The following is a 68,741-nucleotide window of genomic DNA, read 5'->3' on the forward strand; positions in this document are numbered from 1 at the left end:
GAAACCATTTTATTCATCTTTCTTTTCTTTCCTTTTTTTTTCTTTAAGAGATAGGGTCTCCCTATATTGCCCAGGCTGGCCTCAAACTCCTGGGCTCAAGCCACCCTCCCACCTCAGCCTCCTGAGTAGCTGGGAGGCCACTACAGGCGCACCACCCTGCCCATCTTATTCATTTTTCTATCACCAGTGCCTGATATAAGTATTTTTGGTAATCAATATATTTTTTAAAAAGTAAGTCTATGAATGTATAAATTAATAAATGGATGAATGAATAAAGAAACTAGCACAGGTGCCTGGAACACAAGATGTATTCAATAAATGTTCCTTTTCTCTCCCTCACTCTGGAGCATAGAAGCTATATTTGCAGTCTCTGTGCCTGGCACTTGGTAGGCCTTGATTAGTGAGTGTAGGTGGAATGGCTGATTCTCAGGAGCTCTGAGCCTTTGAGGCCATGAGGAAATGTTTATCTTTTCATCTACGAGCAGAGGCCAGTGTTCTGAGCTCCAGGGAGTGACGTGCTACCTTGGCCAGGGATTCCTTCCACTACAGGGTAAGAGTCACCCATCTCCTAAGCCAACCCTGGCCCGGTGGTTACCCAGCCTCAGTGTCAAGCCCAGCTGCATGCACCAGCGGAGGGGAGCAGCAACTCCTTCCAGCGATAGAACAGCTGGCAATGGGGATATGGCCACCAATGAGCAGAGGATTTACTCTGCCCTGTCAGACTCAACCTCATTGCATTCCTCTACCCTGCTTCTTTTTCTTTGTCTTCTCAGGGCTTCAAATCACAGTCCCTTATATCTGGCGAGTGAGTAAATGGGTCTCGAGAAGAGTTCCTGGCATACGATAGTTGCTCAATAAATACCCAAGTGGAATGCGTAAATGAATAAATGAAAACAGGATTGAAGGAAGAGACAAGCTGACTGATGTGTGTCTATTTATTGGCACAGGGTCCTATAGGGCCAAGTCCACGCCCTCCCCACCCTCTTCCCTGTAAAAATAAACTCTGTCCTTCCCTCTCCCTGCTCTATCTGCTTTTCTGTTTGGCCCTGGAGGAATTAGTCACCCCTTAAGACTTGTGCCTTAAGATACAGAAACCAGCACCCCCCACGCATTCACACTTCCCCTCTCAGCCCAGGGAAACGGGGCAGCAGGGAAGCTTTCACAGGCCCTCAGGCTTCCACTAGGAGCTAAGCACAGGGCATCTGTCAGTGAGGGCTGGCAGCAGTACTGGAAACAGCAGCACAAGGACAAGGAGCCCAGGAGTGGGGGTGGCTCCTGAGGGTGGGGCTGGCAGGTAGCACTGAGTGAGCCCTGGGGAGAAGCAGGGAGATACACCACCCAGGCCTGCAAGGTCAGAGTCGGGCAGGCATAGCAACCCCATGAGTGAGCTTGGGGCCAGAGGAGGCAGACTCTCCTGGAGGAACTGGCACTCCAGCCCAGACCTCTTTCAGGCAGGGTGACACAGAAGGATGTCACAGTGAATGGTGGGGCTCTGCCGGAGGCAGAGGCACGATGTGGTGGTTAAAGAGGGACTAGTATTCATGTCACCTGTGCTGTGGCATGGCTGGACCCAGCGCGGCTTGCATTTGCTTTCTCCTAACCCAGGAGCAAACAGTTTTTCTGGGAGATCCGCCCCAGGCTCTGGCAACAGCCAGCCATTCCTCCCCTCACCTCGGTCTACCACACCTCGCACAGCTGCCCTGGGTTCATGGGAGAGCCAACAGGGCAGCTGAAGTGCCGCAGGAAGTCACGTGAGTTGGAGAGAGTACCCAGCACGCGGAAGCGGGCAGGGCTGTGGGGGTCGGTCACCAGCCCCTCGTGAGAGCTCTCTGGTGTGCGGACTGAGCACCACACCTGCAGGCCAGGACAGACATGGGGCCATATGGTGTCTAGTGTGGAGCTGGGCCGTAGACTCGGCTACAGCAGAGCCATCATGGGGCACAAACCACCACTGCTCCAGTGCCTCAGTTCAGGGACACTGCAGAGGGCTCAGCCTGCATCTCAGCTCCAATCCCTCTGTCAACAACACCAAAGCGGGTGAACACCCTCTCCCTCCCAAATTCCTCGAAGCCCTTCCAAAGCTGCTCTGGACATCGGGATGCCCAGCATGGACACAGCTGAGGAAAAGAGCAGAGCCCCAGAGGCTGCCTGCTGTGATGCAAAGCACCTAGAGGAGACTCTGCTTGAGTCTTTGCTCTGACACTTACTTTATCCCTGGGCGGCCCTGGACAAGCCACTTTGTGTCCCCGAGCTTTAGTGTCCTCCTCCATACCTCCCTCAGGAATGCGGTGAGGACCAATGCCTGCTCCACCCCTTTCCCTCAAGCAGGGCATCCCTGCCCTCTGCGATCTCCTCTCTCAGGCCTCCCTAGGCTGCTGTGGTGGGCCCCAGCCAAGCGGCCCAGGCACAGGCCTTCCCAGCCATCTTCCACACCCCCACTTCGGCCCATTCCCCAGCCCCTTTCCTGCATGCCCCAGACTTCTTCTAATGATGTAGGGGCAGACCCCAGGCCTCCCAGCAGGTCAATACCTGGGCAAATCCCACAAAGAAGAGCTGGTGGTTGTTGAGCCCCACGGCTGGCAGCTGCTGCTCCTCCCCGTGCTTTCTCAGCCACTCGTTGTAAGCCTGGGGAGGAGCAGTGGGCAGCAAGTCCACCAGGGGCTGTGCCCTTCCACCCAGTGCACTTTCACCCCAGGCCAGTGGGCCTCAGCCACTGGAGGGCCAACCAGGCCACTCACATTGTAGGCGGCCTTAAGGCCCCCATTGTCAGCGATGTTCTCCCCCAGCGTCTGGCGGCCATTGAGCCTCTCCCCATTGACCTGGTACTGGTTGTACTGCTCCTCCATGCAGGCCGTGTGGTTCCGGAAGGCTGCTAGAGACTCATTCTGCCACCAGGGCCGCAGGTTCCCTTCCTTGTCATACTCTCGCCCTGAGGAGAACTCACCTTTGCACCCCACCAAGACCAGAGCTCATCCCTTGAGGGCAGGAGCATCCCCACCAGTCCTGGTCCACAGACTCCAGCACCCCTGGGGCATGCCCCCAACACCCCATGGCCTTGCAGGAGCCACTGGGAATTCTAGGCTGGAAGCGACAACTCCATAGGCCCTACCTTGGTCATCAAAGGCATGTGTCAACTCGTGGCCCATTACCACGCCAATGCCACCAAAGTTCAGGGCCCTGGTAGGTGAGGAATGCTGAGTGAGGACATGGCAGGGATATTTCTAAATCCCTCCAGCACTGCTCCCAGCTCACCCACAGGCCCAGACCCCGGCACCCAGCCCCTCCTGCCTCAGACACACTTTGGGTGGTTGCGGGCATAGAAGGGGGCCTGCAGGATGCCAGCAGGAAAGACGATTTCATTCTTAGTGGGAAGGTAGTAGGCATTCACTGTCTGGGGGGTCATGCTCCACCTGGGGAGGAAGAGGGAGAGGCTGAGGCTTCTGGCTCTCCTGATGTCCCTCCCAGCCCAGCAGCCCTGCCCTGGCTCCTACAAGGGCCTCATAGCTCAGGCCTGGGGTCAGTCTTGCCACCCCTTTCCCCCATCCCGGGAAACCTGCCCCCACTTCTCCCACTGCCTGTCCCAACTGTCTGTGGCTCCTGCGCTCACTGGTCTCGGCTGGGAGGCTTGCGGAGCTGGTCGGCCATCACCTTAGCAGAGAAGTTGTACAAATTCAACATGTTTTGGAAGAAAGAATCTTCAGAGACTTCATACTATGGGAATGGCAGGAAGTAGAAAGCAAGCAAAAGAATACATTGAAGAAGATAATAGTCCCAGCTTAGCTACTAATCAGTACCTCTCCAAGCCTCAGTTTGTTCACATATAAAAGTAAAATATTTAGTAAATAATAATTGCCAATATTTATATTTTATTTTTTATTTATTTTTGAGACAGAGTCTCACTCTGTTGCCCAGGCTAGAGTGAGTGCCGTGGCATTAGCCTAGCTCACAGCAACCTCAAACTCCCGGGCTCAAGCGATCCTACTGCCTCAGCCTCCCGAGTAGCTGGGACTATAGGCATGCGCCACCATGCCTGGCTAATTTTTTCTATATATTTTTAGCTGTCCAGATAATTTCTTTCTATTTTTTTTGGTAGAGACGGGGTCTCGCTCTTACTCAGGCTGGTCTCAAACTCCTGAGCTCAAACAATCCGCCCGCCTGGACCTCCCAGAGTGTTAGGATTACAGGCGTGAGCCACCGCGCCTGGCCATAACTGCCAATATTTAAAGAGCACTTATGTTGTAGGTGCTGTGTTTTTTACAACCCTCATAGGGTTGTTGTGAGAACAAAAGAATAAAAGAAGGCAGAATGTATGTACATACATCCGTACTGCCTTCTTATATTCTCACAATGACCCTATCAGGGAGGTACTAGTAGGATCCCCATTTTACAGACAAAAGAAACTGAGGCCTGGAGAGATCTTGTTTCTACCCCTAAGGTTACACAGTTAGGGGTAGAAACAGTATTTGACTCAGGCTTGACTCCAAATCCCGTTTGTTAACACTATATTTCACTTCTGTTTGGCCTGTAGCCTGGCAAAGAGCCAACACTTAAGCAATGTTGGTTGTTTCCATCCGTCTCTGAAAGGAACCAACAAGCACCTCCTTCCCTCCCAGTGCTTGAGCCCCAGTTACTGAGCCCAGGGAACAGTGCCCCCAACAGAGGTAAAATTCAGTACTGGTCAGCACAGGTACTCACCCCATCATAAACATCATCCAGCTCTTTGGGCTCCAGTATGAAGTCCGGGAAACCAATCATATCATAGATGGCATCTGCCTGTAGAGACCAGGTTGAGGGTTTCCCTTCCCAGGCACCCAGTAGCAAAACTGTATGCTCCATCCCCACCTCAAGATGGCGCCCTAACCCCAGCCACAGCTCACTTTCTCCTTGGCTGCCTGGCGGGTCTTCTCATCCATCCAAACCAGCTGTCCCAGGGCCTCCTCAAAGGCAGTCCGGATTTCACTGATCATCCCCTCTGCCTGGGAGCGAAAGGGCACAAATCAGCCTCTACCTGCACTTAATGCCTTCCTGTCCCCATCCACCCCGGTGCTCCATTCCTATCCCTCCAGGGGAGACGTGGGAATGCCTGGACTTGTGAAGTAAGACTGAGCATCTGGGGAGGATGAGAAAGAAACACCATTTGTGAAGGTACCGGGATTGTGGATGGCTTTTTTCTAATTAATTAAAAATTTTAATTGACAATAAGATAATTAAATTCATATTAAAATTTAAGATAGTTCATTGGTTTGGTTTGGTTTGGTTTTTGAGACAGGGTCTCACTTTGTCACCCAGGCTGGAATGCAGCAATGTCATCATAGCTTAGTGCAACCTCAAACTCCTGGGCTCAAGCAATTCTCCTGCCTCAGCCTCCCAAGTAGTGGGGACTACAGGCGTGCGCCATCACACCCAGCTGCATCGGTTTTTATGTGACTACAAAAGAAGGGCATTAATAGAAAATTTGGAAAATTGAGCAGAGTTTAAGAAAAAATTGGACCACTTATAATCCAATCATTCAGAGATCACCTAACATTTTGATTATCTACTTCTACTGTTTTTCCCACCCAGATATGCATATAAAATACAGAATTATGTTGTATAATATATATTTTTTGAAACTCACTTTTTTCTTTTTTTCTTTTTTTTGCTTCAGAAACAAGCTCCTGAGAGAAACCCACCTTTTTTCACTTAAAGTTTCACTTAAAGTTAAAGGGCTGCCTCATAATGCATCCTAACCACAATTTATTTTTCCTTTAACTTATGGGTGTACATTTAAGCTGTTTTCATTTCCCCCTATTATCAACAACACTACCATAAACATCTTTATAGATAATACTTTCAGCATATCCATTATCATCTCCTAATACATAAATAGTGTTTCCTCCAGGTATATAGCTAACATAAACTCATAATAGAAAAACTGGAAAATACAGAAAACTTTAAAGGACCAAAAAATAATCCCAATGCCCAAAGCAACCACTCTTCATTTGTTTATGAATTTCCTTCTAGTTGTTTTTCTATATGTCCACACATATATGAATAGTAAATTTTATTTATTTATTTATTTTTTGAGACAGGGTCTCACTCTGTCGCCCCGGCTATAGTGCAGTGGCGTTGTCATAGCTCACTGCAACCTCAAACTCCTGGGCTCAAGAGATTCTCCTGCTTCAGCCTCCCGAGGAGCTGGGACTACAGGCACAAACCACTATGCCCAGCTTATTTTACTGTTTTTTGCAGAGACAGGGTTTTGTTCTTGGCTCAGGCTGGTCTCCAACTCCTGACCTCAAACAATCCTCCCGTGTCAGCCTCCCAAAGTGCTGGGATTACAGGCATGAGCCACTGTGCCTGGTTAAGTAGTGAATTTTAAATAAAACAGGGGGTAATGGTGGAAGAACCTTGGAGACTCACAATTTCCTTGCTTTGCCGGTCAAACGTAGCCTTCACAAAGAGGGAGCCCAAAGCGAAGCCAAGCGCGTCATCTGTGTTGGAGATGCAAGTCTGCCACCTCGGCACGCAGGACTATTAAAGGACAAAGGATCAGGCCCCCAGAGATGGCTCTGTCCTCCAGTCTGAGGGCTTTTCTCTGTCTCTGGGGTTAGCCCTTCTCAGCTCAGGGCAACAGAGTCCTGGGTTTGGGGTGCCATCTCTTCCTCAGGGAAAATGAAAGGCAGTATCTCAAAGTTATGCCAAATCTAACGTCGAAACCTCAGTAGAACACGTGTGCTGCCCACTCTATTCTTAGCACTCTCTTCTTACATTTCTAAAATGCCCATTGGAGTCCAGAAGTTTCTTTGCTCAGATCCACATCTCAATGTTATACCCAGTCAGTCCCTCATGACAGAAACCTGGGAGTCACTCAGCTTCCTTCATCTCACTAGCCCCACAGTCAGTCTATCACCAGTGTCTACTAACTCTACTTCTTTCCTTTTTTTTTTTTTTCTTTTTTGAGACAAGGTCTTGCTCTGTTGCCCAGACTGGAGTGCAGTAGCTTGATCACAGCTCACTGAAGCCTCCAGCTCCTGGGCTCAAGTGATCCTTCTGCCTCAGCCTCCCAAGTAGTTAGGACTACAGACACGTGCCACCACACTCAGCTAATAATTTTTTTAAAATTATTTTTTGCAGAGACAAAGTCTCACAATGTTTCCTAGGCTGGTCTCAAACTCTTGGCCTCAAGTGATCCTCCCGCCTCAGCCTCCCATAGTGCTAGGATTACAGGTGTGAGCCACTGCACCTGCCCCTAATGTATTTGTTTACATGTTCACTCCCCCCATTTAATGGGGCACCGTGAAACTAAGAACAGTATTTATTCGTCTTCTCCATCCTCGTCATCAAAGCTGAGTGAGTACCTGTACATACCATGCACTGGTAGATGCTTTACTTGTATTAACTCAGTTAATCTTCCTGATGACCCTGCAAGTTATTCCTGTTTTATAGTCCAGGGAATGGAGAGTCAAAGAGGCTGGGTAACATGCCCAAGGGAGTTGGGATTAGAACCCAAGTTGGCTGATTCCAAGTTTTGTGCTCCATACTATGCACCTGTGTACCACGAGGCGAATGGTGCCTGACACACGGAAAGTGTGCAGCATCAGACTGGATCAGAAGGTGAAGGCAGAGTCAGAGAGCCCACCTTCTTGGTACCATAGAGGGTCTCCAGGAGCTTCTCTTGTGCAGCCTCGAAGCGTCGGTCCAGGCTGGAGGTTGTCTTCTGCACCAGGTTCCAGATCAGATAATTGTTCAGGACACTGGCATCCAGACCAAAAAATAAGGAAAGGACAGGTGGGGTACCATTTCCTTCCCAAACAGCCCCTGGGAATATGCAGGCAGCAGGACTCCTGAGAGGTATATGTGGAAGCTGTCCCAGAGTCCCTCTTTCACCCTGGGACCACACACCTGGCTGTAGAAGTAAGGTTGGAGCGAGGTAGGGGAATAGAGATCACAAATGGGCACCATGAGACCCTAGCCTAGAAGAAAAAGCCTGCAGACATTCTGATTTGATAATTGGAAGGTCCTCCACCTTATCAAATGTCGCTCTATCTGGCTATACCAGTCCACTATGCCCATTCCCTGCCAGAGATCTCCACAGAGCCCTGAATCCCACCACCCACACCTTGGACTACCCCCCACCTTGGTTCCGTGCGGTTGATGAGCTCTGACACCTGCTGCAAATAATCCGTCCCATACACCACCACAGGCTCAGAGTCACCCAACTCCAACGGTGACAGCAAGAAAGACAGGAACTCAAGCCAGTCCATGGAGGGCGCCAGAGCCTGAGAGCAAAAACATCTCAGGCCTCCCAGCCTGTCCACCTGACTTCCAGCAGACCCCTCCCCCACTGATGCGCTGTAGCCTGGAAGCCCTTCCCATTGCCATAGCAACAGCTGCAACAGCTGCTAGCTGCTTGGTGACTCCTTCCTGCAATAAACCCTTTCCAAGCCAGAGTACTCCTCAATCTGGGAGCCCAACCACTTACTACACAAGGAAAACCACCATGTGTGATATTCAGCTGGGGTGCAGATATCCAAATACTTTCATAACGGTTGATAAAATACCATGCCCCTGACACCCTCCCCCATATACCTGGCCTCTCCTCCAGAAACATCCCCATCCCCAACTTTTCCATAATCCAACACCTAAAGCATTAATGCCTGGCACAATAGGGGCCCTCCAGGAGAAGCTTCCATTCTATTCTCATTGTTTTGTGGACATCTCACTCAAGTTGTGATAAATTTTTAAAACAATTCCTCTACGCATTCCCAGACAACAAGAAAGGGGCCCAAGGATGGCCCAGTGAGAGGTGGCCTAAAATAGACACCATTTTTCTTTCTAGGATAGCAAAAGTACAGATGGGAAACTCAGAAAAGCAAGGAAATGAGGAAAGGATTGGCTGCCTCAGGAAGATGACATAAAGGGAAGCTGGGTGGTCCATGCCACAGTTGGCCCCTCAAGTCCCCTGCCTGCCCCACCTGCAGCTCTGAGATGCTCATCTTGTGATAGATCTTCTCCTCATCGCGCCGCTGGTCCTGGGGCACCGTGATGTTGGCCAGTTGTATCTCCAGCTCCAGCACCTGCTGCATCTGCTCCCGTGTGGAAGTTGGCTGTCCGCCCAGCAGCAACCCCAGCTCCTCCATGTAGTCCAGGTAGGCAGTGAGCACCTGTCAAGGGCCCAAATAGTCCTCAGAGCCCAGCAACACATCCTGCCTGAGGCTGAGAGGATCTGCCTGGCCACCACCGCTGCTCACTCTCTCATCTGCTTGTCCTCCTTCCAGAAGCCTTCCTGGATGTCCCAGCTGCATTTCTGACACAATGCTTGCCACCATCTGCTCTGTGTTGTTTATTTATTCGTGTACCTGCTTATCACCTATTTCCCCAAGAGGGAGGTACACCAGCAGAGCGCTGTTCCACGTTTCAGCAGCTCATTCACCACTATATCCCCAGGGCCCAGAACGGGGCCTAGTGCAGAATAGGTGCTCTGTGAAGACCTGTTCAGTGGATGGACCTGCTTCCTATACTGCTTTGCCTTCTCGTCTCCTGAAGCCTGTCTAGCTGTCCCTGCCCACCAGTGACCACGTGCCAGGCCTCAAACTTGCTGCTTTCTCCACTCCTCTCTGGTCTCCAAGGGAGAGAAAAGTATGGAAAGGAACCATTTAGTGACCACGTATATATACATATATCAGACTCTCTGTTGGAAGCTTTACATACAGTGTATCTTCCACACCTCACAGCAACTCCATAAAGCCGATATGAGTCCCATTTTACACAAGAGGGAACGAGCCTGGAAAGGTGACAGGGCTTGACTCCTATCACAAACTAGCAGGTGGCAGAGTGAGAATGTGACCCAGGCCTGACGACCCCAGGGCCATGGACAAACTCATGTGGCCTCACCCTGCTGGCACTTGGGCTCCATGAGGCAGGGGCTGTGTTTGCTTTATTCACCACTACAGTCTCAGGCGTGAGCACACTGCCTGCCACATATTAGGTGCTCAATGAATATTTGTTGAATAAAGGGATGAAAATCTGCAAAGAGCCCCTCAGCACTGCGCAGCACCAACTCCCAGCGGTTCTCCTCCCAGAAACCACTCCCACTCCTAACCTGAAGCCCCACCCTGGGTTCCCCTAATCCCCAAAGGCCATCTCCTTTTCAACTTTACTGACAAGTGTTTAGATTCTTTAATATCCATTCTCTGTACCTCAACATTTCTCTGGCGCCAGAGGAAGAAGTTTAAGTGCCAATCTCAGTCATCGCAGCTCTTAAGGGGGTTGGTTAGAGTTCAACTAGTGATCTCACCTTACCCCTTTCTCTCCCTACCTCCTTCCCTTCAGCTTAAGACTTACTTTTGAGACTCTCCTGAACCGGCTTTACTCCTAGTTTTTATCCTATCTCAACCTTTTGCACTGCAGCTTCCCCTAGATCCCAGCACCGGAGGCTTCCTGGCCAAGGCAACCAGTGACATGCTGACAACCAAACCCAAGGTTTTCTCCCCACCTTTTCCAAAGTGTTGGACGATGTGGTTCTCTCCTGCATTGTCAACATTATCTCTTCCTCTAACTCAGGTGATGTCAAATCACACATCTGTTCACACCACCTGTTGTTTTTTTTTTGAAACAGGGTCTCACTCTGTTGTCCAGGCTGGAGTGCAGTGGCATAATCACAGCTCTCTGCAGTCTTAAACTACTGGCCTCAAGCGATCCTCCTGCCTCAGCCTCCCAATTAGCTGGGACTACAGGTGCATGCCACTACACCCAGCTAATTTTTCTAATTTTTTTTAAGAGATGGGGTCTCACTACATTGCCCAGGCTGGTCTCAAACTTCTGGCCCCAAGTGGTCCTCTCACCTGAGCCTCCCAAAGTGCTGGGACTACAGGTGTGAGCCACCACACCCAGCTGTTCATACCACTTTTGAGTTTCCCCTTCCATTTCTTTTGGGATAAATCCTAAATTATCCCCATAATGCTCATGCATAATATGAGTCTACATACCTGTCTGGAAGGAGTTGGCCCACTCTCCCCTCTTGCTTCCCTCTCCTGTTGAGTATGGTCAATGGGCCATACTCTTTCCCACCTCAGAGCCTTTGCATAAGCTGTTCCCTTTGCAGAACACTCTTCCTTCACTGCAGTCTACCCTCACCCTAGGACCAGGCTGGTTCCCAGTTATACTCACTCTTGGAACCCTATGCTTCTCCTTTCTAACAATCCAGACAATTGCAAACAGGACAGCCATGTAACAAGCCGTTTCATTTCTTTTCTCCCACTTAGAGAACAGTGGCAATGCCTTGTTCACCATGTGCCTAGAGGAGGGTCTGGCTGAGGAATACTCAGTAAATGTTTGCACATGAGTGACAGAAGGACAAATGACTCTCCTGGTTGTCCTACTCCATAGCAATCTCCTTTGCTGATTCTTTCTCCTACTGTCTTTAAAATTCAAGAGTCTCCTTCCTTCCTTCCTTTCTCTATTCTCCTCCTTTCTATCATCCCTCCTAAGCCTTTGCTTAGGTTTCTAAGGAGATGCCCCTCATGCCTCTGGCTCCCTTCAGGCTTGTCCTCTCTCTAGGACTCCACACGACTTTCACAGCTGTCTGCTGGCCTCTCCATCTAGAAGGTACTCAGGTCCCTCAAATTCAGTCTAAAATGAGCACCTCCCACACCCTGAGTGTCTGCCACATGTAGGAGCATAAGCTTACACCCCCACTCCACCCTAGACACCATATGTGGTAGATGCTATGATCCCCTTTTACAGGTAAGAAAACAGCCTAAAAGAGACTAATCAATTTGCACCAAGCAGCAGAGATAAGATTGGACTCCAGGCCTGACTCCAAGTCTCTCTTTTTCCTGTAACATCACACTGTCTGCTTTTCTCCAATGTACCCTAAGCTGATTCTTCCTACAGACACCCCTGATTCCCTAAGGACCCCTCCATTCCACTGTCACTCAGGCTTACAGCCTCAACCATCTTCACCTCTTCCCTCTTCTACCATCCAACAACTCTCTTGCATCCACCCCTCCTAACATTCCCTCTGTCACGCCTCCACTGGGGCCTTTACAAGTCAGAGCCTAGAGTACTACAGAGATAGTTAACTCATCTCTAGCCTTTTTCTCACATCTACTTCTCACATCCCAGCCACAGTGCTTCCCAGAGCACTGTGCACTGGATCACTCCCTCCCTGCTCTGGAGTACACGATGGTTCTCTGAGAGCTGCAGAATAAACTCTGTAGTGTGGTATTCAGTGTTCCCTCCATAGCTAGTCCCTGCCCACGCTCCAGACTCCCATCTGCTTTGAGCTCCATATTTTGCCACACTGAACCCTTTCCTGTGGTCCAAACACACCTAGCCTTTCCCTCTTCAACACTTTTTTTTAAACTTTTCTCTCCACCCAGCATGACCTCATTCACTCCTACATATGCTGCAGGGCCTGGCTCAAATGCAGTCTCTTCAGAAAACCTTCTCTGGCTACCTGAGTCTCTCCTGAATGACAGGGACCCTCTTTTGAGTCTTGTTCTCATACTTCTAGGTCCATAAACCCACAAAAACCAAAAGCTTACCAGAACAATGGCTCTGAAACTTATATTCAGAATTCCCCCACTGCATCTGGCACATAGTAGGTACCTATAAAATAAGCTTTTCCTGGAAGAATAAGAGAGAGGAAGGAAGGAAGGAAGGAAGGGCAGATGGCTCACTAGGCGACAGGATAGGCTCACTTTCCCCGCTCTGACCCTGGGCAAAGGGAAAAGTCAACAGGAATCAACCCAATTCAGCAAGGGATAGGGATTGGGGTTCTGAGGATGCTTCTTACTTTCTCATTGCCGGTTCTGTTTAAGTAGTAGTCTCGAGAGGGCAGAAAGAGCCCAGACTGGTCCACCTGCAATGGCAAAGAAAGGAGGTAAGCCACCCCACCCCGGGACCCAGACTCCTGTGCAGAGGTCGGAGGCCAGCCCAGACTGCCTATCACAGGGTACGGGCGTCTGGGCTCAGAAAAACATCCGTAAGTCCCTCCTCGCCCTTCCCCAGCCCAGCACCTGGATAACATTGCTGTTGGAATTCTTAGAGTCAGCACTAATGTAGACAGTGAAGAATGGGGTGGCCCTGTAGGTCCCTGCTACTGCCTTCAACACCTCCATGAAGTTGTCCTGGTCCCAGGGCCCTGTGATGTTCCAACCACCAATCTGAGTAGAGACCAAAAGTGAAAGCTATAGCACAGGGCCCCGAAAGCTTTCTTGGGCCACATCCTCTCCCAAGACTCCTCCAGCTTCCCTGCTTGAAGCCCATCCTGCAATCCCACCTTGTCAATAAGGTCTCGCAGTGGCTGGGCGCCCAGTTCCTCAATGCGCTCTACCTGTAGGCAGGATAGGTAGAAGCGCTGAGTCTTTTGCTCAGCTTCGCTGCTGGAGTTGAAAGTTGTATTTTCTGTGGGGCAGAACACAGGGGCCAGGTGGTAATTAGGTTAATTGCTGAGGAGGAGTCTCTGGACGTTGCTCAGATCCTCTCCCTGCCTTTATTTATTTATTTATTTTTTAGAGACGAGCTCTTGCTCTGTCGCCTAGGCTGGAGTGCAGTGGCATTATCACAGATCACTGCAGCCTTGAATTCCCGAGCTCAAGCTATCCTCTTGCCTCAGCCTCCCAAGTAGCTAGGACTACAGATGTGCACCACTGTGCCCAGCTAATTTTTTAAAAATTATTTTTTGTAGAGATGGGGTCTCGCTATATTGCCCAGGCTGCTCTAAAACTCCTGTCTCCCACCTCAGCCCCTCAAAGTGCTAGGATTATAGGCATGAACCACAGCACCCAGCCTCTCTCTGCCTTATCAATGAGCAGACCTCCTAATGTAGACCCAGAAAGACTGCCTGAAACAGCAAATCATGGCTTCCTCTCTCCTGTCCACAGAGACCCTCAAAGAAATCTGAGCCCTGCAAGGTTCGCTGGTGCCTACCATACCTCAACCATGCTCCGAACAGTGCAAAGAGGCAGCCCTCCATTATTCTCAGAGATCTGTTCCCCTCGAATCCATCTCTACTTCTCAGGAGCTTCCTGTTCTCTGCATCTCCTCCCTCAGGAGTGTTCACAGAACACTTTTTCATTCATGGACATTTATTGAGTACCTACAAAATGGCAGGCCCTGTGCTGGGCACAAGGCCTCCATAACAGCCCCACTCACCAAGCAGGTGCTTCAGTATGGCCTGGTTCTGGTCCCAGAGGCTATTGAAGGTGTTCCAGCGAGAACGCCCATCAGGCAGGGGGTTCCTCTGAATCCACCCTCCACAGGAGAACTGGTAAAAGTCCTCACAGGGGCTCACCCCTCGGTCCAGGGACTCCAGGATTTTTCCAGCCACTCGAATGCAGGCCTCTGTGAGGCAGGTGCTCTGGGATGGGTCTGTGTCAGGGGGCATGGCCAGAGGATAGGAGACTGTCAGTCAGTCTGGGAGAGGCAAACTCTTTGGAAGGGCCATGATAACAGGAAGGTTGGGAAGAGAAAGAAAAACCAGGAGTTTTTCTGTGGGGAAGGCTAGCCCCAACCAGAGGAAATCTTAGAGGCCCTTCAGCCTCCAGAGCCCCCAGAGCCATGAGGGCTGGTGGCAAGTGTGGGCCCACCTACCTCTGTGGTACTGGATCCCCAGGGCCATGAGGCAGCCCAGAAGCAGTGCAGCCAACAGTAGAGAGACACCTGCCAAGGCCAGCTCCAGCTGCGTGTGTGAGCCTAAGAGTTGTCTTGTCCCCTTCTGGAATCCCACCTGGGGAACACAGGGGGACAGAAAGCAGCTGAGCTGCAGGGCAGGGATCCGAGATCACCAGAGGGTGAAAGCACAGGCTGTTTCCAGAGCCATGAAGCAAAGACGCCAATGGGGTTAACTTTGGGCCCAGGGGCAACGAGGCAGGCCGAGTTGAGCCCTGAGCCTGTTTTGTGCAACGTCATGGCTTAGAATCGCCTCACCATGGTCCTAGCGCAGAGGCCAGAGATGGAGCGGAGGTGGTGGGGGCTAGGTAACCCTCCAGAACAGCCCAGAGCTCCTGCGTATGCTAGGTGTCATGCCAGGGCTGAGACCTGGTGAGAAGGGGGGAACCCCTTTGCCCACCTCCACGACGTCCGGGGAGGCCCCGCCCTCTACTGGGGTCTCGGGTGCGTCTTCGTCCGGAAGCGTGGCCCGTTTGTACTCCACCATCTGCCAGACAGTCGGGGGCGCCCACCGCGGTCAGACAGAGAGAGCTGTTTGCCCACTGCCCTACCCCAGTGCTCTTGCCCCTCAGGCCCTGCAGTGAGGGGCCTTCCCCTCCCACCTGCCCGGCTCTCCGCCTGGGGTCCCTCTGTCACCTACCCCGAGCCCGGACCGGGATACGCAGCCCCATGTCCGGGAGCTGGATGCCGCCCGCCCCTCGCGGCCGACCCCTCCGCCTGGTACCCCTCCACCCGGCTCCTCACCCCGGGAGCCCCGGGGCCCTACTCACGTTGCCGCCGCTGCTCAGCTCCTGCAGCGCGACGTTCATGGTGGAATCCGGCCACGCGGCGCCTTAGGGCTCCTGGCCGCTAGCCCGCGCCCGCGCCACTGCCCGGGTCCCCTACCCGGCACCGCCACCGCCCGCCATCACAGCCGCTGCGCAGCCCCTCGCCTGCAGAGTCCCCCTCCCCCCGCGGCGCCGCCCGGGATGGGGGGAGCGGGGGAGAGGGAGGAGCCGCCGGGGCTCCCCGCCAGCAACGTCTGGAGACCCCTGCACTGCTCCTGGCCAGCAACCCATCTCAGCACCCCCTTGCAAGCCACCCGTAGTTTACTTTCCTTTGACCCAGGCCCAATTCCCCAAATTTCAGGCCTTCCCCATTGCCTTTAAACGCTGTAGAGAAATATGCCCTCCTGAGGAACATCTTCCCCCAGTAGTCTGCACAGTCCATATACAGAGCACAGGCAGTTCATTCACATACGGGGTGTTCACAGGGTATCTACACAGACAGCACATAGACAGACCCCAAGTACACAGGCAGGCACGCAGCCCAACACACAGTCCACACACACACACACACACACACACAAGACGCTCACAGAATGTATACACATTGCATACTCACACACACTGTGTACATACGCGAGGCATCCAGAGCCAGCACACAAAGTACACTGTCATTCCTTACACACACAACACACACACACAGTGCAGGGGCAGCCTCCGCACACAACGCACAGTCCACACTGCCTCCACTCTTACATGGTGCTTCAAGACCACATTTTTACTCTCCAAGATAATTGCTGTCATCAGATCATCTCATAAAGAGAGGGTTACAGATGGTGACAAATTGGCAGGGAAAAAAACAGCCATACACAGATATTTAAAGAAAAGACGTGCTAACACTTCTAACTTGGGGAAAGCAAACCATTTTATTTGGGAGATTTACAAGGCAAAAAAAAAAAAAAAAAACCACCAAGCAATATTGAACTGAAAGGCAATAGTGTGGCATCCATGCATCTGCCATCTGTCTTCCATATTGTCATTCCTTAATCAGGCCCGGTGTTGTTGCAGTCTGCTGCGCTGAAAAATGCCTAGTGTTTTTTACAATGGTGGGGGGAGAGACTGTCTCATTTCCTCTTCCCGCCCCCCACTCCTACCAAGAGAGTATAAGAATTTGACCTGAGAAGGCTTGAAATGGTGACAAATGCATAATCCATTTCTTGACTCTCACTTCAGTTCTCAGACATCTTGCTGCAAAGTGGTTCCAACACAGAATGTTCTTGTGGCTGCGAAAGGGTGGATTATGAATGGATTAGGCTGAGAAGTGTTGGATTGCTTTCCTTGGCATTTTTTCACCCCAAAATTGCATATTCTCAAGCAGGAGACAGTACAGTGTCACAGTTAGGATGGAAGATTCTGGATTCGGACTTAGTTTCCTCATTGTAAAATTGAAATAAAAACAGTACCTATTTCAAAGGTGGTTGTGAGAAGAATTAAATGAAACAGTATTTGTAAATTGCTTAAGACAGTGCCTGACACATAATGGGCACTCAATGTGTTATCTATTATTATTATTATTATTATTATTTTACTGTAATTAATATCATTCCAACCCTATAGGTAGAAATAAGAATTGTAAGGCTGGAGGAAGCCTGTTCTATTTCCCAGATGATAGAGTAGGCAGATGGGTTCTAGGTTAGTCAGGGATTCCCTGAGCAAGGAGCTTTCACATCCAGCCATACTGGAGTCTGCAGCAGCAAGGCCTTGGGAAATCTACTCGCAATAAGTCTCTGGAGTAGTTCATGTTCACCCTGATCACAATGTGGCATCATAGCAGTCACCACTTTCCCCTTTCCCCCCAAGAATGGCAGCGGGGTTGGTCCTGTCACATGGAAAATTCCCTTATGACATGGTCATGTGGGTACAGTCATGTGCTGTTTAATGACGGGGATACTTTCCGAGAAATCTGTCTTAAGGTGATTTTGTCATTGTGTAAACCTCACAGAGTGTAGTTACACAACTAGAAGGTATAGCCTACTACACACCTAGGCTATCTAGTATAGCCTATTGCTCCTAGGCTACAAACCTATATAGCATATTACTGTACAGAATACTGTAGGCAGTTATAACACAATGGTGAGTGTGTATCTAAACATATCTAAACATAGAAAAGGTACAGTAAAAATAAAGTATTATAATCTATAGGACCACCATCATATATGCAGTCCATCATTGACTGAAAGGTTGTTATGCAGTGCAAGACTGTATAACCAAAGCTACTACATAAGGACTCCTGGCAATAGGATCATTAGAAATAGTCCCATGACTGCTGCAACACCATACTGGAAATAGCAAGCTTATGCAGCACTTTACTGTGTGCCAGCCACTGTTCTAGGTGTTGTATGAACACTTATGACCCCATTCTACAGATGAGGAAGCTGAAGCATAGGAAGGCTAACAGCCACACAGCTAGTAAATGGCAGAGCTGGGATTCAAACCCAGGGAGTCTGTAATCCCAGCACATTGGGAGGCCAAGGAGGGAGGATCACTTGAGCTCAGGAGTTTAAGGCTATGATCATGCCACTGAATTCCAGACTGAGTGACAGAGAGAAACCCTGTTTCTGGAGAAAAAAATGTATAAAAGTCTGCACGCTCTTTGACCAAGAAAGTTTACTTCTGAGAAATTTTTCCGGGAAATAATCATTATCCACAGGATGTTTATATCAATTAGTTTTTGCTGTGTAACAAACCATCTCAAACTTAGTGGATTAAAATAACATTTATTATTTCTCATATTCTGTGGGTTTATTGGGTGGTTTAGGATGGGCCGGCTCAGCAGGAGCTGGATGACCTAGGCTTCAGCTGGGTTGCCTGAACCCTGTCTCTATGTAGTCTCTCCTCTTCCAGTAGGCTAGCCCAGGCTTCTTCATATGGTTGTCTCGGGATTCTCAGCAAAAAAGGGGGACAAACTCCAATATATAAACATCTTTTCAAGTCTCTACTTGCAGCACATTTGCTAATGTCCACATAGGGCAAATCAAGTCGCATGGTCAAGCTCAGATTCAGGGATAGGGCAATAGATCCTACTTCTTGATTGGAGGCGGTATAAAATATTGTCACTTATTTTCTACAACATTTGTTCATCACACTACTATTTATAATACAAAAAAAATTGGGGAATTTGATGTCCAAGAGTAGAGGACTTGCTGAATAAATCAAACATCCATACAATGGATATTAAGCAACATTTACAAATGATAGAAAAGAGAGTTAATGCTATAGGGAAACGTTCTCCAACTAGAGTTAAGTGGGGGAGAAAAGGATTATAAAATCTCATTTTTGTGAAGCAAAAAACTATAAAAGCACAGGTTTAAAAAGATTGGAAGGACATGCGACAAAATGTTAGTATGAATATATCTAATGATGACATTACTTTCAATTTTTTTCTTTATTTTTTTTGTACAATAATAGTTAATATGTCTTAGTCCAACATTTACCTCAGCACTTTACATATGTTAACTTATTTAATCCTTGCAATGACCTATTAAGATAGATTCTACCAATATCATTGTCCCTGTTTTACAGATGAGGAACCTTAGGAAATCTTAATAACTTGTCCAAAGTCACACATCAGGTAGAAAACAGAGCCTTGATTTGAATCTACACTCCATGCTCTTAACCTACTGTCCTTTCACAGTCACTCTAGGGCTAGAGTGTGATGTGTGGTAAGTGGACTATATCATTGGTTTTAAACCTCTTCAAAATTATTAAAGCCTTTTTATTGCTAATATATAGAATAAAAGATGAAATTCATTCTGCTGGGATCCCAATACCATCCTCAGAGATAACTATTATCGGGCTGGGCGTGGTGGAACATGCCTGTAATCCCGGCTACTCGGGAGGCTGAGGCAAGAGGATAACTTGAGCCCAGGAGTGTGAGTCCAGACTGGGAAACATAGTGAAACTCTGTCTCTAAAAGAATTTGTTTTAGAAAAGAGATAACTATTATTAGCAGTTTGGTATGTACCCTTTTAGATCTTTTATATGTATTTACATACCTGAACACACTATACATATATATATATATACATGTGTGTGTGTGTGTATAGATGTGTAAACATATGTGTATGTGTACTTTTCCCAAATATATGAAATCGTACTCTAAACTTGTTATTTGGTGATATTTTGGCAGGCCTTAGAGATCTTACCATGTCTGTTCACACAGATCTTCCTCATTCTTTTTTTGGTAATTTATCAGCTTCTTTTTTCTTTTTCTTTTCTTTTCTTCTCTCTTTTTTTTTTTTTTTTTTTTTGAGACAGAATCTTGCTCTGTTGCCCAGGCTAGAGTGCTGTGGTGGCATCAGCCTAGCTCACAGCAACCTCAAACTCCTGGGCTAATGTGATTCTCCTGCCTCGGCCTCTCAGAGTGCTAGGATTATAGGCGTGAGCCACTATGCCCAGCCAATTACCAGCTTCTTTTAAATAAAATGAGTCCTAGAAACACTCTCATGGTATGGGCTTCCTTCAAGTGGATGGGGTAGGAGCAAAGGGCCCCCAGAGAGAGTTTAAGGAAGCACAACCATGGTCATAAGAGATGATAGTAAAAAGATTACTCAAAATATTTTTAACAGCTTGTATTTGTTTCCCAAGGCTGCTGTAACAAACTGGGTAGCTTAAAACAACAGAAACCTATTCTCACAGTTCTGGAGGCCAGAAGTCCAAAAACAAGGTGTCAGCAGGGCCATGCTCCCTCAGAAGGCTCTGGGGAAGAATCTTTCCCTGCCTCTTCCACCTTCCCATGGCTCCCAGCAATCCCAACTGCCTCCCAGCAGTTCCTTGGCTTGTAACTCCATCTCACCCATCTCTGCCTCTTTCACGAGGTCTTCTTCCTTATGTGTATGTGTCTATCCTCTTTGTATAAAGCTATCAGTGATTGGATTTAGGGCCCACCCTAATCCAGTATGACTTCATCTTCACTTAACTAATTATGTCTGCAAAAACCCTATTTCCAAATAAGGACACATTCTGAGGTTACAGGTGGACATGAATTGGGGTCGTGGGTCCCTATTCAACTTACTACTCAGGTCTACAGTTTCCATTTGAATAAAAGTGCCATTGTCAAAAGGCATATTATTCTGTCTAGAATATATGAATCAAGTATACTATTGAGAAATTCAATGCACTGTCACACAATTCCATACAAACTTTGTTTCATTTTAGCTGTGAAAATGAATTTTCCCTCTCATGGGCAGGATGCAGAACATCAAAATTTTAAGTAGAGAATCAGAATTTAAAGAAATCCCCCCACATTCTTACAACATAGCTGAAACTTACATATTGCAAAATCTCTGTACTTTCGCACTTGAATCTTTTGCTTTAACCATGATCCAACATGCACAGCAGAGACAGGAATAAGATTATTTAAGAAGGTGCTAACCAAATTAATTCCAGGTTAAATTGTTACTCCTCCAATCTTCCATATTCTGGAAGGAGAAAAGAGAATTATTTCAATTCTTCACACAGTGCTCTGGTCTCATCCTTGACAAGAACCCTCCTGGGCCCCTTTTTTAGCACTTTAGATGAGGGGCAGCTTATTACCTCCTGAGAAAAGCCGCTTAGACTCAGGACAATTTCATTTTAACTACAAATCTGCCCTTAATAAATAGGTTTGATCATCTCTATGCTTCAGTCTAGAAAATGGGGCTCAGAGAGGTACGCAAATTATACAAACACGTGGCGGAAAAGACTGGAAGGGTATATATATCAAAGGTTTTACGTGATTTTTCTTATTTTCTTAAAATGTTACGAGTGCAATGAATTAATTTTTAAAAGCCTTAAATATGGGTCCTTCAGTTCAAGGTTGCTTAGAAAGTGGCAGAGTCAGGACTGGAACCCATTGCCAGACAACTCCTAGTGGGGATGGAATCTTCTAGCCTCCCCCCTAGTGACCCTGAGCTCCCCTCTCTACAGTCCTTCCAGTGTCAGGGCTCCTCTCACTCCAGCTGGGCCTCCACCTCCAGCTGCAGCCCTCATCCAAGAGACTGAGACAGAGCAGAGGAGGCCTTGGCAGGATTGTCCCCCAGGCCTGGGTCCTTGAGTGAGGCTGTCACTGAGGCACCCTCTTGCACCACCTTCCTGTCCGGTGCCCTGAGGGCAGCCACCTTGCATTAGCCTCTGTGTCCCTGGGACTAACACTTTATGAGGAAGTGTCGGAGGAAGGAGACCCAACACCGGGCAGCCTCACTAGCTACGTGATTTGGCCAGAATAAGGTAAGAAGCGCCTCCGCCTGGGATGTGAACGTACAGAGAAGGTGCACGGTGATTATTACCCTAATCAGCGCTGCCGTCACTGTCGCCGAATGTGAGACACTCCCTCCCCCCACCCGGACCAGCGATTGCGCCAGAGCTCCTGCGCGTTAGCAAGCAGGTGACGCCGCAGCTGACGGCCAGCCAGGGCGCGGGTAGGGGTGAGGGGCGGAGGTAAGGGGGATAAGACGGCGTGTTCCCATCCGTGGGGCGAGAACTCTCCCGTGGTCCCCAGCAACAAGGGCGGGGAGACGCCCTCCGTCCCTCCCGCACTCCCTCGGAACGCACACCGGCGAGCGCCGCGTCCTCAGGTGCTCCGGGCTTCCCCGCGTCAACCGCAGCCAGAGCGCCCCCCGCGACGCCGCCATTCATTCCTCCTCCTACACCACAAGCGCAGCGCGGGCCTTCAGGGGCGGGGAACCGCCGGGCGCCGCGGGCACTTTGAGTCGGGATTTCGGTGCCAGCTGCCGGGCTAGGGGTGAGGGTGTCCGCCCCGGCGCGCGCTGCATCCGACCAGTTACTAAGGAGAGACTGAAATACACAGATTCGGGAGACGGAGATACAAGGGCAGGCACTCAGATACAGGGACCAAGCATGGAGATAGATACGGAAAGGCAAAGACACTTAAGACGCAGATGTGGACAAAGACCGTAACACAGCAAAAGAGATATGGGGGCACAGAAACAGAGGATACAGACAGACACATAGAGATAGACTGGCATACAGATAGGCAGAGACAGAAATAAAGAAGGACAGAGACGCACAGACCCTGATGAACTACGTAAGACCCGCGGGCAACTAGGATACAGGAGCGCGCCAACTGCGAGGGCACCATCCACTGGCCTGAGCTCTTTTCCGAGTCCTGCCGGTTCGTGTCTTCCCCACTTTTCACCTGGTACCTGACCCTCCCCCTGCCGCGGTTCCCACGCCGCTCGCCGCTTTCCATTGCCTGCCCTGCTATCGCCTTCCCGCCCAGACGCATCCCGCCAGCTTTCGGTCCACCTCCCCTACAACCCCGCGGCCAGTGCCCCTTACACTCCTCTGCTAGCCAGGGTGTCGGACTCCCGCAGGTACCAGGCTCGATCCCACCCCACCTCCAACCCCGCCTCTCCCCGCCACATCCCGCCCGGTTGGCCAATACAGTTCCCCGGGGGCCATGTGCCGTCCATTCCCCGCCACCGTGAGGGAACCTCCCACTACTGCTCCCTCCTCTCCTTGGCTAGCTGGCCGCGCTGCTGACCCCCGGCCCCGCCTCTTTTCCGTGGCCTGTGCCAGCCCCGCCTCCCCCGCGCCCCGCCCGCGGTGCTCTGCCGCAGTCGGGCGCTCATCGTCATTCAGCTTTCACCGCCGCCGCCGCCCCCGCCCCCGCCCCCAGCCCCCGCCCGGTTCCCGCCACCGCCGCCGCCGCCGCCTGCCCAGCGGCCCGGGAGGCGGAGGCGCGGGGGAGGAGGCCCGGCTTGGCTCCGCAGCCCCGGATGCTGCATGACTTCATCCTTCCGCCGGCTACCCTGCTGAGCTAGGGCCGGTCCGGCAGCTAGCCCGCCGCCCGCGCCCCGCTGCAGTCCCGCGCCCGCCCCGCGCCCGCCATGTCCGAGATCCTGCCCTACAGCGAGGACAAGATGGGCCGCTTCGGCGCAGACCCCGAGGGCTCCGATCTCTCCTTCAGCTGCCGCCTGCAGGACACCAACTCCTTCTTCGCGGGCAACCAGGCCAAGCGACCCCCTAAGCTGGGCCAGATCGGCCGAGCCAAGCGAGGTACGCGGCCCGGGCCCGGAGTCGCCGCCTGACCCAGAAACCCTTCGCCGGGCGCCCCCCGGCTGCCGTTCCCCGCCGAGTGCCCGCAGCTCTTGCCGCAGACCAGCGCAGCCAGCCGCTCTCCGGCCCCGGGCTTGGGGGGGTCCCCGCTGCAGTGTTGTGTCCCCTTCTTCCCCTCTCCCGGGAACACAGTGCCCCGGATTCGATGTTCGCCACCTCTGGAAGCAGAGCCCTGGCACCCGGGCGAGGGGGAGGGGCCGGTAGGGGCATTTGGGGATGCTTGAAGTGGGAGCAGGGGGTGACGGCTGATTCTTAGGAATCAAATACTGAGTCGGTGGATGCTACGAAGAACAAGAACCTTCGGGTCGAGAGGGGCGTCCTACTGGAGAGAGGACAGGGAGGCTGGGGGTTCTGTTGTCCTGCTTGTTTGCATGGGGAGGGAGGTTCTGTTGGTACCAAGATTGGAAGAGGGTTTCAAGCGTCCAGAGGTTTAGGTTGGGGAGAGGGCTGGATTAGCTGGATATTCCGTTTGAGCCCCATTTGAGGAGGGGGTTCTGTTGAAGTGAGGGCTGAAGAAGGGGGATTCCATGAACGAGAGGTCTCTGATCAGCTCAGATAGGGGAAGATTCAGGCCGCGGGAGGGCTTGCAGTGTGTGGAATAGCTGGAGTCTTTGGTAGAGGGGCGTTCCGCCTTAGGGAGGGGAGGGGGTCTGTGGGAGAGAGGCTTGGCAGGAGAGTTCAGATGGAGGAAGACACCGTGGCACAGGGTTCCGAGGGGCGTCGCTGGGCCACTGGCAGTAGCCGCGCGGGGCGCTAGGACTCGGGGCCGATTGTCGCCGACGCCCCCCGAGGCCGCGCGGCTGACGCGCTTTCTCCCTGCGCAGTGGTGATCGAGGATGACCGGATAGACGACGTGCTGAAGGGGATGGGGGAGAAGCCGCCGTCCGGAGTGTAGACGCGCCAGCTCGGGCGGCGGGCTCCGGGCCCAGCCTCGCAGCGGCCAGGAGCGCGGGCTGGCGATGCGGCTGCGGGCGACCCCCGCCCCGGCCCAAGCGCCCGCGGGCGGGGGCTGCAGGGCCGCGCCGCCGCCGCCGCCAGGCACTCCGGAGCTGTCCGCTTCAGCACCACGGCGGCTGCGGTAGCGGCTGCGCGGACCTGCCGGGAGCCCGCCGCCGCGCTCATGCACTTTAGAACCTCGGGCCGCAGCCCCAACCCGCACACCGGAACGGACACAGAGACCCGCGGCCTCCAGCCCCCGGCCCGCCCCCTCCCGCACGGCTCCCCTGCCCCGCCCCCCTCCGGCCAGTCTGGTCTGTGGACCCGGCGGCCGCAGGTGTCGGACCGCGCGCGCCAGGGATGTTTGGCTGCGCATTTGCATGAGCTTTCCACCCACCTTAGCCCAGCCCTCCGGGCCGTTCCTCACCCCCACCCCTGTCTGGCGTGACCCCAGCCTCAGCCTCTTTCTAAGGGACTTCCTCAGCACATTTGTATTTTTATATCCGACTCTTTGTTTACTGGCTCTGCTCATGGTTCTGCCCTCCCCTCAGTCTCGGCCACGCTCTTCTGCGCCTGGCAGATAGGATGGGTGTTGAGGCTGGGGTGGGACAAGCCCCCAATATGGTTACCAACCACATGGCCAGTCTGCCCAGGCCTGACCCCAGGAGGTTCTTTGGCAGACCCTTTCCCCCCAAGGTATCATCACCTTCCAAGGGCCCAGATCTGATTTTACCTGGGACCCCTGCATCTTGCCCCTGGGAACCCACATGGGGACTGCTCTTCACCTTTCGATGACATCTGTGGCCCTGGAGATGTTCTCAACCCAGGGGTGCCCTTTGTAAATGTTCCTCCATCCTCACTGTACCAGGAGTGTGTGAATAAACACAGACCTCCCTGTGTGTGTGTGTGGCGGCTGCTTAGGTCTGCTCAGGAGCCAGGCCAAAATCCGAGGAGGGCAGGTACTTGGGAATCTTAGGTGCATGCTGCTGGTGGGGGAGGGTTGCCAAGTGAAGACAGGCAGGCCAGCCTGGCCTGCGAACATCAGTACAATGTAGCCTCCTTGGGTACATGTACAACCCAAGCAAGACAGATCACCAGTGTTGGGGCTGCAGCTGGGGTCAAAGGCATAAAGCAATCTAGATTCAAAGTCTGAAGCCTCCTGTGGATAAATCCATTTTCGATAAGGATCAGTAACAGGCCTCAAGGAGGGAGTCTCTGAGGCTGGCTGGTGTCCAGAGGGGTTGTGCTGAGCTTTCCCCCAGGGGATGAATCACTGGTGGTTCAATGTGGTGGCAGAGGTTAGGGAACCAGAAGAGATCTGAGGAACCCAAGAAGGAAGCCAGAAACCTGTAATCTAGTTAGATGGGTTTTATTGGTTCATGTGGGTTTGCTCCCACCTTCTATCTTAGGCATGAGGTCCCTGGGAAGTGAGCACCTTGGACCCAACCTCAAGCCCTGAGTCAGGAATTCCAACTACATGAGAAGCCCAGGGCAGAATGGCAGTGACAGCTGGAGGACCATGCTTCTGGCCTCACAGCAGAATGGCACTAAGGAAATCCTCATGATCTGAGTCCTGAAGGAAGCAGGGTGAGGTAGGAGGTCTAGGGGATGAAAGGATCTGGGACCCCAGGGCCAGCTGGGCCACACTGAGCTCTCCACCCTTGTGCATGAGGTAGAGATGGAAGTGGAAACCACTGCTGTAGGTTGCATGCCTCAGGGACCAGCCATAACGGGCTTGAGCATAGTGTCTGGTCCGAAAGTGGGGTGCAGCAGAGGTTATTGAGATGAACCGGCCCCCAGGGATCAGCACCCGGCTCACCTGCAAGACAGACAGAGAAGCCATCGATGAGAAGTCGATCTGCAGATTATGAGAGGTCAGTACTGCTCCAGAGGCCCTCCCGGTCAAACCTCAGGTACTACCCTACATCCAGTAGCTCAGGCTCTCCATGGCAAAGAGTAAGCCATCTTCTCTGCCCCTAGCCATTCCATGGGGATAGAGCTATATTCTAGATAGATATCCTCATTAGTATAGTGGTGGGTAAAAAAATAAAGAAAAGAAAAAAAAGATAAGTAGACAGGTAGGAGGAGCGTGGGAGTGATGTCAGGTGTGGGGAGCACTATTTTCCTATCAACTGTTCACCTTCCCAGTCTGCATCACCTGTCTGGAACCTGGCTGCTACCTCATCCCTATAGCAACCCAGTAGCCAAACATCAGCCTTTGTGCACCTGGCCACTCCAGCCCCCTCTAATGTTGACCCAGCTTAACCCTCCCCTTCATCAGAGAACCACACTCCTAAGGTGACCCACTACCTGCTCCAAACCATGCTTTCTTCTGGCTTCTGAGTTCTTCCAATCTCCTCACCCCCACCTCTTGATCTGACCTTCTCTCTTGTTGCTTCCTCACCTCACTCAACACCTGGTCCACAGTGTGGACACCTTCAGAGGACACATTCCAGGGATCCCGTTCCCCAGCCAGCAGAGCATCCAGTGTGCCCTTCTCGACCACCACATCAAAGGAGCCACTGGGGAAGTTCAATGCCCGCACGTCCATGGTCTCCCAGCGCAGCTTGGGCACATGAGCATAGCGAGCCTGCATGGCAGCCACCACTACTGATGAGTAGTCCACACTGGTCACATCAGGGAAGCCTCCAAGGAACAGCTCATAGCTCAGGGCACTGTTTCCACAACCTGGGGTGGGAAGGGATGCATAGCAAAAGAGCTAGGTTAGCTTTGGTTCTCATCTCCCCTTGATTATCCATCCACTTGGCCCATTTACTCCCAGTCCAAACCCTGCAGTACTGAGAAGAGGTGGCATAGTGCAGAAAAGAGCATGAGCCCTGGCATCACACAGACCTGGGCACAAACCCTGGCTCTATCATTCCTAGCTGTACAGACTAGGGTGAGTTGTTTAAACAGTAGGAACTTGTATTTCCTATTCATAAAAATGAAGAAAACAATACCTAGTATACACAGAGGATGTGATGCACTAAATTTAAGAATTCAAATAGCTGGAGAGCAGCTGAAGGACCTCTGAATTGGGAGTTCAAAGATCTGGATTCTGATATCCCTAGTCACACAGCCATGGAAAATCATTGAACTCTTTGAGCCTCAGTTTCCTCAAACTCAGAATGGAGATAATATTAGCATCATTAGGACCATCATATTATTATTATTAGGAAAATATTATTATTATGATAATATTAGTATTATCCTAATCCCTAACCCTAACCTCTTAGAGAACCTTGGAAGATATCAACCCTGGGAAGGCTTCATGTTAGGAGTTATTCTCCTACTTTGTTTTCTAAGGCAGTGAAGGGGAAACTAGGTGGGGACACACAGTGGAGCTGATCCCTTGTAATTCTTAATGTATGTTTTGAACACTACATATTGGGCTCTGCTGATGAATAAAGTCCCTGCCCTCAAGGAGCTCATGGTCCTTTGTTTTTCCAGTGGGAAGAACAAATGTGTAACCAAGCAGTTGTCACATAACATGATGAGTGTTTCAATAGGGCCAGGCTATGAGAACACATAGGAATGCCCCAATCCCACCTCAGATGGGTCAGCCAAGAGTTTCCAGGCAGCCGACAACAAAGCAGAGTTTTGAAAAACACAGTTTTGACAATTTCCAACATTCTGGTGAGAAGTGCCTGGAATGCAGTACCAAAGAGGGCAGGGTCAGGTTAGAGAGGGGGTGGAGGTTAGACGAATAGACGTGGTTCTACCGCCCAGTAGGTATGACTTCCTCAGAAGATCCAGTGGCCCTCTTCCAGGCCCTCCTGTGGCCAGCCTCAGCCTGAGGACAGGGCTGTGACAGCTCTTGATGCCCTCACGCGGGGATCTCCAACTCCTGGGATTAGGTTGCCTGTAATCCCCATTTGCCTTCCTAAGAGGATCACAGGATCAGCAGTTGGGATAGCCCTAATCTAGCAGGGCTTGGCACCTGGACAGGGCACCCAGAGGCAGCTGGCTGGTCCTCAGCTGCCCCTTCCCATGTTCCTTTTCAAGCCCTGGGGCTCAGGGAGAGTATTATCTCGCCTGGGAAGACCCAACACATGCTTCCCCAAGTTGCAGCCACAAAAGCTCTGATAGATACAGCACCTGGGATGCGGGGTACAAGTGGCTGAACAGGAGACCCTGACTCAGTTCCAGGCTGAAATCCCATTGGGTTCTCTGACTCACAATCCCTTCATTACCCCATACCTGACCTCATATGCCTGCAGAGCTCTGCCCAACTGTGGATAACCCCAAATTTCCTTTCTTTGTTCCCCTTGGTACCCAAGAGAACTTTACCAAAGAGGAAAGGAGAATGAGACCCAAACACTGGGTCGGTTATTCTTACAAAGCAGTGATTTCTGATTCTGTTGCCTCAGTAATGTGGGGCTAGCAACTAAGGTCTAGTTCAGAAGGTCACTGCCTTCCGAGGTGGGGCCTTAGGGAAGCAGAGTCTTGAAGAAATGATCCAAATCCAAGAACACATTACATGGGACCCCGGAGCTATGTGGATGCTAACTCAACACCAAGAGACTGAAATGTTACCCAGAACGCCAGGTCACTCACTTTTAACAGGAAAAATAGCCATCACAGAGACTGGAGTTGAATCCTCTAGTCAGTCCCTTTTCTCTTTATGAGAAATCTAAATTGGAAGCCAAATTATGATTAGAAGATTCCTATGGAGCATGGAGTCAAGCAAGGATAGAGAGTCGGAGAACTATTATGTCATTAAATATGAAATGTCTGATTTTGAATCAAAAGTGCAGTTTATATCTCAAACAAGCAGTACAATTAATCAAAGTATGAGCCTAAACTATTGAAACAATTTTGCTCCCTAACAGTAGCTTGTTTATGCCAGCAGCGAAGAGGCCTATAGAGCCAGTGGTGGTGAAATCGCAAAAAGGCATTTTCCATAGCTCATGGAGAACTGAATATTTTTCCTTGTAAGAAGTGGTCCAAAGCCTGGAAGAAGTGGGAATCAGCTAGCGCAAGGTCTGGTGACTACAGCGGATGACAGAGAGTTTCCGAGTCTAGCCTCTATAGTTTAGGCAGCATTGTTTGTGCCACATGTGGTCGAGTGTTGTCTTACAAGAGGACTGGCCTTTCTCTATTGACCAATCTCGGCTGCTTAATCACAAGCATCCTCATCATTTTGTCCAACTGGTTGCAGCAGACATCTGCTGTAATCGATTGACCAGGTTTCATGAAGCAGATAAAACCATTGCTAGACCACCAAACAGACATCATTAGCTTTTTTGGATGAATATTTGGTTTTGGACTGTGTTTCAGCACTTCATCTTTATCCAACCATTGTGCCAAACGCTTGCAATTGTCAAAAAGAATCCATTTTTCATCACACATAACAATATGGTGTAGAAATTGTTCGCCTTTAGGTCATGACAACAAAGAAAGGAAAGCTTTGAGACGATTTCTCTTCCAATGATTGTTTAATTCATGCAGAACCCATCTATACAGCTTCTAGACCTTGCCAATTTGTTTCAAATGGTCCAATATTGTTAGAATAGTAACATAAAACCTTGCTGCTAATTCACACGTAGGTTGAGATGGATTCGCTTCCACTATAGCTTTCAGCTCATCATTATCCACCTTGGTCTCAGGTCAGCCACATGGCTCATTTTCAATATTAAAATCACCATAACAGAACTTCTCAAACCATCAGCATACTGTGTGTTCGTTAGCCACATCCTTCCCAAACAATTCATTGACATTTTGAGCTGTCTGTGCTGCACTGGTTCCATGACGGAACTCACATTCAAAACTAACATGAATTTTAGTGGCACTTTCCTGCTGAAGAAACTGCCCTACCTTGAACCCCTGCCTGGTGTGTGGTTTCAGAATGTAATGAGGACCCCATCTAAGCTCCAGGATGGTACTGGAGGCACCTCAGGGTGGATACGGTGATGTTGCTCTGTCCCATTGAGGGAAAGTTAGTTTAGTTGTGAATATCACACCAATCATGAGGTTCTCTGCAAGAAAGCGCCACTCCCCACAGCTCTGGCCAGAGTGGCCTCTGGTGAGCAGACAGCCACTGGCCCCTGCCTCTCAGACACTGGACAGGCCTTTGCTGGGGACTCATTTCCCTCCTGAGGTACCTGGCCTTGGGCTGCAGCCCTTTGGCGGGCTGCCCATTGGTCCTAGACTGGGGCCTCCAGGAGTGGCTCAGGCCCCCTCATCCCCCCGCCCCCGCACCGGGTTCAGGCCTTTGCCTTTCTCCTGCCCACATCCCTGTCTTGGCTTGACTGCACAGCTGTCCTCCAGTGCCAGGTGGCTCCTGCTGCCAGTGACCTGGCAAGGAGGTCCCTGGTGATTATAAAACTGTTCAATAAGGAAAATTCAGAATGAAGTGGAAGAAGGAAGAAAGGCACATCCCTACCCCTGAAGGCCACTTCCCTCTAGTCTCCAGTGGGTTGCTAGGCCGTGCTCAGAACGATGCTCTTGCTGCATTCAGCCGTGGGGCCTCGGTCTGTCCCAAGTCTGCTCTTTTCCTCATGTGGTAATGGATGTCTCTGGACAAAAACTTCTTTATATAAAAATTTAAAGTCATGCTTTAATGTCTTAGTCCATTTGGTGTCTTATAACAAAATACCATAAACTGTGTGGCTTATAAACAGCGGAAATCTATTTGTCATAGTTTTGGAGGCTGGAAGCCCAAGATCAAGATACTGGCATTAATCCCATTCTCGAAGACTCCACCCCCATGACCTAATCATCTCCCAAAGGCCCCACCTCCTGATACCACCACTTTAGGTGGGGGGATTTCAACATATGAATTTTGGGGAGACACAAACATTCAAAACATAGCATAATATATTATAGAGCTAACAATTGCAGAGTGCCTCTGATCAAGCTCAGCATTCCAAGTCAAGGCACATATGTGAAGAGCAAGGTGGGCTTTGATACCCACAGCCCTGACCTTGGGTGAGCAGCCCCGCAGGTCTCTTCCTTCTGCAGGCACGTGCAAGGGTGGGCCTCCTCTAAGGGCCTCCCCACTGCACTCAGTCCTCTCCACGGGACCACGGCAGGGGCTAGGGGTGACCCACCAGGCTGGGGAAGAGGATAGCAAAGGGATAAAACCCCAAAAGTGGCAGCAGGATGGGGGAGGTTTCCCCACATGCCCAATGTGTGTTAAAAAACAGACTCCCTATATCTGCCTGAGAGAAATAAAAACATACAACCCCCTCAAAAAAGAAAACACGAAGGCCGGGCGCGGTGGCTCACGCCTGTAATCCTAGCACTCTGGGAGGCCAAGGCGGGCGGATTGTTTGAGCTCAGGAGTTCGAGACCAGCCTGAGCAAGAGCGAGACCCCGTCTCTACCAAAATAGAAAGAAATTAATTGGACAGCTAAAAATATATAGAAAAAATTAGCCGGGCATGGTGGCGTATGCCTATAGTCCCAGCTACTTGGGAGGCTGAGGCAGTAGGATTCCTTGAGCCCAGGAGTCTGAGGTTGCTGTGAGCTAGGCTGACGCCATGGCACTCACTCTAGCCAGGGCAACAAAGTGAGAATCTGTCTCAAAAAAAAAAAAAAAGAAAACACGAATTTTTGACTTATCCACGGTTCCAAGAAAATTGCTCAAAAAAAAAAAAAAAAATTGGAAGATAATCACAAGCCAAAACATGCATTTGAAAGACTGAGGATGTACCTTCAAATAAAAACAAAACAAGACGTGTCAAAGTGAAATGTCAGAGATATCAACCATCAAACTTAGTACTTAAGGAAATTAGACATTTCATAGTTAATAACCTAATATAATGATGGCAAAGCAGGAATAGCCATCCATATGCATTCACCTGCCATGAGGATATTTTAACTGTAGGGACCTGAAACACAAGTCCTTAGGCAGGGCATTCTGTTCTCTGAACAGTCCTGGATAAACTGCCTCTCTGATCCCTATTTTCAATAATAATGATAGCTAAGAGTCACTGAACACCAGGCACTATGCTAAGCATTTTATAAGAATTATTTCAGTTTATTTTTGCAATAGATTCATATAAAAGATACTATTATTACCATTCCCATTTTCTAGATGGGAAAATTGAAGAAAGTAAGAAACTTTCCCAAGGTCACAGTGGAAAGGCCAGAATTTGGACCCACGTGTGTATCACTCCAGAACCAGAACTCTTCAACCACTGTGCTCAACTACCTCCAGTTTTCTAGAGGCCCACTCACCTCCAGCAGTGACAGTCCATCTTTAGCTATATCAGTATGACTTTTAGGCTGTAATTCAGAATGTTATCTTACCAGTTTCAACAGAGTTCTAGATGCCTCTCTTTTTTTTTTTTTTGATACAGAGTCTCACCCTGTTGCCAGGGCTAGAGTGCAGCAGAATCATCATTGCTCACTGCAACCCCAAACTCCTGGGCTCAAGCGATCCTCCTACCTCAGCCTCCCAAGTAGCTGGGACTACAGATTCAGACCACGACACTGGGCTAATTTCTCTATTTTTAGTAGAGATGGGGTCTTGCTCTTGCTCAGGCTGGTCTTAAACCCCCGAGCTCAAGCAATCCTTCTGCCGTGGCCTCCCAGAGTGCTAGGATTACAGGTGTGAGCCACCGCACCTGGCCTAGATGCCTCTCCTCACCCATCTGTGTGGTACAGCAAAAGTATTATAGAAGCTCGCATCAGAAGGCAACTTTACTTCACCACTTACTTGCTGCGTGACAGTAGTGGACACTGTTGGTGCTCTAACCAGATCCCCTCGGAGTCCTTTTACCAATTTTGTATGTCCCAGTTTTGGTGTGTGTTTGCTTCTAATGGTTTGCATGTGTGACTTTTTAGGCTGAAAATATCCTCAGGGAAACTTTTGCCTGAGATCACAATCTTGCTTGGCGTCTTCCCTTTCCCTGTTACCCTAATCTCTTACCAAGTCTCCTGGGAGCACTTTCCTAACAAATGACTTACACATGAATCCTCATCTTAAGGATTTGCTTCTGGGTCACCTGACCTAAGAAAATGACCTACAGCAAGTGTTGCCAAAATTTAGCTTGGCACTTGTTTTTGTAAATAAAGTTTTATTGAAACATAGCTATTCTCATTCACTTTTGTATTATCTGTAGCTGCCTTTCCACTACAACAGCAGAACTGAGTAGTTGTGAGAGGGACTGTATAGCCTGCAAAGCCCCAAATATTTACTATTTGGCCATTTTCAGAAAAAGTTTACAGACCTATAATCTAGAGTAAGTCTCTTAATACTTATGACTCATCTTTAGGGGATGTCATAAGACTTGAGTAAGTTAGAAAGGGCCCATCACATTTCCTGGCACTTACCAAGTGCTCAACTTATGTTTGTCGAGGTGGGAAGTAACATAAGGTACTCAAGTTGTAGGTCCTGTTCTTAGATCTTGAGGATCATGCCTAGAAAGTTTTCTCTTTTGATTTTTAGAAGTTTCACCTCTCCTATCCAGAAAAGGATACCTCCCAGTCAAGCAGAATTTAAGATGGTATTACTCTGACAATCACCAGCATAAAAATCAGCTGTAGAGTTTATTGAAAATATAGATTCCTGGGGCTCACCTTAGACCACTCCTAGAATTATAATTTCAGGGTGGGGTTGAGTTTTCCAGGTGATTTTCATACACACTAAAGCTTGAAAAACATACATCTATGGTAAATCTATAAATGAATGCAATGGTTTAACATGACAATGTTAAAGAAAGTGTTTACCTGTGGGGGGAACAGATTTAGGGAGGACCACACAGAAATTTTTGAATGTAATTTTCATTTTGCCAGGCATTTTTCTAGGTTATCTTTCACACTCGTTCAATCATCCTAAAACTCAATAAACAAGTCGTCTTATTTCTTTAAGGCTGAGAAAATGGAGGCACAGAAATTTACCTATTTTGTCCAGGATTACACAGCCAGTATAAGCTGAGCCAAGATTCCAATATAATTAGCTGCCTCCCGAGTTCAGATTTTTTTGTGTGTGATATACAGTCACACACTGTGACTGTATACTGTCACAGTATACAGCCGGGGGATATACTGTCCCCCGGCTAGAGTGCAGTGGCCTCATCATTGCTCACTATCACTCCAAATCCTGGGCTCAAGCGATCCTCTTGCCTCAGCCTCCCGAGTAGCTGGGACTACAGGTGTGCGCCACCACGCCTGGCTAATTTTTTCTAATTCTTGTAGAGATGGAGTCTCGCTTTTGCTCAGGCTGGTCTTGAACTCCTGAGCTCAAGCAATCCTCCGGCCTCAGCCTCCTAGAGTGCTAGGATTACAGGCGTGAGCCACCACGCCGGGTCCAGAGTTCAAGTTCTTAACCACCAAGTTACACTTCCTTTTTAGTCCTAGTCATGTGCTATTTCTCAAACTAAGCAGAATAGACACACACATTCGACTTGTTATTTATACCTTATATATACACTGTATTATAGATGTCTTTTATATTTATTAAATACTTCACTTAAACATATAAAGGCTTTTACAAAGAGCAAAAATAAAAACTATAACTGGAAGGAAACCTGTTACTCATTCAAACTTCACTAGAGCCTTCAAGGCTCACACAGTGGTAGAAAACCCCAAGAAGGCATTTGGACTTAGAGACCCACGTTGCGTCTCACCACTTCCCTTTGCGGAGTCGCGCAGATCTCGGCTGCTATCTCCCCTCCGACCTCAGAGGGCGCTTTACTCACCCTCACTTCACAAGAGGCATAGGACTAAGTTTCAGTTAGGGGTCTGAGAGTGGTGAGACGATAACTGTCCAAGGTGACTCTCTCTGTCGGTCCCAGTACCCATGGGACCAAAAGAAAAGCTCTAAGCATTGTGCTCGAGGGGCCTGCACATGCCTTATCCGACTTGAACTTGCAGTCCCATTTCTAGAACTGAATCTGAAGCTCAGAACAGGTTCATAGCCTGTTCTAAGTTATACAGTCAATTAGCGCTGGGACTTTAAACTAGGTCCTCCGAGTTCTCCGGTGCCCGAGGCTGCCTCCCGAGGGCCCGCGGACCGACAATCTCTAACTCGTGTTTGCCCTAGCTAAATACAGCCAGGATTCTGAAGGTATCGGATCTTGGCTCCGGACTCGGGCGTCCTCTAAGAGAGGTAGACAGCAGGAAAGCGGACGGGGCCAGGCCCAGGCGGAGCCGATCCTGGCAACTCCACCTGGGTAGGGCAGCGCCGGGACTACCCACCTAGCACGAGAATACGGTCCTCGGGCCGTAGCTCCGGCTCTAGGAGGGCACGGAAGGAGGAGAAGTCCCCGAACCATTCGTAGGGGGCAGAATCGGCTGCGTCTCGGTAGCGCTGATCCCAGTACTGCACCTCTCGGTACCAGCAGTTTCGCTCGGGTAACTCCGGCTGGGGAGCCGTGGCCCCTGGAGAGGCCATGCTCTCAGCAACCCGGCAGCCAGAACACCCAGCCTTCCTAGCCAATCCAGATGGCGGATATGGGAGGCGGGAACCTTTTGTCTCCGCCCACCGCCTGCAGTTGCCCAACACAAACACGTGGAACTTCCGTCCTCTGCTAAGCGCACTTGGAAAAGTCCTCCGGCTACGAAAACGGTAGCGTCCAGACCCTGAATCCTCCGGCCTTACTGCCCGCTCGTTTCCTAGGGCCACATTCACAGTGTGGGACTCATTCGGGCTCTTCACTGTGGTCTCGTACATTTTCAACGTGAACTGCTCCTCCCGTTAAGAAATCTGAAAATTAGTGAAAGATTCATTTTTTTCCAAGTCGTTTTTGAGTACCCAAAAATATCTAAGGGGAGGCTCGGACAGGGCCTTTTTTCTCCAAAAGAGACAGCACGAACCCTGATATTCCCAATACAGGCGAAATGGGATGCTGGGTTTGGCGGGGTGGGAGTGGGAGGTGAGCAGGAATGTTGCTTTTCTGGGCAAACATTTGTTCTGCGTTAGCGCTTGTGTACCTCAGGGCTGGGTATAAACTGAGGAATAAGACTTTGTTCCTGCTCGTGCGGAGCGTATAGTACATCAGAGGAGACGTGGAAGAAGCCAATTTCAGTAGAGTAAATAAGAACTCTGGCTACTCGGGTCGCGCTTAGTCTGCTGGCACGCCCGACGCGGGGAGCGGAACCAAAATGTTGAAGGGTCGGGTTTCCGGGGTGGTGGGCCTACGGGAGCGACGTACCGTCAACATGGCGGCTGGGCTGCGGAAACGCGGCCGGGCCGGTTCCGCGGCCCAGGCTGCCGGAGTCTGCCGGCAATGGTTACAGCGCGCCTGGCAAGAGCGGCGCCTACTGCTACGGGAGCCACGCTACACGCTGCTGGTGGCCGCCTGCCTCTGCCTGGCGGAGGTGGGCATCACCTTCTGGGTCATTCACAGGGTGGCATGTGAGTGCGCCGTACGGGGAGGGGAGGGAAGGGAAGGGAGGGAGACCCAAACCCCCGGACCGAAGCTCAGAAATGTAACTCAAAACTAAACTCCAGATTCATTAATTCATCAATTGCAGACCCATATCCCCTACCCGAACCCCAAGCCTGCTCGACAGAAGACCGGATCTTAATCCTGCCAACCATGATGGAGGCAGCGACCCTAGAGATTGGCTTCTCCCCTGAACATACAGCCTGCAAGGCTAAGAAAGCAAACCAGCCTGGCAGTCAGAAGACCTAGGCCCAAGTTAAATGCACTGCTGCTGCTGCTTGTTTCTATGGCTTTGGACACGTCATTTCCCTTCCTGGATCTAAATTTTCTCATCTGTTCAATTCTGAGGTCTTTGAAAGTCCCTTCTCAACGATGGCATTTTGTGACCACTCGAGTCCATTAGGCATTATTGGCGACTCTTCTCCGATGTTGACTCTATACACTGGGCTTAAGCACCTGGCTTTCTTGCTAAAGATGATTAACTCAACACATTTATTGAGTGCTTATTATATGCCTAATGTTATAGTAAATGCCAGAGGTACAGTGGTGAATAAAAGAGACACATTTCTGACTTGGGTATGTAGGCCTGGAAAAAGATAAGTTAGGAAGCAATTACAATGCATCATATTCATTATGACAGTAGTAAGACAGGATGCTATAAAGGTCACAGGAGGGCACTTAAGCCGGACCTGAGGAGTCAAGAAGGCTTCATAGACGACCCCTGCCCCCCCTTGGAAGGTAGGAATTAGCTATTTGAGGAAAGAAGGTAAAGGGAAGGGGAAACAGTGTTCTGGGCAGAGAGGACCCTGTATGAAAAACCTCCAGTCATGCCCGGCACGGTGGCTCATGCCTGTAATCCTAGCACTTTGGTAGGCCAAGCTGGGAGGATTGCTTGAGGCCAGGAGTTCAAGACCAGCCTGACCCCATCTCTGCAAAAAACAGAAAAATTAGCCAGGTGTGGTGGTGTGTGCCTGTACTCCTAGCTACTTAGGAGGCTGAGGCAGGAGGATCACTTGAACCTAGGAGTTTGAGGTTGCAGTGAGCTATGATGATGCCATTGTACTCCAGCTAGAGTGACAGAGTGAGACCCTCTTTCAAAAAAAAATTTTAAAAAAACCCTCCAGTCAAAAAAGAGCCACAAACGTAATGTTCTTAAAAATTAAAAAATAGATTTAAAAAAGAGAGAGAACCTGATTCCTTTGAGGAATGAAAGAATTTTTTAGAGCTGTAATGTAGAAATCAAGTCAGTGTAGTAGTGAGAGATGAGATACAGAAATTGGGACCAGATAATGAAGGGATTTGAAAGCCTTTGTTAAGGAGATAGCATGATAGTTAAGAACTTGGGAACACATGAGTTCCAGTCCCAACTCTACTCTTCCTAGCTCACTGATCTTAAGCTAGTCACGTAACCTAATTAATTCTTAGGTTCCTCTTCTAGAAATGGAAATAATAGAGTTTGGTCTTTGTTGTAAGAGTCTTAGGGAATCATTGAAGGATTTTAAGAAGAGAGGCCTGCTATGATTTGTATTTTAGGGAAAGCTTTCTAGTACAGGGTAGAAAATATATTGTAGTGGAGTGAAAGTAGAAGCTGGGAGCCTAATTAGGAGGCTATTTTTTGTATTGTTGAGGCTAGAGATTATGTTAAACACACACGAGAGTATGCAGTAGCAGAAAAGGATGAAATGGTAGAGATATTTAGGATGATGAATAGGCAGGACTTATTTACTGAGGATTGGAAATGAGAGAGAAGGAAATATTAAAGGGCTTAGCCAGGTTTTCAACCTGGACAGTTAGAGGTTGATAGTGCCATTCATGGAACCCAGGAACGGGAGCAGATTTGGAGTGGAAGGAAATATCATGAGATTAATTATAGACATGTTGAGTTTTAATGCCTGGGTTTACCCAGAGAATGTCAGATCAGCAGTTAGATAAGAGGTGGTAATGGAAACCCTGGGAATGAGCTGGGAAGTCTGTGCTTTGATAGTCTGGAGGCATGGGGAGGGAGGCAGACAAGTTCTGGACTCAGAAGTAACCAAATTGTGTTGTCCTCTTCCAGACACAGAGATCGACTGGAAAGCCTACATGGCCCAGGTGGAGGGCGTCATCAATGGCACTTATGACTATACCCAACTGCAGGGTGACACTGGACCACTTGTGTGAGTGGGGATAGGAGGTTCAGGGAGGACGTCAGGGGCTCGCTGGGTACCAGTCTAGGTGACCTGACCCAGGCTCACATTCCCTCTCTTCCAGATACCCAGCTGGTTTTGTGTACATCTTTATGGGGCTATACTATGCCACTGGTCGGGGCACTGATATCCGCATGGCCCAGAACATCTTTGCTGTGCTCTACCTGGCCACCCTGCTGCTTGTCTTCTTGATCTATCATCAGACCTGCAAGGTAAGTCCATGCTACCAGGATTAAAAGGCCCCAACCTGGAATGACTAGGGAGTGGGGATGGTTCAGGCTTTTTGACCTGACCTTGTTCCTCACTGTGCCCACCCCTCAGGTACCTCCCTTCGTCTTTTTCTTCATGTGCTGCGCCTCTTACCGTGTCCACTCCATCTTTGTGCTGCGGCTCTTCAATGACCCAGTGGCCATGGTGCTGCTCTTCCTTAGCATCAACCTCTTGCTGGCCCAGCGCTGGAGCTGGGGCTGCTGCTGTTTCAGGTCAACACCCCTCCCTTCTGGCCTCCTCTCTTACTTTGTGGATTTGCATTTCTTTCTCCCCAGTTCTCTGTGACAGAGTAAGGGAGTAGTCAGACAATGTGGGTCACTCCAGGCCCCACAGGGCAAGTCCAGGATCTGTAGAAAGTGTCCTGCCCTCCCACCCCCACACATGCCCTCTTTCCATCCTCTCTTCCCACTAGACGACATCCTTTGTTAGAATTGGTCATTGCACATTCAAAATACTCAACACATGCTCACGCCGTTTGGGCATAGAGACTAGGGGTCTGCCCACTACCTCCAGTCTCCTTGCAAGCTAACTTACCCTGCCTCTGGCAGTTCTGAGTGTGGACCCCCCATCCTGGAGTTTGCTGGTGTGGGGGTGGGGGTATATCTTTGGGCAGTGTGCACGGCCCTGGAGCTCATCTCCACCCTTCCTCTCCCCTGCCCACCCCAGCCTGGCAGTCTCTGTGAAGATGAATGTGCTACTCTTCGCCCCTGGGTTACTGTTTCTTCTCCTCACACAGTTTGGCTTCCATGGAGCTCTGCCCAAGCTGGGCATCTGTGCTGCCCTTCAGGTACCCCCACCTTACTCTTCCCCTTTCTAATGAAGAGGGTGTGCCACTCGTCTGGTCTCCTTCCATCCCTGAAACTTCCTCAAAGCCAAGAGGCAGGATTTTGGAGTTGATTCTGAGCTGGGAAGCCACTATCTCTGGGCTTTAGTTTCCTTAGCTATAAAATAAGGGTACTGAACTAGATAGTCTGTGAGAACCTTTCTAGCTCTGCCCATTTATGATTTGGTGAATCCAAACCTTAAAGTATTGTTATTACCTGCCTCCTCAGCTTCTTTGGCCACAGGCCCTGGCCTGAGTGTGTGTGTAGCTTTCCTACTGTTCCTGTTGGGAATTAAGAATCCCTGAGGTCTACATCCTGCTCCCCTCAGTGATTAGCACTAAGCCTGCGGGGTGAACCTTGGCAGCTCTGCTGACATCACACCCATCTTCAGGTGATGCTGGGGCTACCCTTCCTGCTGGAGAATCCAGTTGGTTACCTATCCCGCTCCTTTGACCTTGGCCGCCAGTTTCTGTTCCGCTGGACGGTGAACTGGCGCTTCCTCCCAGAGGCCCTCTTCCTGCATCGTGCTTTCCACTTGGCCTTGTTGGCTGCCCACCTCACCCTGCTCGTGTTGTTTGCCATCTGCAGGTGGCACAGGTGAGAAAGGGGGGCACTGCTATGGCCTTAGGGGCTTCCCAGAGGAGATATTAAGCTCATGGAGGTGAGTCTAGAGTTTGGCCCACAATGAGGGCTTGATAAATGTCTGAATGGCTTCTCCCCAGGACAGGGGAAAGTATCCTGTCACTGCTGAAGGATCCCTCCAAAAGGAAGTTTCCACCCCAGCCCCTTACACCCAACCATATCCTTTAAATCATGGGAAGGTAAGTCTTGCCCTCTCCAGGTGCAGACAGGGTCCTAGTTAGTTAGCCCTCAGGGAAGGAAGGGGAGCCCAATCATAGAGCTCTTATTCTGCACCAGACACTGAGCTGAGCACTTTACATATTGAGGCATATTTTATTCTTAATTCTAAATACTGGTCCACTGTTATGAGTGCTAACCCTCTCCCTGGTACTGTCCTAAGAGATTTGGCTACATTCTAACATTTAAAGCTCGCAGGAGACGCTTAGACAGGGAGGTGCTCTTATTATCCTCATTTTATAGATGGCAAAATTAAGGCTTTAAGAGGTTAAGTAACTTACCAAGGTCACACAGCTAGTAAGTGGGGTATTCAGACTCACTAGGTCTATGGCCATAGATGTTACTGTCTCCATATTAGATTGAGGAACAGGTTGGGGTAGGTTAAAAAACTTGCCCAAAGGCATGCATCTAAGAATGGCAGAACTAGTGGGCTATCTGACCCACAAACTTTTGCCCTCTGTTTTGAGACCGCCCCAACTCCTGCCTCTTCTGCTCCTGCCCTTGGCCTTGACCACCGCATACAGATTGTTTCTACCCTCTTCACCTCCAACTTCATTGGCATCTGCTTCAGCCGCTCCCTTCACTACCAGTTCTACGTCTGGTATTTCCACACACTGCCCTACCTCCTGTGGGCCACGCCTACACGCTGGCTCACACACCTGCTCAGGTACCAGCTGGGTCAACCTGGGGGAGTGGGAGGGGCTTGGGAGCTCCTGATCCCAAGGCTGTGACCATGAAGACACTAGAGGGATGTGGCTAGGGCATGAGGAGCTGAAGGGCTGCAGGCCTTGAAACTTGACAAAAGCTTGATCCTGTTTCTCATCTCCAGGTTGCTGGTGCTGGGGCTCATCGAGCTCTCCTGGAATACGTACCCATCCACATCCTGCAGCTCTGCTGCCCTGCATGTATGCCACGCTGTCATCCTGCTGCAGCTCTGGTTGGGTCCGCAGGCTTTCCCCAAGAGCATCCAGCATACCAAGAAAGCCCACTGAAATCCTCCCCTTTCCCTCCAGTCTGTTCTCAGGTCCCTGGGTGGGACAGACTCTGTAATCTTCCAAATAAACCTTGCCAAATCCACCTCTGTATAGCCCTCATGGAGATAGGGGAAGCTAGTACCTGGACCAAGCTGTAAGGGGCATTTATGGGGCTGAGAAAGAACTCACTCAACAGTCCTAAGAGGCACTTTATTGCATAGGATTTGGTAACTGGCTCTCTCCCCTTCCACTGTGCTGCATGAAGCTCAGAGGAGGGAGGAGAAGGGGGACTGGGTGGGGTGGGAGGAGCAGATTAGAGCAGGAAGGGCAGGGGACATGGTGTGAGAGGAGTGGGAGAGAGCACAGGCAGGCACTTTTTGTGGGGGTGAGAGGACTCTAGAAAGGGAGTAAGAAGCAGTGGGGACAGGCTGACACCAGCCTATCCCTTACCAGCACTGAGAGGCGGGCCCTGGGTGGCAGTGACTTGAGTACGTTATGGGGCGCCAGCCTGAGCAGCGGCAGGCAGCTGTCACACGTTTGCTGGGCTGTAGCACAGCAGGTGTAGCTGCAGGTTCTGGTCCCAGTGGCGCAGCAGCAGGAAGAGCCCCCGGGCTGCGGCCTTGAGGGCGGCCAGGTCAAGACCATCGGGAAGGTGCTGGGCCCGAAGCCAGCAATCAGCCTTGGCCGCTGTCAGTTCCCATTCACCAAAGGCTGCAGCACAGCGGTGCTCCAGCCAGGCTAGTGCCACAGCAGTGGCCCAGGACCTGCCGCGCAGGTCGGTACCACCCAGCCCTTCCGCCCCCTCCGAGGCTTCAGTGTCTGAGCCCCGCCCGCTGTCCACCTGGCCTGGACCCTCGGAGCCCGAGCTGGGGGAGGGGCTGCAGGAAGCCGTGGCGCTGTCGCCTTGGCCAACACCAGGGCCCAGAAGTGCCCAGGGAGACGAGGATGAGGTGGGGCTGAGGCTGGCGCGGTGCACCGCAAAGGGCGAGGCGCGGCACAGGCGCTCCTGCGGAATGCGCACCGCAGCACAGAAGGGCGCGTCCAAGCGGAAGGAGCCGGGCGCCTCCTGCAGCCGCACCTGAGGAGAGAGGAGGTGGGGGGAGAAGTGAGCTGAGACAGCGCCCAGGCCCTGACGACGCCACCCTCCACCTCCCGAGTCCTCACCAAGGGCAGGTAGTCATGGTCACTTCCTTCACTGTTACTGTCACAGGCCTGGCCTGGGTCTGGGCTGCAGAGTCTGCGACGGCGGCCCAGACTGAGCCTAGAGGGAGGCTGCGGGGGTGGGCGGTGAGGACCTCTTGTGTGGGCTACCGGGTCCCCCAAAGCAGTCTTGGAGTTGCCATTTTGGTCTGAGTGCCAGGCACCTGCTGGAGAGCCTCCCTGAAGTCCTGCAGCGGAGCCAGTCCGTGCCAGCAGGTGGTCTCCAAGCCCAGCTGCCCCTTCGCCTTCCCCACACTCGGGTATTACCTTTAGAGTGGACACGTGTGGGCAGAGAAGCTGCATCTAGTTGGTTCTGAGAGGTGGGAGGGGTGCCTGGGAGCTCAGCTGGCTCTGCAGGGGCACAGGGGATGGGGTCAGGTTTGTCCAGGACGATGGCCAGTGCCGTGAGAGCTGCACTTGAGAGGTCACCAGAGGAGGGCCCCTACCTGAGCTCCCCACCTGCAGGGCCTGGGGCAGGACCTCCCTGGTGGTAGCATCTACAGCGACAGGGCAGGTGAAGCAGGAGGGGGCGAAGCTGACCTTGCTTGTCTGAAGGGCTCGAAGCCAGCATCTCCGGGCATGGCCTGTGAAACCAAGGAGCAGCATGCTGAACTCCCACCACCTGCCTCTTTAGAGGGATTCACAGAAAAAATCAGTATGCCCCACAGCTTCTCGCTCTGTCTACTTTTGAACAGAATAGAGTGACTTCTTAGGCCGAGAACTAGCTCAGGCTCCCAACTTTGACAAGAAGTGGTCAGGCTGAACCTTCAACCCATAGCAGGGTAAGGGCCCCCAGCCACCCAGAAACCCTCTGGACACCACCCAGAGGAAGCCTTGACTGGCACCTTTTCCTCCACCCATTTCAGCACTAATAGAACTTTCTTTGATGATGGAAATGTTCTATGTCTGCATGATCCAGTGTGGTAGCCACTAGCCACATGTGACTACTGAGTACTTCAAAAGTGGCTAGTGCAACTGAGGAACTGAAATTTTAACTTTATTTAATTTTAATAGTCTTTACTTGAATGACAAAGATTTGTTTTTATGTTATGAGCACTGTGACTCATTACAAGATCATGTTTCCCTCTGTGCTGGCTCCGAGGAAGCTTGTCAGTTTTGGGTCCCATGCTTGCAAGAGTACATAACCTCGTGGTGAGCATCTTTAATATAACCTCATTCTCAGCTTCCTTTTATTTTCACTTTTTCCCATTGCTCTGCTTAATTTTTATCTTATCAGCATGATGAGACACATTAGATCCTTTGTGAACAAGATGAAGTATAGAGAGTGATCAAACACACTGACCTACACCTCTGCTGCTTTCTGCCTATCCATACCCGTGGGCCCTCAGTGGGCCCATTAGCAACTCACCGTGGTCAGCTGTGGTTTCGGCCCCTCCTCGGAGAGCCAGCTGTTCATTGTCTCGGACCACAGAGGCTGCTGTCAGCCGGTGGAGTGCTTGGTCCCAAGCAGCTTCTCTCACAGAGGGTGACAGAGGCTGTGAGCCATCCCCAGGCCCCCACAGTGTCTCCAGCCCAACACCCACTTCCCAGCACATAGGCTGCTCCCCACACAGGGCCCGGATCACCACATGGCATCGTGGAGCCTGGGGAGGCAGTGGCACTGCAGGAGGGGCTGACTCCCCGTTGGGGGGCATAGCCATGAACAAGAAGGGTGGTTCCATCAACATGTCCCAGTCCAGGGGGGCTGGGGAGAGCAGGTTTCCTAGGGAAAGAAGATAGCATAGACAAGGGCAGTGTAGTACTCCGGGCTTCACCTCCTTGGTGTCAGGGAAACCAGCTCCATATCCAATCCTTACCTGAGTCATCCAGGCCCTGTCCCAATTGTTGGCCTGGCTCGGGGCCTGGCCCATCTGGTGCTGCACCCAGAGACGGGTTCTGGGGTCGGCCAGAGACTGGGTTTGCCCGGCCTGGAGGGGATGAGAGGCTTCGGCCAGCCAGAGCCACCCTGCGCCGACGGCCCAGCACCTCAGTACTCAAGGCCCCTGCCTGCATGTGAGATGTGGGTGCAGCTGGTCAATGAATGCAGAGCTCCTGACCATCATACATATACAGCTAGCCACAGGCCCCTTGTCTGAAACCCTGGTTGGCTGCTCACTACTCTTAGGAGGGTCAAGCTCCTCATGGCCTACAAGGACCTCTGGCCCTGGCTCCCTGCCCAGTGTCATCTTACTCTACTCCCTATTTCCCACTTGAGGTTGTTGCTTGTCTCTATGTTTTTGTTTATGTCTTTTCCTTCTTTGCCTGGCTAATTTATTCTATTAGACACGGCTTTTACTTTCCTGATTCCCTCAGATGAAATTAGTCATGCTGACTCTGAGCCCACATAATACCTTGTTCCTGTACTCATCACTGGTTGTTACATGGTATTGTCATTATAGATTTACCTACCTATCTCTCCAGCTAGACTTAATAGTAAACTCTGCACAATGTCTGGCACTCAGCAGGTGGTAAATATTTTCTGGATACATGGTGAATGAATGTGGGCTGAATCTCACCTTGAATGGAGCTGGTAGGGATGCAGGCAGAGGGCAGGAGCGGGAGCCTGCATGTTCTCCACAGGCCAGGCTGCGGCAGCCCTGCTGAGAAGGGGGATCCGGGGGAGCACTACCCTCCGGGGATCCAGGGCCCTGGGAGCCTGGGGACTCACTGCTGCCTGTGGAGCCTGGGCCTGGCTCGGGGCTGGCAGAGCAGTGGGTGAGCACATACTGCTCCCGGATGTATGAGGACTGGAAGATGCGGCGCCATATGGCTGTGTCAGAGGAGGGGTTTGGTCCAGGATCTGTGACTGGGTCTGTCAGAGCATCGGTACCTGCTGGGAGGCAGTAGAATAGACCCCAGTCCTGGTCCCTCCCACTGCCCACTCCTCTAACACTGAAATACCCGGACACTCACTCTGCTCTGAGTCCCCAGCAGCCCATGGGCTGGACAGCTCTGCTGACACAGTGCCTGTTCCCAGTGGCTCCGAGGTGCCAGTGGGCTCCGTGCTAGGGCTGACAGCAGACGGCACCTCCTCTGGGGATGGGAACACAGACCCACCCAAGTTCTGCCAGCCAGGCTCTTGGCCCTAGAGAGAATAACATTGTGAGAAAAACTAATTGTATTTCAACATGGATTTTGGGGGGAAACAAACAAAAAGTTAAAAACAAAAAATAAAAACAAAAAAAATTAAAAAACAAATAAAAAAACCTGATTGTAGTTATATACTACCTCTTTCCAAGCAGGATTTTAAGATGGCTCACAGGAACAGGTAATAAAGCTAATAAACCAGAAACAACAGACCAGTACTAAGAACGCAGGAAGCGAACATGTTAACCGTAAGGGCTAATAGACCTGCTGTGGAGCTGAGCTTGCAGCTTGTCCCTGAGCTTCCTGGTAGCCAGGCAAAAGACAAGCAGTCTATTATATAGGCCTCATGATCAAAAAGGAGGGAGCATGCTTAGCTCTTTTAGATAGGTAAAGCTTTTCATTAAAAAAGTAACTACCATTTCTCAAACTCCTCCTGTGTCAAGTGTCCAAGGGTCCTGCCAAGAGCACTTCTGTTATGACCTCGAATCACAGCAACGTGTGTAAACATTTACACACGAGGAAGTGGGCTGAGAAGTTAAATGACTTGCCCTAATCAAATGGCCGGTAAGTGGCAGAGTTGGGGTTTGCAATTGCACCTACAACCTATGTTATCTCCTCTGTCACTGAGTTACAGGAAATATGTCACATGGTGCTTTCCATAGGATACCTTGTGAAGTAATGAGCAACAGTTTTTTTTGTTTTTTTTTTTTTGAGACAGAGTCTCACTCTGTTGCCCGGGCTAGAGTGCCGTGGCGTCAGCCTAGCTCACAGCAACCTCAAACTCCTGGGCTCAAGCGATCCTCCTGCCTCAGCCTCCCGGGTAGCTGGGACTACAGGCATGCGCCACCATGCCCGGCTAATTTTTTTTCTATATATTTTTAGTTGTCCAATTAATTTCTTTCTAATTTTTAGTGGAGACGGGGGTCTCGCTCTTGCTCAGGCTGGTTTCGAACTCCCGAGCTCAAACAATCCGCCTGCCTCGGCCTCCCAGAGAGCTAGGATTACAGGCGTGAGCCACCGCGCCTGGCCATGAGCAACAGTTTTGACAAAAAACTCACAGCAAATGCTGGTGCTGTTTTCTGTGTCTGTGTGCTTTAGTGACCTTGGGTGGAAGACCCCATGAAGGAGACAGGATGCGGTCACCTTGGGGGCCCAGTGTGATCTTGTGGAGCCCTAGGAGATAGTAGGGGAGCTTGGCAGAAAGAGGCACAGGGAATGGAAGGGTTTGGGAGAGATGCAGGGACTTCCACCATCCCAGGCCCACCCACCACACCCGAGCCCAGGCCTACCCCTGGTGGGTGAGGCCGGAAGCCATCCACCCTGAAGAGTGAGCAGTAACCCAGCAGCTGGTCCCCAGGGTAGAGTGCTGGGATCTCCCGGGGGGTCAGCAGCGCCTCCACAGCATCAGGCACAAACCAGTCCACAGAGATGTCGCTCAAAGCGGGCTCCAGTGCCTTCCTCAGAGCCTGCACCAGCTGTGGGGAGCAGCCAGAGGGAGGACATGGAGAGAAAGGTGTGACACAGCCAGACAGAGCAGGAAGGTCGCCCTTCCCAATGTCATGTGCCCAGTCCTTAGGCTAATGGGGAACAGGGTCAGGCTGGGAGCAGGAGAAGAAATGGGACAGGAACAAGCAAGAGGACTGTGGGCTCAGTTCTCAGGTCTTGGTCTGTCTCCTGGCCTGAGCTTTGCCATGTGGATGGGGCAGGACTGTGAGGATGAGGTTCACTTCCAGGACAAGACTGAAAGTAAGATTTGGAAGGTGGCCTTCCACAGCACCCCACAGCAGCACCAACAGCTTTGCCCCTGATTGGCATATTAGGGAGAGGAGAAATTGGAGAGCTGAGGGTCCAGGGGACCCCATGGCCTGTTTCAGACATGATGTGTAACTTGGGAGAAGGACTTCTGGGTGTAGGGAACAGGGCCCGGGCTCAAGCTCACCATGGGCTGCAGCCTCTCCCCAGGCCTCAGGAAGTAGGCCTGGCCCCTGCTGAGGGCAGACAGACCCTGGAGCAGCTGGTGGCAGGCGGGCCCCAGACCAAATGAGAAGCACCTAATGAGGGAAGGGAAGCAGCTGTGACCTTCAGGAGTCCCTTGGCAGGGCTCAATCTTAGGCACATGGTTCTGCCCATCCCATACCTGGCTGCCCCCCTGTGCCACCTCATGAGCTCCAGGGTTTGATGAGTGGTGGCAGCCATGGGTGAGGCAGCAGTGAGCAGGAACAGCTGCCGAGGGTGGCCCCTGTGCTGGGGCTGCCCCATGGCCCAGTCTAGCACAGCCAGCACGTCTGGAGGACCACTCACAGCCTGCAGGGTCTCAATGCTGTCACAGATCAGCTGCACAGTGTCCTGGAGAGAAGGCATGGGCTGGACCATGCTGGGCTGAAACATCTCCATGAGGCCCCCAAATCCCCGGACCACACTCACATCACTGCAAGGCCGGCTCTCTGGAAAGAGCGGTTGCACTGACATCCCAAACATGGCCAGGTTGATGAGCGTCTGGGGTGGGAGAGACTTCACAGCTAAAACGATGGCATCCTGGGGAGGGCAGGGAGGGTAGTGTGAGGCAGGCCCCCCAGGCACTGTCAGGGAGCAAGTGTAGCCAGCACTGCTCACCTTCTCCAGGCCATGATCAGAATGGGGGCTGGATGGGGTAACGTGGGAGAGGCCCAGTGTGTGTAGAGTGAGACCCTCAATGTGTGCAGGAGACCTTTTTTTTTATAGGGGACTCTGGAGGTATATGTGAAACTCATGTCTCTCTGAGTGTGACTCTATGTATGAGAGAGACTCTTGGCATCTGAGAGAGATACATGTATGGGTGTTTATGAGAAAGAGAGACCTGAGAGTGTGTATATGTGTGGGGTTGGGGGTTGGGGCAGGGCTGCTCTCTAATAGAATCCCCCTGAGGAGATGCTGTCTGGTTTGGAAGATGGAAGATGGGAAGATGGAAGATGGTGTTTGAAGCAACAAGGTGACTCCTAGTTTCAAGAGGCTTCCCCTGGCCCACCTCTGACCCACTGCCCCACCCAAGCCCCGGCCTGCCCATGCCATGCCCCCACAGGCCTTGTGTGCTGCACTGCTGCCATCCAACAGGAAGAGGAGCTCCCGAGTAGCCATGCCCAGGTGTCCAGGCCTGGAGCTCAGGTCTGGGCAGAAGCTCAGCATCAGCACAGGGTTCAGCATGATGTCCTTGTGGAAGCGTCTCTTCAGGAACCACATCTGAGCATGGGAGCCCTGAGTCAACCTGAGCAAGGCTTACCACTACTTTGTCCAGGGTGGCCAGTGGGACCTGGACCAGGGGACTTTTTCTATCTGATCTACCCAGAGGGGACATCTTTTTGTAGTAATCTGAATAAAGGCAGGGGCAGAGGCAGGTGGCTGTCCTCTACCTATGTCAGATCTAGCTTCCATCCCCTGGGACATATCTCAGAGAGACCCTCATCTGCCCTCTGTGAAGGTGGGTGGCAGCTATTGAGAGGTCTTTCTAGGGAACGAGGCCCCCATCCCAACGTGAGCCTGCTTTCCTGCTCCTCATGCACAAATGCAACCAGCAGTGAGGCCAAGAGCCCTTGCAGCCATACCTGCCGGTCCCCATCACTGTCCCTGCGCTGCAGCCTCTGGAAATCACGGCGGGCCCTCACCTGGGCCTCGTATTCTTCTGAGCTCAGGCTGCCCGCTTCCAGCATCAGGTGTGGCTGATGTGGCTCTGAGAGGAGATGACACAACTCCGTCAGGGAAGTCCCTGCTTCTGGACCCCAACTGTGTAGTCCCACTGTCCTGGAAGGAGCCTGCAGGTCCAGCCTTCCTGCACCATGGGCCTCACCCTCACAGATGACTCGACCCCCTGGTTTGGGGCCCAGACATCTGTACTTGAAAAATGCTGCCCAGGTTGTTCGGAAGCAGGCCAGAGTTGGCCCACTCTGTGTCCCAGTGGCTCACCACTGGGGTGCAGCAGGATCTCCAAGGCCCGATCACAGCGGTGGCCCTCTGCCAGTGTGACACAGATGGTTGCCGCAGAGCTGGCATGTGGGGGGGCATCTGCCCGCAGGACATGAGAGGGGCTCTCCAGGCCTGAGGGACATAGAGGCAGGAAGGGGTGATGCGACCATCACCCCAAGCCAGTACCAAGAGCACAAACATCACAGTATTGTGGGCTGAGTGTTCTGAGTCTGCTCTATAGGCTCAGATGGACAAGGGAGGATTTGCCTGCTTTCATGGGCTGGGAAGTGGATTCCCAGCTCTGTTCTGGCTGGTCAAAGAGTTACACATCAACCAGTTGCTGACTTAGCATCCCCCCACCCCCAACCTCTTGCACAAGGAGAATCCACTTCATCACTTGATCTGTTCTCCCACTGGTGGGTGGGATGGGATATAAATAAATTACCTTGATAAAATAGGGTGGGGGTGTGTGTGTTGGGTAGAGGCAGCCAGGGGATGCTTCCACCATTACCCTGGAGGTTCCTAAGGCTTAGGTCACTGATTTTTTGTCCTATGTTTCTCCCATCCCTGAGTCTTGATTATTTCCCGGTCAGCTACAATGGGAGGAACAGGCATCTGAAAAGAGGTCGAGTCAGGCCAGATGCACCCACCTGCCAGCAGGCATGGCCCAGTCACCAGCATCTCGAAGGAGAAGGTATATGGGGCAGGGCAGCGGGCAGGACCCGAGAACACGTCCAGAGGGGCAGCCGGCTCCTCCCAGGGCACCCCTTCCTCCTGAGGGCTGCCCACCCCAAAGCAGCTGGTGGGGCTGGAAGGGAGCATGAGGAAGGTCACTGGGCCAGTCTGAAGGCCCCTAGCCCCTCTGGCTTACTGGCCCCAGCCCTTCCTCACCCTGCCCATCCCCTGGGGTACCCTGCCAAAGCCCCCTCACCCGCACTAGACCCAGAGAAGCCGAGGGAGGGACGAAGAGAATCACCATAGGCCCAACCTGTCGTCACAGAGCCCCGGAGGCCTGGGGGGCCCTGGTGGGCCTGGCAGGGCGAGCGGGGTGAGCACAGTGGGCAGGGCCACATGCAGCACCCCGTCAGGCCTTGAGGGCAGCTCCCGGCTGCTGTGCAGGGTCACTGTCATGGTGCCAGCTGCGGCGATAAGGCCTGTGGGCAGCACCAGCGTGGACCGGGCCTGGGCCAGATCCAAGACAAGATGACCTATGATGAGTGAGAAGAGGGGTCAGAGGGAGCTGGAAGCAGAGGAGGTGGGGGAAGATAAAAGGGAGCAGGCACCGAGTCAGGGAGCCTGGGCAAGGGGTACTTTGCATGACTGATGGGATGCTGGGCTAATGTGCTGGCGATGCAGGATGGAGGCATGAAATGAATGATGGTAGCAGAGGCAGGTTGATGGTGGAAGGATCTGGCTGTCATCTGGCAAGGGAGGGGTGGGGAGAAGGGGACATGTCTACTCCAAGGGTCCCGGGGACCCATAGCCTATGCCCCTCTTCCCCTGCCTGCCTCTGCCCATTCAAACCTTGGGCACCATCCCTAGTGGACGGACATCTCCCTGTGGCCTTGGACCCACTCTGCTCATAAATCTCCTGCTGATGCACCATTAGGGGCTCCCCACTGCCCACTAGGGTGGCTCCAGAGTTTTCTACCTGAGAGGAGCTTAGCAGCAGTACCCTGCTTGCACACAGGCTAGAGGACATAAGGCTGCATTTGCATGCCAAGCACACCATTTTATTTAGATCGTAGGTTTATTTGCAGACTGGCAGAGCTGTGGCAGTCACCACTGCTGCCAAAGGAATAATGGCCAGGTGTGTTGGTCTGGCCCCAGCCCACCTTTACAGCCCTACTTTACCTCACTTCCCCACAATAACAATTTGATCCTCCTTTCGAGAAATACTTGCTGAATAAATGAGGGGAAGAAAGAGTTGGAAGGACAGGAAAGAAGGGAGGCAAGGAAGGGGGAAAAAAGGGGCTTCCCTCCCATCCAGCTGAAACAGTGGAGAGAGCACAGCAGGTTTTGAGTGTCAGCTCTATGACTTCTAATGTGTCCTTTGATAACTCCCTCGTTCTGAGGAGCCTCAGTTTCTTCATCCATAAAATGGGGATCATGATAACTATATCTCAAAGATTGTGGTGAGGAACAAATGAGATAATGTATACAAAGCACCAAACATATACGTAATGACTGTTGCTATTATTTTCACCCGCCATAAAAGGGGGAACAGGAGCAACGCTTGCATTACATACCACTCAGGATTCAAATGAGATGATATCAGTGACTGTAAACTGTAAGTCACTGTAAACATGAGGTGTTTTATTACCGTTACCCAGTATAACCTACTTCCAAACCTTTGTTTATACCATTGCCCCTACTCTCCACTAAACCAAGTCCTACTCTTGCTTTCAGTCAAATGCTGGCTCCACCTCCTTCTGGAACATTCCTGGGGCCTAGCCCATAGCTCACTCTGGCCTCTAACCACTGCTGGGCTTATACCAACTCTCAATATCGCTGGATTCTTTCCCTCTTTTTCCCCAGATGGCAAATCCCATGGGAAGGAATCAAATGAACGTGTGAGTGAATAAATGGAAAGAATGAAGTGAAAGCCACAGAATCTAGCACAGGGCTGGGCTTCCATCCCCTCCCCCCAGCACTTACTGGGCCCCTTTGTGCCAGGTTCTGTGTGAGATGCTGGGACTTAGAGATGACCAAAACCCAGTCCTAAGCTCAGGAGCTAATGGTCCAGAGGAGACAGACATGCAGACCTGTGACAGTTACTCCCCTGGTAAGTGCTATAAGGAGGTGGCACAAAAGGCTAGGAGCAAGGAAACGGTGCACTCATTGCTTGTGGAGAGTCAGGGACGGTTTCCCAAGGAGTGACATGTGAATGGATTTTAAAGGACAAGTACAAATTTGGTCACTAGAAGACGGGAAGATAGAGCCGGGAAGTGTAACGGTGCCGGCCAGTGGTATGGGGGAGGGCAGAGGGACGGAGCGGGGTGAGAGTGGGGAGTGAGGGCCTTGGCTGCTGGGCAAAGGAGTTCCTACTTGATCCAGGAGCTGGCACATTCACACGGGGCCAGGCTGGGAAGGTTTGTAGCCTAAAACGTAAGGGGCTGGAGGTGGGTGTCTGGGAGGGTGCTCCGTTTGCAGTACAAGGGGGGAACTATGATCCCCTGGGAGGTAAGGGCCTTGGTACCCCAGCAAGCCTTATGCTGCCCGCTGTGTCTGTCTCCCTGGCTGTGAACCTTGGGCCAGGCCTGAGCCATATTCTCCCAGCACCTGGCGCAGGTCAGGTGCCCAGTCCATGACTGTTGAATAAAGGGATGAATCAATGAATGAAAAAATCAGAGCCTGGAGGAAGGGGGAGGGGCGGGACGCAGAGCGGGTGCAGGAACCTGGCTGGATTTCGGAGGGCGCGGTGCGGACGCAGGACTCACCCTGCGCGCAGCGACGGGGCGTGGCGGCCCCCAACCCGGGGCCCAGCGCGCGGCAGCAGGCGGCCTGCGAGCGCCGCCGGCTCTGCAGCTGGAAGGAGACGCGCTGTCCGGCCGCCTCGGCCTCGAAGCCCGATACCACCTCGGCCTCGGCCAGCGGGTACACGAACACGCCTGCAGGGAGGGGCGGGCAGGAGGCGGCGTCGCATCCCTCCCGGCACCCGCTCCCCACCACCCGGCGCGCCCGCCCCGGCCTCACCGTCCACCGGCTGCGGCTGCGGGTTGTGGTAGGTGAGCCGGGCCCGCAGGCTGAGGCAGGGTCCGTTGGCGCAGGCCCGGACCCAGGAGTCCGTGAGGGGCAGCGGCGTCCAGCTGGAGGGGCAGTACAGGCCGGGCATGGTGCCGGGAGGCCGGCCCTGAGGGTGCGGTGCGCAGGGTGAGTCCGGGGCGCCCCACCCCGCGCCCCTGAAAGCCAGCGCGACAGCCTAACCCAGGCACCCGGACGCGGGCCTGCAGGGGGCGCAAGACTGAGCGGGGGCTCCTGCCAGGCCGACAGGTGGCGGGGGTAGATAAGAAAAGGCGAGGCGGGGGCATGGCGAGATGGCATCCTCGCTGGTTACCTGGGGAGCCGGGCGGAGCGCAGCTCCCGGCAGCGCGGGGACCCGGGGAGCGGAGGGTTAATGATTAACTGGCGCTGGGGGCGCCCGGCAGTCCCGCTGCCCGCGCCTCTGTGGGGTGGGGGGGCGGTCACAGCTGTTCCATCACCCGCTCCCGGGCCTCACCTCCACCCCCGTACCTGCCGGCCCCCCGGGGCTCCCCGCGGCTGCCAGCTGTCGGAAGTAGCGCGGGTGCAGAGATGGAGGATGCTCTGGGTGGGGAGCAAAGGTTTAAAGGGCCAGCATCCTCCCTGGTGCCCCCAGCCCAGCAAGGGACAGCAGGGGCGGGGCGGGATGGGGAGGCCGAAAGGGCCAGTCTTTCTCTGGTGCCTCATCCGACTAGGGAGCGGGCTGGAGTGGAGGGGGTAGGGGTGGGAAAAATGAGAGAGGGAAGCGAAAAGAGGGGGGTCTTTCGGAGGCAAGACCTGGAGAGGTGTCGGGGCAGGGGGACTCCATGGGATCTGTCCTAGGCACCTCTCCCCACCCTGGCAGAATTGATCTGGGAGTAGCGGGCGGCTGCAGTCGCCACTGCCCCCACAGGGGATGCTGCGGACTGGGTCTTGGGGTCGCCCCCTCCCTCCCGGCAGGGTCAGCCTCACCCTCGCGTCCTCGGCGGAGTTCTGGGCGCCGCGACTGGACCAGGGTGGGTGGTGCCGCCTCTGCGCCCTGCGCTGCACTGGGTCCCGGCACTCGCGGGGCGCCAGCTCCTGATTACAGCTGCGGCGGCTCTGAGTCCCCGCAGGGGCGCCGGCCCGGGCAGTGGTGGTCCCGCCCCCGCTCGGAGAGGCCGCCCCTCCCGCCCGCCTCGGCCCCGCCCGCTGCTGCGGCTGGGCTGTCGCTCCCGCCTCCTGCAGTTGAGGTACCGCCTCCTCGCCAGCCCCGCCGCCAGAGCCAGACAGGGCACTGCAGTGCAGGGACCCTGTCCCCGCCGCTGCACAGTCCGCCAACAGTGCGGGACGAAGCCTCCGAGGTCCCACCCTTTTCATTCTTCAGGAAGTGAGGCATCCTGCAAGTGCAGCAGAGCCGCTCAGTCTGCAACCCCCTAGCATTGCAGCGACCCCAGCTATCCCGTTATCACCGTACCCAGCCCAGCCCAGCCCCCGCCCTGGGTAGGCTTCCCATCACTGCGGTGACCCTCCCTCCTCACTGCAGCGAACCCCCGCGCCCCGTCACCGTAGGACTTTTTCCTCAAGAAGCCAGCCCCTTTCCTTTGCAAGGTGATCCTTCATTACTGCAGAAAACCTCCCCCATCCCTGCAGGTTGCCTTAGTTCGTGCAGTCACTTCAGTGACCAAGCAAGGATTCCCCATCACTGCAGCGACTTCCCCCTGCTCGGAAACAGCCTACCTTGCCATCACTGCAGTGCCATCTCCCCACTTTTGCTGGGGGTGGGAGGGTGTGCAGGATGGCTCCCTCAGGCCACCACCGCCTGGTCCCTTCAATTGCCTCGGGCCTTGGGAGTGAAGCCTTCCAGCCTGAAGAGCCTTCTCCTGGCTGCAGACTACCCTGCCATAGAAGTGACCCCACACACGCCCACGCGCACACATCACTGCAGGGCCTCAGGAGAAAACATCCCTGTTTGTAAAACAGGTCCCTTATTATTGGCAGATTTTTCATGTGCTTGACAGTGTGGTGCTGCAAAAGATTAGGAAGTTTGTAAAACCTCTCCCAGGACCCCTGAGGGAGAGTCTCGGAGTCCTGGGGAAGTGAGGGGAGGTGACCATGTTTGTGGGTCGCCCATGCAAGCTTTCTTACCCATGCCACAGTCACATTCTGCAAAAAGAGCTTGAGGAGAGCCAGGAGTCAGGGCAGTCAGTAGGGAGTGGGCTTTCAAGCCATACCCAGGGTTCTCACTGGTCCCTATTAAGTCAATCCTTCTGATTCCAATCACCATCACCAAATGCCTCCTTGAGCATCTGAGTCCTCAACACCAACCCTCTCCTTTGCTCAAACCACTTAGCACGACAGAGAGAGCTTGGCCTGCTCCCAGGGAACTTCATGGGTGGGAATGCAGAAGGACAATACAGGAAGCACAGACACAGTCACACTGCTCCAGCCCACAGGGAGCTCCAGCTGGGTCTCAGCCCTGTTATTTCCATAGTGTCTGGGCCATGATTCCATTGACCCCTCTCCTCCTTTTTCTGTTAAGTCCGATCTCAGCCCCATTCAGAACGAGGGTCCCTCTTACAGGCCTGGGAAGAAACAGTAGATGGGCTGGTGGTCCCTCCAGGTGATCCAGGTCCCTGGGCAGCACCAGCCTTGGCCCTGAGGGCTCCACAAAGGCCCAGGCAGTGGCCACCTCCCCATAGGTGCCTTGTGCTCTGCCCCTTCTGCAAATTAAACAAGAGGTACGTGTGGCCCTCAGGCCAAATGTGAAGCTACAGGAACCATCATTAGGAGGACTCAGACACATGGAAATGGAAAAAGACATCCTTGTCTTTGGTCCTAAGGAGAGCTTGGAAGTAAGAGGGTCTCCGGAGAAGATAGTGTCCCTATCAGAGACCAGACACACACATTGGAAGAAGCCAAACTTTACTGGTGTGAACTAAAATGAAATTTTAAGACTCACCGCCCCCCCCACCCCACCGGCTTACTAAATGGACCCCCTCGTGGCCAAAGGAATATCCTAAAACTAAATTGCCTGCCAGGAGGAAGGAGGTCAGACATGCCTTATCACGCCCCACTCCCTTCTTAGGGACATCCTTTATAACAGGCCCTCAATTTACAGAACAAATCCATGTCCCACAGCTTATCTCTGATAAACAGCTCCTTATATTAAAACATTCCAAGCCTTTAGACAAAGCTTCATGTCTTTAACCAATTACAAGCCAAAGAATCTTGAAACCCACCTATAACCTGTAGGCCCCCCCCCCCGCTTCAAGATGGCCCACCTTTTTGGGCCAAACCAATCTATGCCTTCCACGTATTGATTTATGACTTTACCTGTAACCCCTGCCTCCCTGAAATGTATAAAAGCAAACTGTAACCCAACCTCAGCGAGTCGACTGCTCAAGGCCTCTTGGGCTTGGCTCCGGGTCATGGTCCTCAAATTTGGCTCAGAGTAAATCTCTTTAAAATTATTTTACAGAGTTTAGTCTTTTTTTCTGTTGACACTGGGAAGCTGGAGCAGCCCCAAGATCCTGCTAGAAAGGCTGTCTTAGCAACTCCACAAGAGGGGTAGAGCAGCATGCAGGAAGAGGGCAGCCAGTGCTGGCTGCCTGGCACCTGGGCTAGGGTGGGAGAGCAAGAAGGGTCTCTGAAGCCCAGCTGGAAGGCACTCTGGTGGTGGGATGGCAGCATGGCAGCCAAGGGCAGAAGGGGACAGCATAGCCCCGGAGGGCCCAGAAGCCAGGTTCTAGGAGGCGGAGGAAATCCGAGGAAGGGCTGAGGGATGGCTTGGGGCTTGAGTGGTCTGCTCTGTGCCAAGCACAGGGGAGGGGGTGGGGGATATGGAGCAGAAAAGAGGTAGCCTGTGCCAAAAGAGGCTCACACTTGAAAGAAAAGGGCAGACAGATAAGCAGTTACAGGAGAATGAGATAAGTGCATTAAAAAAGAGTAATTGGATGGTATAAAAGCTTTTAACAGGGAGCTTTTTGGAAGGTCACCTAACCTGTGGGAGGGTGTTTAAGCTGAGTCCCAAACGGGAATTAAGCAGTGAAGGGGAAGGTGTTTCAGGCAGAGAAATCAGCTTGTCAAAAGAGAGAAGCTGGATTTGGTGGCTCACACCAAAAACCCCAGCACTTTGGGAGGCCAAGGTGGGAGGATTGCCTTGAGGCCAGGAGTTTGAGACCAGCCTGGGCAACATAGTGAGACTCCATCTCTACCACACCAAAAAAAAGTTGAGAAAGCCAGAGGGACTAAGGAAAGTATAAATAAGTGTGTACAGTATTTGTTTTCTCTCTCTCTCTTTTTTTTTTTTTTGAGACAGAATCTCACTCTCTTGCCTGGGCTAGAGTGCCATGGCACCAGCCTAGCTCACAACAACCTCAAACTCCTGGGCTCAAGCCATCCTCCTGCCTCGGCCTCCTGAGCAGCTGGGACTACAGGCATGTGCCACCATGCCCAGCTCATTTTTTCTATATATAAATTTTTAGTTGTCCAGATAATTTCTTTTTATTTTTAGTAGAGACGGGGTCTCGCTCTTGCTCAGGCTGGTCTCAAACTCCTGACCTTGAGCGATCCACCCGCCTCGGCCTCCCAGAGTGCTAGGATTACAGGCGTGAGCCACCCTGCCCGGCCTGGTTTCTCTCTTAGTTAACATTTGTCCAGCACTTACTATGGGCCAGGCACTGTGCTAAGCAGGGATTACCACATTTAATAATCAAAGCTGCCCTAAAAGATAAGTACTATTATTATTTTACAGATGAGAAAACCAAAGCCCGGAGTGGTAAGTAACTTACTTATCACAAGCTGGTAAAGTGGTAGAGCCGGGGTGTTGAACTCAGATTGTCTGGCCTCAGAACCCTTGTTTTTAAACTACGACTATAGACAATGCTGTTTCTTTTTAAAATTTAAAAATTAAAAACAATTTCAATTGACAAATATTGTATATACTTATTGTGTATTGTGGCTACTGAGCTCCCTGTCCAGGGTATCTGCTCACCTCGGCCACCACCACGCTGGCCTGTGGGGTGCTGCTTTTCCGCTGATCTGGTCCAAGAGAGAGGATTTGAACTTGCCCCTCAGGATAACACTGCCCAGGCTGGGGCTAGAATATATCAATAAACTTTTACCAAGTGGTGACATGGGGAGTAGGATAACCCCAAGGAAAATGGCCTTAGACAATGACACACAGCCAGGTGATCTTGTTGCAAAAGTACAACTCCTTTGTCTTCTCTGCTCACGGGCTGCCTCCATGCCTTGAGGCAGAGGTCTTGTCTCCCTGAACTTCAGAAGCATCTAAACACTCAGATTTGTGCTCCAGAAGAGTTAGACCTAGAAATAGAGAAGATTTTACCTCTTGCCTCTCTAAAGCTTGACTTCCAAAATCCCAGCCCCTGTCTAAAGCCCAAATCAGAAGACAGTTTAGTTCATTCATTCATTTATTCACTCAATAAATATTTCCTATTGGAGCCTACTATGTGCTCGTACCAGAGCTACAGCAGAAACAAGACAGTAGTAGTTCCCTTTTCTCATGAAAGACATCAAACAGGCCGGGCCCGGTGGCTCACGCCTGTAATCCTAGCTCTCTGGGAGGCCAAGGTGGGCGGATTGTTTGAGCTCAGGAGTTCGAGACCAGCCTGAGCAAGAGCAAGACGCTGTCTCTACTAAAAATAGAAAGAAATTAATTGGACAACTAAAAATATATAGAAAAAATTAGCCAGGCATGGTGGCGCATGCCTGTAGTCCCAGCTACTCGGGAGGCTGAGGCAGGAGGATCGCTTGAGCCCAGGAATTTGAGGTTGCTGTGAGCAAAGATGACGCCATGGCCCTCTAGCCTGGGCAACACAGTGAGCCTCTTTCTCAAAAAAAAAAAAAAAAGACATCAAACAATTATACAATTAATTTTTAAACCTATTTGGAAATAATTTCAACTTATTCGAAAGTTGCAAGAATAGCATTTTTTTCTGAACCATTTGAAAATAAGTTATACACATCATGTCTCTTTACCCCTAAATACTTCCATGTGCATGAGCTTTTTTTTTTCTGAGGGTCTCACTCTGTCGCCTAGGCTAGAGTGTAGTGACATCACCATAGCTCGCTGCAACCTCAAACTCCTGGGCTCAAGCAATCCTCCTGCCTCAGCCTCCCAAGTAGCTGGGACTACAGGTGTATGCCACCATGCCCGGCTAAGTTTTGTATTTTTTGTAGAGATGGGTCTTGCTATGTTGTTCAGGCTGGTCTCAAACTTCTTGCTTCAAGTGATCCTCCTGCTCTTGCCTCCCAAAGTGCACCGCACCGGGCCCAGTGTGTGTTTCTTGAACAAGACACACTCTTACATAACAGGAAGCTTAATTTTGAAACAATACTATTATCTAAACTGTAGTCAGTATTTCAATATCACTGATTGTTGCAAAATTGTTCTTCATAGATATCGCCCTCCCTCATTCAATCCAGGATCACACATTGCATTAAGTTGATAATTCTCTTTAGAGTCTTCTGCTATCAGAAATAGTTCCTCATTATTTTTGTCTTTCCTGATACTGACATTTTTGAAGAATACTGCCCAGTTGCTTTGTAGAATTTCCCTCAGTTTGGGTTTGTCTATTGTTGCCTCATGATTAGATTCAGGATACGCACTTTTGGCAGGAACACCACGTAAGTGATGTTGTATTTTTCTCACTATATCTCTTCAGGAGGATGTACATTACAGTTACTATTACTGGCGGTGTTAACTTAGATCATTTGACGGAGGTGGTACGTTGGTCAGGGTTCTCCAGAGAAAACAAAACCAACAGAGTGTGTGTGTGTGTGTGTGTGTGTGTGTGTGTGTGTGTGTGTGTGAGATGGTTAATTGTAGGTGTCAACTTGACTGAATTAAGGAATGCCTAGACAATGGGTGGAACATTATTTCTGTGTCTGTGAGGGTATTTGCAGAGGAGATTGGCTTGAGTGTCAGTGGACTGAATGGGGAAGATCCGCCCTCAATGTGGGTGGGCACCATACAATTGGCTGGGGGCCCAGATGGAAGAAAAAGGGGGAGAAAAAGGTTTCCTCTCACTCTCTCCTGGATCTGGGACACTCTCCTCCTCCTGCCCTTGGACATCAGAACTCTAGGCTCTCCAGCCTTGAGACTCCAGGACTTACACAGCAGCCCCCCACACAGAACCCCACCCACCTAGATTCTCAGATCTTTGGCCTCCAAATGAGGTTTTCATCAGCTTCCCTGGTTCTGAGGTCTTTGAACTTGAACTGAGCCTCACTACTGCATCCCAGGATCTCCAGCTTGCAGATGGTCTGTCATGGGACTTCTCAGCCTCCACAATCACGTGAGCCGAATTCTCCTAATAAATCTGTCATCTGTCTTTCTCCTATTGGTTCTGTCTCTCTGGAGGACCCTGATTAATATACCCACCCACATTCTGGAGGGCAATCTGCTTACTCAAAATTCACCAACTTAAGCGTTAATCTCATTCAAAAACACTCTCCAAATTGACACATAAAATTAACTATCACAGGTGGTGTCTGCAAGATTTCTCCATTGTAATGCTGCTATTTTTCTTTTTGTAATTAAATCAGTTCCTTTATAGGGAGATAGTTTGATTCTATGTAACTATCCTGATCTTCATCGAAATTTTGCCTATGAGTTTTAGCATCCATGGATGACCCAAATAATATTTTACATGAGTTTTATTGAGGTATAACTTACATATAGTAAAATTCACCATTTTTAATCATGGTAAAATATACATAGTGTAAAATTTATCATTAGTGATATTTAGCACATTCCCAATATTGTGCAACCATTCATGTTATCTAGTTCCAGAACATTTCCATCACCCTAATAGGAAACCCTGTGTCCATTAAGCAGACACTCCCCATTGCTGCCTCCTCCCGGTCCCTAGAAACCACTAATATGCTCTGTCTCTAGGGATTTTCCTATTCTGGATATTTCATAGAATCACACAATATGTGGCCTTTTGTGTCTGGCTTCTTTCACTTAACAATGTTTTCAAGCTGCATTCCTGTTGTAGTATGAATCAGTACTTTATTCCTTTATGTCGCTGAATAATATTCCATTGTATGTATCTACCACATTTGTTTATCCATTTATCTTTGATGGATATTTGCGTTTTTTCTACTTTTTAGCTATTGTGAATAGTACTGCTATAAACATTTGTGTATAAGTTTTTGTTTGAACACCTGAACACCTATTTTCAATTCTTTTGGGTGTATACCCAGGAATGGAATTGCCAGGTCATAGGGTGATTCTGTGTTTAAATACTGAGGTTTTGCACACTGGCTGAACCATTTTACATTCCCACCAGCCATGTGTAAGTGTTCCAATTTCTCCACATCCTCACCAACACAAATCAAAACCTCAATTTACTGTTTTTTCCTTTTATGGATCGTGCTTTTGGTGTTATGTTTAAGAACTCTTCGCCAAGCCCCAGCTCCCAAAGATATCTTTCCACGTTAGCTTCTAAAAGTTGTATAGTTTTACATTTAAATCTTTTATCAGCTGGGCATGGTGGTGTGTGCTTGTAGTCCCAGCTGCTCAGGAGGCTGAGGTAGGAGGACTGCTTGAGCCTGAGAGTTTGAGGCTGTAGTGAGCTATGATCATGCCACTGAAATAAAAATATATATTTTGGTGGGACAAGGTCTTGCTCTATCACCTGGGCTACAGTGCAGTGGCTCAATCATAGCTCACTGTAACCTCAAAATCCTTGGTTCAAGTGATCCTCCTGTCTCAGTCTCCCAAGCAGCCAGGGCTGCAGGTGCACATCCAGCTAATTTTTCTACTTGTTGTAGAGACAGGATCTCACTATGTTGTTCTGGCTGGTCTCAAACTCCTGGCTCAAGCAATCCTCCCTCTTCAAGGTCTCAAAGAGCCAGGATTATAGGCATGAGCCACTGCACCCAGCCTGAAATAAATTTTATACAAGGTGTGAGGGTTGAGGTCAAGGTTCTTTTTTGTTTTTCTTTTGGCCTATAGATACCCAATAGGTCCAGCACCATTTGTTGAAAAGACAAGTCTTTTCCTCCATTGAATTGTTTTTGCACATTTGTCAAAAATCAGTTGACTATAGTTGTATGGAGCTATTTGGGGGTTCTCTATTCTGCTCCATTGGTTTATGCATCTGTCCCTTTGACAATACTACACAGTCTCTATTACTGCACATACATAACTCATAAAATCGTGTAGACTGATTCTTCCCACTTTATTCTTATTTTTCAGAATAGTTTTAGTTATTTTATTTCCTTTGCCTTTTCATATAGATTTTAGAATAATCTTGTCTATATCTACAAAAAATCTTGCTGGAATACTGATAGATATTGCATTAAACCTGTATATCAATTTTAGGAGAACTGACATCTTTACTATGTTGAATCTTCTAATCCATGAACACAGTATGTGTCTCTATTTATTTAGATCTCCTTTATTTATTCATTTTTTAATTTAGATTTTTAAACTGTAGTTATGATAATGCTGCAAGAAAGCACTTGTTTCTCTGAAATTAACATGACAAGGGAACTTGGGGAACTTCTCTTGGGGGAAGGATCAGAGATAGCTTGCTCTGAACATATCACTTTAAAACTGAGATTTGGTCCTGGAGAACATTTAAGAGATTAAAAATTTTTTTTTAATAAAATCAAGATTTGAAGGATGAATAAGAATTAGGCAGGCAAATAAGATGGGGGAAAAGTTGTTAGGCAGAGCGATCCATGTGTGCAGAGGACATGAGTTGGGAGAAAGCTTGGAGCCATACAGGAAATAAGAGAAAGCTCCTGGGGTTACCGACCTGCAAGCAAGGGAAGAGTGAGGCCAGACAATCTGGAGAGGGCAGCAGTTGCTGGATTATGCAAGGCTTTAGAGCCCTGATAAGGATTTTCCAATTCACTTGAAAATTAGTGGAAAGCCATGAGAGGAGTTTTAAGTTAGGGAATGATAGGATCATAAGAGTATTTCAATTTAATGAATTAAGTACTTAAGGCTTAGTGAGTATTCAGTGCAAAGTGCCCCTGCCAAAGAAAGCAGTGGGTACAGTTTGTACTAAAACACACGTAAGAAAGCAGGAGTCTTTTCATTATAAGTATGAAACCTTTTCGCCCAAAGCGGGTACAGATACAAATACATGTATTCTCTCAGAGAAAGCAGCTAGACTTTGCCCAATTTACAGGATAGCACAACTTTGGGAAAGAAAGCAGTGGGTACAGTTTGTACTGAAACACACGTAAGAAAGCAGTAGACAAAAAAAAAAAAAAAAAAAAGTGCCCGTCCCTTTCCTTTCTCTGTCCTAGCCTAGAAGTAATCAGTGTTATCAGTATCTTTATGTATCCTTCCGCCATACACTGGGGAAGCTATCCTACAGAAATAAATACACTAGTATGTAAGGGAGCATAGTCAAGGATACAAACCCGTTTTAATGCGCAAAAAAGAGGGAAACGACCTGAATGTCCACCAAAAAAAGAACTGTTGAATAAATGATGGTGCATCCATATCATGAAATACTGGGCAGTTTTATACTGCTGTTAAAAAGAGTGAGTTCTTCTTATATATATTGATAAAAGAAAAAGCCAAGTGCAGAATGATGTGTACAATATGAGTCCATTTTTATAAAAACAAGTAATTACCACTACCTTTAATATCGGGGTAGTGCAAAAGCCCTGCTAGGAGAGGACTTGATGAGAACAGAAGGGAACTGAATCATGTTGGCAGTCACTCCTCCTCTTCTTCTTTCCAGAACCCCGGGGCTAGTAAATTACCTCCTCCCCACCTGCTTCTCTGTAAGGGCTTAAAGGATTTAAATGTCTTAGTGGGCGGCAGCTCATGGGAGTGGTTAATTGTCCTGGTGTGCTGCTCTCTGCCCTAGGGCGCTTTCCTTCCACTTTCCTTGAACACACCAGGACTGCCATAGACTGGGTGAGGGCCCCAACACCTCTTACCAGACAGAATGGCTGATACCCCCAGGGGAATGTGAGCTTCCAGGCCAAAATAACCAGACACCCAGGGAATCCGGGTGAAAAGACAACAACCTGAACAACATATACTTCTAAGGTAGAAGTATTACAACAGACAGATCAAGAATTTGGAATAGGTTTTGATAAATATGTAAGAGAGAAGATACTACAAAAGAAGGCATCGTTCAAATAAAAAAAAATAAAGGGAACATATCAGCAATATAAAACTAGAGCAGGCAATCATTAAACAAACAATAAACAAAATACAAAAGAAAGTGAAACTACTAATTCATAGTCCCTTATCAACATGCGAGAATCAAAAAACAACTCTACAGTCCCAGGATTTTTTAAAAATAGGTTTGAGAAAATACTCATTGGGTGACAAAATCTAAACTGACAAGGAGCTACTTATAGTAGTAGTTATCCCATTCAGTGTGAATATTCATATATTTTGCTGCAGAAGTATGAACGTTTCTGATTATGGGATACTGTTCCAGATCCCACTGGGGGTTTTACAAATACACGGTGTTGCTTTAGAGTATTATTCACTTTAGAGTGAATTATTATTATTCACTTTAGAGTATATTCACTTTTTAAAATTTGAAATATTCTGAATTCTAAAAAATATATGGCCCCATGGGTTTTCAATAAGTGATTGTAGATCTCTTAGTACGAAAACTACAATTAAAACAAAGAACATCATAAATAGGATTAATAATAAGATAGAAACAGCTAAAGAACAAATTAATGAGTTGGAAGATCAGATTCAGGAATTCTCTCAGACAAATGCAAGGAAGGATAAAGACAGAAAACAAAAGTTCATAGATACAAAGGATAGACATAGATGTGTCAACATTCAGATAATAGGAATATCCAAAAGAGAGAAAAATAAAAGGAGAGGAGAAAATATTTAAGAAATAATAGAGATAAATTTCTTAGAACTAAAGAAAAATAAATAACTTCAGATTGAAAGGACCCATAGAGTCTCAACCAGAAGGGAATAAAGAAAGAACAAAGAAAAACAGACACACATTATAAGGAAATTTAATAACAATACAGGTAAGAGAAAATTCAAAAAAGCTTTGCAGAAATGTTTGAAGAAATTGTAGATCAGTTATAATGGAACAAGAATCAACTGACATAAGATTTCTTGTGAGTAATACTAGATGCAAGAAAACAGAATAATATTTTCAAGAGTTAATTGAAAAAATAACATTTGACCTAGAATTTTATTTATTTATACAGAGTCTTGCTCTGTCACCTGGGCTAGAGTGCTATGGCTTCAGCCTAGCTCACAGCAACCTCAAACTCCTGGGTTCAAACAATCTCCCTGCCTTAGCCTCCTGAGTATCTGGGACTACAGGTGTGGCCATGAAGCCTGGCTAACTTTTTCTATTTTTAGTGGAGATGAGGTCTTGCTCTTGCTGAAACTGGTCTCAAACTCCTGAGCTCAAGCAATCCTCCCACCTTGGCCTCCCAGAGTGCTAGGATTACAGACATGAGCCACTTTGCCCGGCCTATGTTATCTTTTTTTTTTAACATTCACATAACTCTGTGAAGTAGGTATTACCATCCCTATTTTACAGATGACGAAACTGAGGCTCTGAGATGTCAGGTGAGTTCCCAGTGGTTACAAAGCCTGTGAGCAGGAAAAGAACAAATACCCTAGTCTGACTTACTCTAGGGCCCATACTCTCCCCAGTGTGGTGCACTGTCCAGTAAATAATTCAATTATTTACTGGGAAAGAATTCCAAGTCCTTAGGGAGTAAATACATCAACAATTAAAGAGTTCTGAGTAGAAAACCAGTTCTTGGTGGAGGTGACCAATTGAGACATATCCTGGTGCCCCTCTCTTCTTTCATGGACAGAACAGTTACTATGGAGAAGGAATCAACAAATGCACAAAGCTCAAAAATGTTCAGATCTCAGATGGTGTCAGTTTCTGCACGGGAGAGAATTAGTTCATCCGCTACAAATTCCAGAATGTCAAGGGAATGAATGGTAAGCAGAAATTGTAATTTGCTGAAATACTGAAGCAGGTTAAATTTAATGATCAAATGAAACTTCATGGCACATGAAAGAGCCAGCACCTAGGACAAGATATGCCAAAGGGACCAGAAAATTATGGGTTCTTGGCACAATCAGATGGGAGACATGAAAGGCAAAACTGCAAATGTAGCCAAAAGCTCCAGGCATCTGGAACTTACTCCAGTTAAGGGCAAATACAAATAAACTCATGGGCTTCTCCAGTGTGAACTAATTGCCCCTGTTAAGAATCTAACCCATTCCCAAACCATTCTGTCTGGCTGATTCCATCTCTTCTTCCTTCTCACACACACACACACACACACACACACACACACACACACACAAAGCCTTTTACAACCAGAACACTCTTATCCCTATTCAACTGTATACTACTTCTCTCTTCTGCCATCCCAGAGCAGTCAAGACAGTCTGTTATGATAGTCTGCACTGTTACTGGTAATTAGGTTCTCCCACTCTAACTTAAATCCATCCTTCTCTAACCCCCCAAAAAACCTGACCCCATGGAAAGGTTCTAGGATTTCATAAAAATTCATCCCAACCTCCAGTCTCTCCTATTCCCCCACTCCCACCCCGCCCCACCCATAGTAAGGTAAAAGAAACACCTTTTCCTCCTCCCTGCTGAGGCCACTCACTGTCAACCCATTTCCCCAAATACTACTTCTAACACCTCATGTTAAAGACCTGAAAATGATGAGGAAGGAAATACCCCAGGCATCCCAGCAGGGGGACCAGCTCCCATGGCAAAACCAGGAGATCAAAAGAGACAACTACTTAATACACACTCAGAGAATCTTTCTGGATTGTTATCCTGAATTTCCCAGGAGGAAGCACAGTTCCATATACTTGCTCAGAGGCCTTTAATGCCAGGCTGAAGAGCCAGCTCACATGCTGGAGTCCTTGTATTCATCACCATTTCCTTGACTCTTTGTCTTGTAAGTTAGTGACTGTAGTCAGGCTGCTGCATTGTCCTGGCTCTGGCACTGGACCACCAACCTTATTGGTATTGCTGCCCTGTCCGCTTCACTGGTCTGTGCAGCAGCTCCCTGTTCAGCGTCTCTGGGAAGAACCATCACCACTTACCCTCCCTCCCAGGCCACCATGGAACGTAGAGAGCCAGCCCCTCCACCTGCTTCCATAACTACGAAGTCCTTTCCTCCTGCTCTCTTCATAGTCATGCTCCATGCCTGTGTCTAAAAGCTTCTACCCGGAGCTTCCATAAAAATGATGAGTATTTCCAGACTATGCAAGTGACTCATTCAAGTCACCGTGAACTGACTTCCTAAGAGACTGAAAGTATTGGAGGACACGAGCAGGACTCTTTGTCAATTCAAAATTCTATGCCAAATGGGTGGTATCTTTCGGGCCTGGGGTACCCTCAGGAGCCAAAAGCATGACACTCTCTCTCCCAGATAGAAAACAGCATTAGAGGATAAATGTTGGGAACGGTCAGCCAGGAGACTGAGATAACCCTGAACCGAGATACCGAAAGGCTGGAACAGATCCTACGTTGACATGTGATCACCTGCCTGAGGGCCAGAAATAATATATCATAGACAAATTGGAAAAAAGTGAATTTAAAGTAAATGGATTTTTTTAAAAAAGGGGATACAGTCTGAAAAAAGTAAAGTTTAATTTAAAAAATCATATACACAAAACGACTTCTGATTCATTTTAAGCTCTCCCGCTGGGTCTTTCACAGGCAAGTCAGTTTCCCATTGAGTCCAGACCAGCTAAAGATGCACCCACAGGAGAAAGGTGGCCAGCCTCTCCTTAACGGGTGAACAACAGCATCTGTTACACAGGTTGACCAATGTCCATGATCTGAGTGACTAAGCATCAAGGCTGGCTTCCCTCGTAGTTCAGAAGGCCAGTTTCTTCATCAACAGAT

At 50.2% G+C, this 68,741-nt stretch overlaps 4 protein-coding genes across 9 annotated transcripts; 2 read left to right on the forward strand and 2 right to left on the reverse strand.

Moving 5' to 3' along the window:
• Positions 1–917: 917 nt before the first annotated feature.
• ECE2 (endothelin converting enzyme 2) lies at positions 918–35,859 on the reverse strand. Of its 5 annotated transcripts, none has more exons than XM_012642114.1 (19): positions 35,624–35,859; positions 26,881–27,164; positions 14,581–14,716; positions 14,143–14,358; positions 13,268–13,392; positions 13,005–13,151; positions 12,782–12,847; positions 8,958–9,146; positions 8,119–8,261; positions 7,622–7,736; positions 6,403–6,513; positions 4,878–4,976; positions 4,696–4,773; positions 3,608–3,711; positions 3,300–3,410; positions 3,110–3,177; positions 2,739–2,929; positions 2,530–2,625; positions 918–1,854 (listed from the first exon to the last, which is right to left on the reverse strand). In XM_012642114.1, the coding sequence occupies exons 1-19, from the start codon at positions 35,817–35,819 to the stop codon at positions 1,678–1,680; spliced, it is 2,652 nt and encodes an 883-aa protein (XP_012497568.1). In that variant the 5' UTR covers positions 35,820–35,859; the 3' UTR covers positions 918–1,677. The 5 variants fall into 5 exon arrangements, with proteins under 5 accessions (XP_012497568.1, XP_012497587.1, XP_012497574.1 ...); XM_012642133.1 differs by lacking the exons at positions 26,881–27,164; positions 35,624–35,859 and adding exons at positions 14,917–15,145; positions 15,429–15,586; XM_012642120.1 differs by lacking the exons at positions 26,881–27,164; positions 35,624–35,859 and adding exons at positions 15,059–15,145; positions 15,429–15,585.
• CAMK2N2 (calcium/calmodulin-dependent protein kinase II inhibitor 2) lies at positions 23,145–25,375 on the forward strand. The gene is made up of 2 exons (XM_012642151.1): positions 23,145–23,480; positions 24,365–25,375. The coding sequence occupies exons 1-2, from the start codon at positions 23,312–23,314 to the stop codon at positions 24,433–24,435; spliced, it is 240 nt and encodes a 79-aa protein (XP_012497605.1). The 5' UTR covers positions 23,145–23,311; the 3' UTR covers positions 24,436–25,375.
• Positions 35,860–36,537: 678 nt separating the features above from the next.
• Positions 36,538–42,122, forward strand: ALG3 (ALG3, alpha-1,3- mannosyltransferase). Of its 2 annotated transcripts, none has more exons than XM_012640675.1 (9): positions 36,538–36,782; positions 38,870–38,969; positions 39,064–39,211; positions 39,321–39,481; positions 39,936–40,056; positions 40,485–40,690; positions 40,816–40,892; positions 41,474–41,618; positions 41,781–42,122. In XM_012640675.1, exons 1-9 carry the CDS (start codon positions 36,587–36,589, stop codon positions 41,941–41,943), a joined length of 1,317 nt encoding a protein of 438 aa, XP_012496129.1. In that variant the 5' UTR covers positions 36,538–36,586; the 3' UTR covers positions 41,944–42,122. The 2 variants fall into 2 exon arrangements, with proteins under 2 accessions (XP_012496129.1, XP_012496137.1); XM_012640683.1 differs by having other exon boundaries at positions 36,562–36,745.
• A 332-nt stretch (positions 42,123–42,454) lies between these two features.
• Positions 42,455–53,983, reverse strand: VWA5B2 (von Willebrand factor A domain containing 5B2). The gene is made up of 19 exons (XM_012640696.1): positions 53,845–53,983; positions 53,589–53,759; positions 51,137–51,356; positions 50,799–50,956; positions 50,149–50,280; positions 49,791–49,915; positions 49,273–49,428; positions 48,637–48,747; positions 48,350–48,558; positions 48,152–48,263; positions 47,502–47,687; positions 46,039–46,210; positions 45,642–45,955; positions 44,943–45,132; positions 44,495–44,848; positions 43,572–43,709; positions 43,393–43,476; positions 43,090–43,313; positions 42,455–43,003 (listed from the first exon to the last, which is right to left on the reverse strand). The coding sequence occupies exons 1-19, from the start codon at positions 53,981–53,983 to the stop codon at positions 42,455–42,457; spliced, it is 3,744 nt and encodes a 1,247-aa protein (XP_012496150.1).
• Between the last annotated feature and the right edge of the window lie 14,758 nt (positions 53,984–68,741).

The sequence above is a fragment of the Propithecus coquereli genome, unplaced genomic scaffold (assembly GCF_000956105.1).
Source record: "Propithecus coquereli isolate 6110/MARCELLA unplaced genomic scaffold, Pcoq_1.0 Scaffold10, whole genome shotgun sequence".
NCBI classification, from domain to species: domain Eukaryota; kingdom Metazoa; phylum Chordata; class Mammalia; order Primates; family Indriidae; genus Propithecus; species Propithecus coquereli.

Bases quoted from the DNA above. Each gene is read 5' to 3' on its own strand.
- CAMK2N2 (XM_012642151.1), top strand. From the start codon at position 23,312: ATGTCCGAGATCCTGCCCTACAGCGAGGACAAGATGGGCCGCTTCGGC. The intron at 23,481-24,364 runs GTACGCGGCCCG...CTCCCTGCGCAG, and splicing joins GATCGGCCGAGCCAAGCGAG to TGGTGATCGAGGATGACCGG.
- ECE2 (XM_012642114.1), bottom strand. From the start codon at position 35,819: ATGGCCTCTCCAGGGGCCACGGCTCCCCAGCCGGAGTTACCCGAGCGA. The intron at 3,411-3,607 runs GTGAGCGCAGGA...CTTCCTCCCCAG, and splicing joins AAGCCTCCCAGCCGAGACCA to GTGGAGCATGACCCCCCAGA. The intron at 2,626-2,738 runs GTGAGTGGCCTG...GCTCCTCCCCAG, and splicing joins GCCTTAAGGCCGCCTACAAT to GCTTACAACGAGTGGCTGAG.
- VWA5B2 (XM_012640696.1), bottom strand. From the start codon at position 53,983: ATGCCCGGCCTGTACTGCCCCTCCAGCTGGACGCCGCTGCCCCTCACG. The intron at 50,281-50,798 runs GTGGGTGCATCT...TATGTCCCTCAG, and splicing joins TGGGCCATGCCTGCTGGCAG to GCCTGGAGAGCCCCTCTCAT. The intron at 43,710-44,494 runs GTGAGTTGCTAA...TTGGTTTCACAG, and splicing joins CGAAACCACAGCTGACCACG to GCCATGCCCGGAGATGCTGG.
- ALG3 (XM_012640675.1), top strand. From the start codon at position 36,587: ATGGCGGCTGGGCTGCGGAAACGCGGCCGGGCCGGTTCCGCGGCCCAG. The intron at 39,482-39,935 runs GTCAACACCCCT...TGCCCACCCCAG, and splicing joins TGGGGCTGCTGCTGTTTCAG to CCTGGCAGTCTCTGTGAAGA. The intron at 40,691-40,815 runs GTGAGAAAGGGG...GCTTCTCCCCAG, and splicing joins GCCATCTGCAGGTGGCACAG to GACAGGGGAAAGTATCCTGT.